This window comes from Oncorhynchus keta, chromosome 31 (assembly GCF_023373465.1).
Source record: "Oncorhynchus keta strain PuntledgeMale-10-30-2019 chromosome 31, Oket_V2, whole genome shotgun sequence".
NCBI classification, from domain to species: Eukaryota; Metazoa; Chordata; class Actinopteri; order Salmoniformes; family Salmonidae; genus Oncorhynchus; species Oncorhynchus keta.
Genome location: NC_068451.1, coordinates 12,662,051 through 12,734,139, shown reverse-complemented (window position 1 = coordinate 12,734,139; position 72,089 = coordinate 12,662,051). Strand labels below are relative to the sequence as shown.

Genomic DNA, 72,089 nt, shown 5'->3' with positions numbered 1-72,089 from the left:
AAGAAGAAACGAATGAAATAATGATGACCTATTCTATGTGTGTGTGATACTGTGCCTTGCAAAATCTTAGAGCCTTTTTTCTGTAGCAGGCCATGAGCCAATACCTGATAAGGGCTTTTGTGTGAGAATTTAATCAAATTGTTATATGATCCTGTTCTAGGGCTTATACTACTCCTACTTCAAGACCATAATTGAGGCCCCAACCTTTCTCAACGGCCTTTATCTGGTCATGAACGATCGGCTTACAGAGTACCCACTGGTTATAAACACACTGAAGAGGTTCAATCTCTATCCAGAGGTAACATTTGTGGAAATGAACATCCTTGGTATTTGATTGGACAACAGACTTTGTTGAGGGTCTTCATGCTGAAATCCTTCCTCCACTGCTGTCTAGGTGGTCCTGGCCAGCTGGTACAGAATCTACACAGATATAATGGAATTCTTTGGACTCCCCACCAAGATGTGTTGGTCCATCAATAGAGGAGAGGGTATGGCTGCAGTGGACGGCTGTGAAGGTACCAATGCTGTCTTGTTTGACCTGAACACACACAACTCTCTAGGCCGGATGCAATCAAACCAGCTCTATAGGAAATCATAAAGAAAATGAGCGTTATTCCTGTGCCACCCAGCTGCAGTGGTTCATCTGAAATATTAGTTGTAAAAACCTAATTATTGCTGCATATGAAATTGAAAGTTGGCATAACACCAGTCTTCCACTCTATAGAGAGAGAACTGCTTGAAGACACAAAGCCAATCTGTTTGATTTTAATTTCAACATATATATATATATATTCCATTGCACTGGATCAATGTTATTTTTCTGAATTGTGGATTTCCAAATGTGTAAGTTTGACTGAATACCAGTTCATTTCAGGAAAATAGAGATCTGTGTCTCCCAAAGGAATGCCATGCAGTTGCTTAGCTTATGAATAATTGCAATCTGTGAGGCTATTTCTTGCTTTCATTGCATTTTAATTGAGCTGCTGCACAAAGGGAAAGCTTTGGTTTTTTAAATTTCACATAACACATTTCACATGTATCTGGGCCAACTTCAATGAAATCTATGAATAAGGGGAATGTGTTTTGTAAGGGGGAGGTTGTTCCCCTTTTCTACTTGTTGCACTGTTCTCTTAACTTGTCATTAGCACCCCATAGCATGTTATATGCGTATTACTTCTCAGTGTTATATAGTCAAGACTGGAGTAATTTACACTTATTTCTAATTAAAGGTGTGAATTATGTGAAAGCACACTCTATGTAGTTTGAAGGTGCTGCTGTACATGTAAGTGCTGCCTGCCTTTTGTTCCTGTTTCCACAAGCTGAGTGCGCAGCAAATTAGAGCACTCAGAATAGCCCTTTATCCTCAGCAGTTCTATGGTAGTGAAATGAAAGAAAGCCTCCCACTTCAGGAAAGCATTAAGAAGGCGACTCACTGAAGGCTTCAATGTTTCCATTAGCCTATGTCTTTCACTATGAGCGAGCCATGTCAGGTATCAATCAATATTACATCATGCTTTCAAGCATCTTATTTTGAGCCATTCCATCAGTCGAGTTAACATTTTCTGAAAGTAAGTTAATTTGTTTGGTACAGTAATACAACAAGCAAACAATATTCTCACTTTCATTTCTGTCCAGGACTTCAGGCCATGGCCATAGAATAGCATATAGTATTTGAATAGAATCTCTGGTCATGAGAATCAGTGTTTTGAAGTTATGGTCTTTGGCTATTCGAGGTCCTTGCCATTGCCAGTCTCAATCCTAATAGTTTCTCTGTCTGTGTGTGTCAGGTATGGGTGACCCTGCATACTTCTACGTGACCTTTGTGTTCCTCCTCAATGGTCTGATGATGAGTCTGTTCTTCATCTACGGGACCTACCTCAGGTAACTTAACCTTTAGCCTCCTTTGATTCTGCAACGGTTGGGCTCAGATTAAGACTTTAAAAGTAATTTAGTCACTTTAATCTTCTAACAAAGACTGCTAAAATAAGAAAGGCTGAATTATCCCCCTCCCTTCCCCTCTCTAGTGGCAGTCGGCTTGGGGGTATGGTCACGGTGCTGTGTTTCTTCTTCAACCATGGAGAGGTGAGTGTGTACCATAGAGAACTGTGGAGGTAGACTGATGAGGGTGGAGATGGGGGATGGATACAATGCAGGCAGCCATCAAAAGGATCTCCGTCTCAGTCAGTATCAGACATGCTGAGTAGTTGCTCTATTGTAATATTCACACCAATCGATACTGACATTTCAATCATACGCTCCTCTCCCCAGTCGCCACCCACTTGTCTCTTTTACCTTCTCAGTCTGTGCTGGTTTCAACGCAGAAGTGTGAATGTATCCAAATCATTATTATAGGAGCATTGGTGCAGTGTGGGTGTAGGATGAAGACTAAATGTACTGGATGAGATTACTGGATGCATTTTTATGTACAAATAGTTTTTCGCAGTTGTCATTGATTGTGTAGCGGTACAGAAAAAATCCCCTTCTACGCAGCAATGTGTTGTCGCAAAATAAAGTAGGATTGTGTTTGTTTATATGTGTGTGTTTCTGTGTCGCAGAGCACCCGGGTCATGTGGACTCCGCCCCTGAGGGAGAGCTTCTCCTATCCCTTCCTGGTCCTGCAGATGTTACTCCTCACCCACATCCTCCGGTAAACTCACCATCCCTATTTCCTTTCGCCTTCCTTTCTCTCCTTCTCTTTTCAATACGCTCTGGCTGCCTCTTCATGTGCTAGTGATATGTAATGTAAAGCAGCGATTCTCAACTGGTGCTGGCTAAAGGTCGAACAACTGATTTTCGATACCGATTATTGGAGGACCAAAAAAAGTCGATACCGATTAATCGGCCGATTTGTATGTATTTTTGGAATAATGACAATTTTACAACACTGAATGAACACTTTTAAATAAATATCATGAACACTTTTAAATAATAATTAAATAATAATAAAGTAAAAGTGCAATATGTGCCATGTAAAAAAGCTAACATTTAAGTTCCTTGCTCAGAACATGAGAACGTATGAAAGCTGGTGGTTCAATATTCCCAGTTAAGAAGTTTTAGGTTCTAGTTATTATAGGAATTATGGCACGTCAACTATTTCTCTATACCATTTGTATTTCATATACCTTTTGACTATTGGATGTTCTAATAGGCACTGAAGTTTTGCCAGCCTAATCTCAGGAGTTGATAGGCTTGAAGTCATAAACAGCGCTATGTATTAAGCATTGCTAAGAGCTGCTGGCAAACGCAGTAAAGTTTTAATGAATGCTTACGAGCCTGCTGCCATCTACCACCACTCAGTCAGACTGCTCTATCAAATATCAAATCATAGACTATAATATAATGAACACAGAAATACGAGCCTTTGGTCATTAATATGGTCAAATCCGGGAACTTTCATTTCGAAATCCAAAAGTTTATTCTTTCAGTGAAATACGGAACCGTTCCGTATTTTATCGAACGGGTGGAAAACCTAAGTCTAAATATTGCTGTTACATTGCACAACTTTCAATGTTATGTCATAAAACGTGTCAAATTCTGGCAAATTAGTTTCGCAACGAGCCAGGTGGCCCAAACTGTTGCATATACCCTGACTCAGCGTGCAATGAACGCAAGATTGATTTTAAGAAAGGCATTGTTTATGGTTAGGTAGATTCGTGCAACGATTGTGCTTTTTTGTTAAATCATCCCCCGTTTGGTGAAGAAGGCTGTGATTCGATGATAAATTAACGGGGACAGCATTGATTATATGCAAAGCAGGACAAGCTAGTTAACCTAGTAATATCAGTCCATGTGTAGTTAACTAGTGATTATGTGAATATTGATTAAAAAAATTAAAATAAGACAAGTTTAATGCTAGCTAGCAACCTACCGTGGCTCCTTGCTACACTCGCGTAACAGGTGGTCAGCCTGCCACGCAGTTTCCTCATGGAATACAATGTAATCAGCCATAATCGGCGTCCAAAAATGCAGATTACCGATTGTTATGAAAACTTGAAATCGGCCCTAATTAATCGGCCGTGCTGATTAATCGGTCGACATCTAGTGCTGGCAGTCTCCAACAAATTTTGGTTGTAGAAGGTTTTTGATAGTTTGCGGCTGTCTGAGTAAATTGTATTTATTTTTCTATTAAAAAATCCTCCAGTCTGAACTTAAACCAGGTAGATAGTGGGTAGAAATGATAATGTACTTACATGTTTTTATTTAATCCCTGAACACCTTTTTTTTAAATCACAATATTTCAATATAGAGCTATTAGCAGCACTATCTTGGTTGATTTTTGTGATCTCAAGCCAGTGAGATGACTTTATTAACATTCTTCATCAAGAATATGTGCGAAGTGTAATTATTGACAATGAGAGGTGGCTGTGAATGTTGTTCCCTTGTCATATAATTGCTACATTAACTATCAATATACCATTCCTTTTTTGTTTTTTTTTCAATATTGGATTTCTTTATCGCGATGCGAATATTGATTCGTGACTGAGACAACCTAGTTCAATTTGGATCCAGAGGCAAAACCATTGGAGAACCACTGATGTAGATTATAATGAGAGCTCTGCAATTGTTATGATCTCAATTCATTGTGGTTCAGATATCTGGTTTTTAAAGCCTGATGTTGGCAATACCAAGGTTGTTGGTTCCGTTTCCACATTGATCACATTTTGTATTCAGTCTAATTCACTTGGAGTCAAAGTCTCTGCTATTCGACCCCTTTAACTTGTTCTCTAAAGCTGTCAGTGTGAGTGGAGGGCTTGGTGGCTGATACATTCTATTTAGAGGCAGCCTGAATGGAGTGTTATTGTAGGCCTGTGTCAATGGATGTCCTTACCTCTTGCCTCCTTCCCTTTTCCACATCTATCTCTCCAAAGGACACGCAACCCCAGCAGAAAGGCCATGTGGGCGTTGGCCATCTCCAATTTGTGCTTCATGCTGCCCTGGCAGTTTGCCCAGTTTGTGCTGCTTACCCAGGTAAGAGAAAAAGGGGGAGAGATAAATATAGAGAAGGGTGGAGGCTGTGAGAGGAGTGGAGAAGAGGAAGACAGAGTGAAGAAGGGAGGCTGTGAGAGATTGAGAGAAAGGGAGAAGAGTAAACTGGTAAAGGGACATTGTAAGAGATGGAGAAGAGGATAACAAAAAAAGAGTAACAGACAGTGAAAATGGAGGGAGGGTGTGAGACAGATGGAGAAAAAGACTGGAGGTGGTGGGGAGGCAGACCAAAGCGTTGAAGGTTCGTCTCACACAAACAGGATCTGCTGGCATCTTTGCTTAGCAACAGCTTTGCTATCAGTCTGGCTAGATTATTATAGCAAGTGTCTCTCTGCTAGCTAATTAGAACATTATATATGGGGATTTTACCACAAACTGTAATCTAAGTACTTATAACGTCAATGTTTTGTGCTCGAAAAGAAGCATGCACCCTTTATTGCAATCATTTCAAGGATGTTGTATACACTACTTATTGCTTGTGTTTACACTTGACTACTTGTTTCAGGTGGCCTCGCTCTTTGCCTCGTACATCCTGGGATACATCAGCCCCACCAAAATGCAGTCCCTCCTAGTGACACACATGGTAAATGTATTTTCTGGTTCCTAACTAACCTGTACTTGTGGGCGTGCATCGTAAAACAGGGCTGTGCGTTCTGTCAAGGAGTGTGTGTTTGTGTGTGCGTTTTGGTCCATAGCTACATTACTTCTCTCCATCACAGTTCCAGTTCTCCTAATCCTTTAAGCAATACAGGCTGTTAGTGTGGATAGCGTAAGGAGCTGGGGAGATAAGAGAAGAGGCCCTTTGTATTAAGATGATGCTGGAAATTTGTGTCGGAGGAGGAGAGAAGGACATTTTTATTTATTTATCCGTTATTTTACCAGGTAAGTTGACTGAGAACACGTTCTCATTTGCAGCAACGACCTGGGGAATAGTTACAGGGGAGAGGAGGGGGATGAATGAGCCAATTCTAAACTGGGGATTATTTGTTGACCGTGATGGTTTAAGGGCCAGATTGGGAATTTAGCCAGGACACTGGGGTTAACACCCCTACTCTTACGATTAAGTGCCATAGGATCTTTAATGACCTCAGAGAGTCAGGACACCCGTTTAACGTCCCATCCGAAAGATGGCACCCTACAAAGGGCAGTGTCCCCAATCACTGCCCTGGGGCATTGGGATATTTTTTTAGACCAGAGGAAAGAGTGCCTCCTACTGGCCCTCCAACACCACTTCCAGCAGCATCTGGTCTCCCATCCAGGAACTGACCAGGACCAATCCTGCTTAGCTTCAGAAGCAAGCCAGCAGTGGTATGCAGGGACATATGGCGGTGAATAATTTATCCGCCTGGCAAGAAGTGGCAGCGTGAAGAAAACTGGGACACACACGGGCTTGTGTCCTTGACGACTTACAGCATTTTTCAGCCCACTTTGGCTGTAACAAGTTTGGTGTGCGTGTCAATGTGCCATGACAACAGGAAGAGAAAAAAAACTTTCACACACAACTCTTGATAGTCCCTGTCGGTATTAGATTGAATGTTGCAGCCCTGCCCACCTGTGGGGGAAAACAACCGGTGGTTGCCTAGGTTACCCCATTGGCTCACAGCTGAAACGTAACCTTTTTCAAATGCAATTTCCTTGTTGTCAACCTGCTTTAGTCAATTACAAAACTACATTTAAAAAAGTACAACATGTCTAAAGATAACTTATCAAAATTGCCTGCTCCCGAGCGTTCTCACTACTTAGAGAAACATATTGTAGAGTTGCCTCATGGCTGTTTTCATGAGGGTGCTAACAGCCATGTGAGTGCTACCGACCAGAACATTAAGCTAGCCAAGGCCAACAACACAAACAAACGGACTATAACGGATTATACAGCTACAAGTAGTAGCATTAAGACTGTGACTGAAGGCTTCACGTTTTCCGTTGGGGTTAGTGGCGTTACAAACGGACTCTACTAAACAAGTTAAATGTCTTTGAATGTGATAATGTTTTCCACACACATACTGTAGCTAATGATGTAAAATGATTTAAATATTCCAGTGTATATAAGGCACATGCTTACTTGGACACTGGGTCGCCATATTTCTCACTGTCCTACACCGAATAGCCTGAAGCCATAGGGCTCTTCTCGCATGCTCTATTTCCCTATGTGGATGTATTGTGAACCGCTGGGATTTTTGACCTGGTTACATTACATGTACATTGAACAACACAGCAGGTTTTCTGCATTTCTTTTTCTGTTTAACAAATCTATGATGAAGTTTACACTCTTACACTTGAGGTCAATGGGAAAGAATGTTTGTTTTCCACAATTTGTAGGCGTGGTCAGGGGGAATTCCTTATTATTATGTGAATATCGACTCGGACTATGTCACTAAACTTCTTTCCACCCCACTCGATCTCCAGATAACACTTGCCGTGTGCTTTGTTCTGATGTTTGGAAACTCCATGCTGCTGACATCATTCTACGCCTCCTCGCTGGTCTCCATTTGGGTGAGCTGGACTAGCACTCTCCTCATGCTTTCAATGTGTAGAGGATGTCTTTTATGTTAAGCATGGTGTGATGTTGAAAATGGTATGGTGTTGAAATCAGTCCCTTCCTGGTTGCAGGGAATAATTGCCCTGCGGGACAAATTTGCAGAAGCCTTCCAACCTGGCTTCATCACATGGGTAAGAGGTGTGTGTGGACATGTTTACTATACTTGTGGGGACCAGAAGTCCCCACAAGTATAGTAAACAATCAAAAACTGTGGACATTTTGCCGGTCCCCACGAGGACAAAAAGTATATTTCTAGAGGGGTTAGAATTAGTGTTAAGGTTTAGGTTAGGGAAAATATGATTTTGAATGGAATCAATTGTGTGTGTCCACAATGTTAGTAAAAGAAGACTGCGTCTGTCTGTCTCCTGGTTGACTTGTCTGTCTGCTCTCAGGTCATGCAGGGCCTGGTATGTGTTGTCTCCACGGTCATTCTCAAGTTCATGCTGTCAGCTGTCTTTGGAGCCTCTGATGATGTAAGTCTTTGAAAATATTTGAAACAAAATGCCTTACATTTTGGTGCCTTTTCTGGCAGAATCACTGCATTTTGAAACAAGCCATCACTCAAAAGTATGATAGTAATTAAAGTAAATAGGAATATGCTAACAGTATTTGAAGTTGCATCTACTTTTACAATTTCTCTCCCAGGCTCACATCAGTAGCTTAATAAAGTCCAAGTTTACCAGCTACAAGGACTTTGACACCATGATGTATACCTGTGCTGCTGAGTTTGACTTCATGGAAATTGAGGTATGAAAGACACTTGGCCGTATTTGGCATAGCAACATGGCACTAGTGTTTGAAGGCATCCTTTCATAGTATTTATTTTATTTAACTAGGAAAGTCCGTTAAGAACAAATTCTTATTTTCAATGACGGTCTAGGAACAGTGGGTTAACTGCCTTGTTCAGGGACAGAACTACATCTTTTTTTACCTTGTCAGCTCGGGGATTCAATCTTGAAACCTTTCGGTTACTAGTCCAACGCTCTAACCACTAGGCCATCCCATTTGGCAGCTCATTTTGTAAAGGTCGTGTGTGGTATGTGTCAGAAATAAATGTTTTTCTCCAGTCAGTCTGACGTGTATAACATTGCTCTTCTCAGACCCCACTGCGCTACATCAAGACACTGCTGCTTCCCATCAACATGCTGGTGGTTGCTGTCATAGCAGGACGGGTAAGACTTCATTTGTGTGCCATACACCAGGCACTCCACACAATCCACTGTTAGAGAACAAGGCAGGCATCCTTGAAATGTCATTTCTCCCGTTCTGCTTTTGACATGCCTGTTGAGCTCAATTTGTCATATGAGGCAGGCTTGAGAAATGGCAAGATAATTATGTTCCAAAAATATTCAAGAATCTCCTTGAGCGTGTCCAAATGTGTCAGTTTGATCTAATTGTGTGTCAAATGCAGAATTAATAAGACAAGTGCGGGCCTCCCGAGTGGCACAGCGGTCAAAGGCACTACAGTGCTTGAGGCGTCACTTCAGATCCAGGTTTGATCCTGGGCTATGTCGCAGCCGGCGGCAACCGGGAGTCCCATGAGGCGACGCACTATTGTCCTAGCGACATCCGGTTAGGGGAGGGTTTGGCCAGCCGGATGTCCTTATCCCATCGCGCTCTAGCGACTCCTTGTTGCGGGCCGGATGCATGCACGCTGACATGGTCGCCAGTTGTACGGAATTTCCTCCAACACATTGGTGTGGCTGGCTTCTGGGTTATGCGAAGCAGTGCGGCTTGGCAGGGTTGTGTTTCGGAAGACACGTGGCTCTCGACCTTCACTTCTCCCGAGACTACAAGACTAACTACCAATTTAGATATCAAGAAATTGGGGAGATAAAGGGGTAATAAAAAATGTGCCATTTTGATTCTGCTTGACATGGTGAAGAAAGGGAGGGCTTCTAAATAGTGATACTGGTAGAAATGATAATGGTTCATTATTTGCTGTGAATATGCTCACTGTTAGCATATAATAGAAGGCGGAATCATCCTGGTCAACGTTATATCCCTTCTACGGTTTCTTTTTTTTTTGTGACACTGTTTGTCCCTTCTCCTACTCTGTACAGACCATCCAGGAAGTTGTGAGGTTCCTGAGGGAAGGAGAGAAGTATTCTGTCAAACCTGAAGACGATGAACAGTGAGTATATTTCCCTCTGTTGTAAAACTCGCCCTCTTAACAGCCAAGGCAAACTTCCATGTGCATTTTGCCCATTCTTTCTTATAAAGACAACACAACTTGACATTTTGACAACTCATAACTTTTTTTTCACATTTTTCACAGCCCAGAAATGTTGGCAAAAGGAGAGGTAAGCAAGCATCCTGATTTCCCTGAATGTTACTGCTGTATACACCGTGCCCGAGTCTCCTCACACCATATGATTCAAGCCTTCTTTTTTTTCCTTAAATGTGGTAATGTTCATCTGCTTCAGCTACAATAGTAATGATCGTCTAAGTGATTTTCATAACCTGCATACAGAGGCAATTTTTTCCTGCCAGTTAAATTGCTCGCTTTATCACCAGTTCTAGCTCTAACCATTTATTTCTCTCACTTCCTCCATCCATCCCTCCCCCAATCGTGTTCTCTCCCTGTGCCCTTCAACCCTCATTCTCTACCTGGGCTCTTTCTCTCTCTTTCTCTGTCGTGGTGTCAGCTGGTGTACCATAGCCTACAGTTGATAGCGTTTGTAGTGCTGGCGATGCTCATCATGCGTCTCAAGCTCTTCCTCACACCCCACATGTGCATCATGGCCTCCTTGATCTGCTCCAAACAGGTCAGTTCCCGATGCCATTCAACATGGCACGACTCAACATGACGCCACTCAACATGACACGACACGACGCCACTCAACATGACACGACGCCACTCAACATGACACGACGCCACTCAACATGACACGACGCCACTCAACATGACACGACGCCACTCAACATGACACGACATGACGCCACTCAACATGACACGACTCAACATGACACGACGCCACTCAACATGACACGACGCCACTCAACATGACACGACGCCACTCAACATGACACGACGCCACTCAACATGACACGACGCCACTCAACATGACACCACTCAACATGACCCGACGCCACTCAACATGACACGACATGACACGACGCCACTCAACATGGCACGACGCCACTCAACATGACCCGACGCCACTCAACATGACACGACGCCACTCAACATGACCCGACGCCACTCAACATGACACGACGCCACTCAACATGGCACGGCATGACACGACACGACGCCACTCAACATGACACGACGCCACTCAACATGACACGACGCCACTCAACATGACACGACGCCACTCAACATGACCCGACGCCACTCAACATGACACGACGCCACTCAACATGACCCGACGCCACTCAACATGACACGACGCCACTCAACATGACACGACGCCACTCAACATGACACGACATGACACCACTCAACATGACACGATGCCACTCAACATGACACGACGCCACTCAACATGACCCGACGCCACTCAACATGACCCGACGCCACTCAACATGACCCGACGTTGTACTATAATGAAATGTAATGAAAAAGTTATACAACCTGCAGAGCGAAGTGCGAATGCGACCGCTCGCTCCAACCGGAACCGGAAGAGTGACACGACCCGACGCCACTCAACATGACACGACCCGACGCCACTCAACATGACACGACCCGACGCCACTCAACATGACACGACCCGACGCCACTCAACATGACACGACCCGACGCCACTCAACATGACACGACCCGACGCCACTCAACATGACACGACGCCACTCAACATGACACGACCCGACGCCACTCAACATGACACGACGCCACTCAACATGACACGACATGACACCACTCAACATGACACGACGCCACTCAACATGACACGACGCCACTCAACATGACACGACGCCACTCAACATGACACGACGCCACTCAACATGACACGACGCCACTCAACATGACACGACGCCACTCAACATGACACGACGCCACTCAACATGACCCGACGCCACTCAACATGACACGACGCCACTCAACATGACACGACGCCACTCAACATGACACGACGCCACTCAACATGACACGACGCCACTCAACATGACACGACGCCACTCAACATGGCACGACATGACACGACGCCACTCAACATGACACGACGCCACTCAACATGACACGACGCCACTCAACATGACACGACGCCACTCAACATGACACGACGCCACTCAACATGACACGACGCCACTCAACATGACACGACGCCACTCAACATGACCCGACGCCACTCAACATGACACGACGCCACTCAACATGACACGACGCCACTCAACATGACACGACGCCACTCAACATGACACGACGCCACTCAACATGACACGACGCCACTCAACATGACACGACGCCACTCAACATGACACGACGCCACTCAACACGACCCGACGCCACTCAACACGACCCGACGCCACTCAACATGACCCGACGCCACTCAACATGACCCGACGCCACTCAACATGACCCGACGCCACTCAACATGACCCGACGCCACTCAACATGACACGACGCCACTCAACATGACACGACGCCACTCAACATGACACGACGCCACTCAACATGACACGACGCCACTCAACATGACACGACATGACACGACGCCACTCAACATGGCACGACATGACACGACGCCACTCAACATGGCACGACATGACACGACGCCACTCAACATGACACGACATGACACGACGCCACTCAACATGACACGACGCCACTCAACATGACACGACGCCACTCAACATGGCACGACATGACACGACGCCACTCAACATGACACGACGCCACTCAACGTGACACGACGCCACTCAACATGACACGACGCCACTCAACATGACCCGACGCCACTCAACATGACCCGACGCCACTCAACACGACCCGACGCCACTCAACACGACCCGACGCCACTCAACATGACACGACGCCACTCAACATGACACGACGCCACTCAACATGACACGACGCCACTCAACATGACACGACGCCACTCAACATGACACGACGCCACTCAACATGACACGACGCCACTCAACATGACACGACGCCACTCAACATGACACAACATGACACGACGCCACTCAACATGACACGACGCCACTCAACATGACACGACGCCACTCAACATGACACGACGCCACTCAACATGACACGACGCCACTCAACATGGCACGACATGACACGACGCCACTCAACATGACACGACATGACACGACGCCACTCAACATGACACGACGCCACTCAACATGACACGACGCCACTCAACATGACACGACGCCACTCAACATGACACGACGCCACTCAACATGACACGACGCCACTCAACATGACACGACGCCACTCAACATGACACGACGCCACTCAACATGACACGACGCCACTCAACATGACACGACGCCACTCAACATGACACGACGCCACTCAACATGACACGACGCCACTCAACATGACACGACGCCACTCAACATGACACGACGCCACTCAACATGACACGACGCCACTCAACATGACACGACATGACGCCACTCAACATGACACGACGCCACTCAACACGACACGACGCCACTCAACATGACACGACGCCACTCAACATGACACGACATGACACCACTCAACATGACACGACGCCACTCAACATGACACGACGCCACTCAACATGACACGACGCCACTCAACATGACACGACGCCACTCAACATGACACGACGCCACTCAACATGACACGACGCCACTCAACATGACACGACGCCACTCAACATGACACGACGCCACTCAACATGACACGACGCCACTCAACATGGCACGACATGACACGACGCCACTCAACATGGCACGACATGACACGACGCCACTCATGACATGACGCCACTCAACGTGACACGACGCCACTCAACGTAACACGACTCAACATGACAAGACACTCATCGCAACTCGGTGAGATTCAACACACCACAACACAATTAGCACTGACACCACACAGTTACCGCAGAGTACATAACGTACCAAAGATGGATCACAACACCACTACCACTAGAGACCTCCATCACAGACGCACTACAGACCAATGTTCTCATTGATGCTCATGTGTTGTCTGTCTGTGTGTTAGTTGTTTGGCTGGATAGGGGAGAAGTTCAAGCTCCACGTGATGGTGTTTGGCATCCTGTCCATCATGGCCATGCAGGGTGCGGCCAACCTGCAGGCCCAGTGGGGCATCATGGGAGAATTCAGCAACTTACCCCAGGAGCAGCTGCTGGACTGGATCAGAGACAACACACCGCCCAGTAAGTAACGTCTTCATCCTACCTCTGAAACCAGAGGCTCGAGATAAACAAATCATTCTCAATGGCATCCTTCGTTAAGGAATTGACTGATCTGACTAGGTTGGATTGGTGAAAGCAATTGGCTGGTAACCTCACTTTCAGGTATCCAGTCCCTTTCAGATCAGTGATCATGACCCATGCCTCTGTGGACTCTTCTCTTAGATGTTTTGTTTTGTGTGTGGTGCAGACTCTGTGTTTGCTGGAGCTATGCCCACCATGGCCAGTGTGAAGCTGTCAGCTGGCCGGCCCATCGTCAACCACCCACATTACGAGGACGCTGGACTGAGGTGTGGACAGAACATTGATACTACTGTACTCGCTATGTGCTAGGCTAACACCAATTCAGCGTTGTCTAAACGTTGTGGTCTGTTCCACTCAGGGAGAGGACCAAGCTGGTGTATGCCATGTATAGCCGCAAGTCTGCCGAGGTGGTGAAGAGGAACCTGATGCAGATGGAGGTGGACTACTTTGTCCTGGAGGACTCGTGGTGCACCCGGCGCTCCAGGTAACCCTGGGTGGCCTTCCCGTCAGTAACCAACTGCTGTTTACACTGTCATATGTTCTTGTGACATTGTCAACAAGTCATTCCAGTCAGTACAGGGCATTTTTCCAACTCACTCAGAAATTACTCTGAATTGAACTGAACCCAATTCTGTTGCCAAGTGACCATTTGAACAATCTGTTTTGCAGTCTGTTAATCACACAACATTTTGGTTCAGTTTGTTTTTTTGCTGAAATATTTTCTCTTTCTCCCTTCTTGGCTTTCTCTGTGCTCTCCAGGCCTGGCTGCAGTATGCCTGAGATCTGGGATGTGGAGGACCCTCAGAACGCTGGGAAAGTCCCCCTCTGTACGCTCATGTCCAGGGACTCCAGGCCCCACTTTGCCACTGTTTTTCACAACAACGTTTACAAAGTTCTAAAAGTTCCCAAAGCAACTAAAGAGCTCAGATAACAGCAGGGTCGGCCTGTTTTTGGTGCTACCTTCTAGTATTTCCACCGACCTGGTGCGTGTTTTTATATAGTTCCCTTTCCTGTTGGTCTGTCTCCTTTGGAGGTACCACTGCCACAGCTGCGTTTTACGTCTCCCTTTTTGAGGCTCTGTTAGAGCAGTGGACTGACGTGATGGGCTAGATAAGAGTCCCCACTTGTGTTGTGTAAGCATTTAATTTTATGCGAGCTTATACTAAAAGTTGTTCTTAAAGATAGAAATGCATTTTATTTTTGTGTGTATTAGTACATTTTGGATGTCAGGCATATTTCGTTTTTGTACTTTTATGCCCTTTTTTGCATATTAAGAATTGTCATTATTTAGTGTATTTTTTTTAATTCACTGATGTGTGTAATCATTTTGTTATTTGCCAAAGCAAAGTGTAGTTAGTATAACTACTAGTGTTACAGCTGTAAGTGTCAGCTTAATGTAGCACACCTGAAATGTCCTTTTTAAGAGAAGCGGAATATGATCATCTGCAAACAGATTTTTCCCATCAACCCATTGCAACTTGTAGCAGTGCATTATTTTAAGCATTAGCGTAATGACCTACCACCATATCAGTGGTTTAGGACCCTGTTTTGACATACAGAAAATACTTTTAGGCATTTTTTTGGAGTTGTTAAAGTCATGCCAATTTAGCGTCAATGCTTTGTACTCCACCACAGGAAGTTACGTCATTAATTTGTAGCCTTTTTTTTGCACCTCAGTGGCCTTTGCACATGTCACAACAGCAACATAATTGAATTCAACAATGTATTATGACAAAAAAATATATATATGATTTGAATTGTAATGCGCTTGCGGTTACTTCCATTTTATTTTGGGGATATAGCTGTGAAAGACTACGCCACTCTGGTGTGCTCTACTCTCTTAAAACCACTTTCCCCATTTGTTCATGCAGCTCTGAGTCGTGACTGTGAAAGTCCCTTTGCCACTCTGAGGTCAAGGGTCAAACAGGAGAGTGCTCCAGAGCTCCACTTAACTGGAGTGTAGTTCTCATTATCCCTGTGACTCATTGTGGCTTTGAAGTTACTTAAAACAACCCCAGTGTAATCATTCCAGTGTAAAAGCTACAGTATTGTTGGGTACAAATCATCTCACCAATACAGGTGAGGCATTTTAGCAATAAGCTGTTCGTTACTCAGACTTGAAGGTTTCTACATATTATACAACATTCATCAATTGTAATAGTTTCAAGCAGCGTTTTCAATTAAATGCAAGAAGTTTATTTCAATGTATTCTGCTATTTCTGTGACTGTTCATGAATAGCACAGCAAGTGTTTTATGCTAAGTTTATTTTTGGTTATGTCCAAGATATACAGTAAGGTACTGTGAAGTGATCTTGAAAGCAAAATGCCTGTTTTTAGTGGTGGAGCGGTGACCACACAATTTTAAATATTTTGACATCAACATTTCTTGTGGCAGGCCTAGCTTTGTCTAATGCTTGTTGATTTCATCTATATTTTGACATCAACATTTCTTGTGGCAGGCCTAGCTTTGTCTAATGCTTGTTGATTTCATCTGTATTTTGAAAATAAAATGTTTATCAGCATCTTTCTCTTGTTTTTGATTAACAGTGAAACCAATGCAAGTTTTTGCTGGTTGATCATTTGAGAGAATTGGATATTAAATTCATTAAATGGTTTCTGGATTCACAGTAACAAGCCTTTTATTAATAGAATACAAATGTGACTGTTTATAATTTGGCTATAATACGGCGTCCGCCTTCAAAAAACTATTTGAGATTCCACTGGGTATGACGAGAAATAGTCAGTGACTTTCTCCACACTTCTCAAAATATTAAGTGATTCTGTAGTTAGATGGTAACTATGTTGGCCTTATTTGGAACTTTCCTGTAAAAGGAGTCATTTCAGATTGGTTAGGGACATCACTTTCCACCATACACTTCTACCTCGCACAGTGCCAGGTACTTCTCTCTGCCTGGGAGAACGATGGTGACATAGTGGCCCTCCATGTTACATGGAATATCCATTGGCTGCCCTTCTCTCATCTCGGAGATCACAGCACACCTGAAACGCACACATACCAGTAAGTTAGAGCATACAGCCAGAGGTTTTTTCTGATCATGAAACCTGCAATCATTGATGTGAATTCACCACAACATCTCCAAAACATGACTGCTGTGGATCATCTAAGCCAAGGCTTCATGAATAATATCTTCTCACAGTGGATTGGTCGTGCCGTTGTTCTCCAGGGAGTTTCCAATGCGGATCTCAGCCCCGTTGATCTTGTGGAGACAGCAGTCCCCTCTGTTGGTGATGGTGACAAAGGTGATTTGGTATGTGTCCAAAAGGTCCACTCTCCACCAGGGGTTGGTCTCTGCCTCCGTGTGGCTGCAGGAGCCAGCATGGTACAGTGGGTTACGCTTCCTGTCGGTGGCATTGCTGGCAGCACCGTGGCTGTCATACTGGGAGGAATGGACCTCTATTCCACCGGAGACTAGATTCTCTGAGGGGGGCACAACAAGAATTAGGGGGGGAATTAGTCTTAACCCTTGATATATTCAACATTTTGATGTGTTATAGCCTGAATTCAAAATGGATAAAACAACATTTAAAACATGATAATCTACACACAATACCCAATAATGACAAAGTGAACAAAATGTTTTTATTTTATATTAACGAATGTATTTAAAATTACATACAGAAACATTTCAATAACCTAAGTATTCAAACCCCTGAGTCAATACTTTGTAGAAGCACCTTTGGCTTTGGCATACTGATTGGATGTAGGAGTAGCTGACCTTTCCGAATAGCAGGCCTTCCGAGGGATATCAGAAGATCCCACAACCAGGCCAGGTTTAGGTTTGGAGCTGTAACAGCTGTCTCAGGGGCAGTTGAAGGCAGGCCTGGAAAAAGGAGGACAGAGGGAGAAAGGGAGTGGAGTAAAATAATGTACATTGGTAAACGATAATAAAAAAGGCATCTGCTGGAGAAGGTGTACATTCTCAACGATGGAGCCCATACCTGCCTGAAAGATGCTTGCTTGCACTTCCACCTCACACAAAGTCAAGTACTTCTCTTTTCCTGGGAGGAGAATGTTGACATAGCGCCCCGATATCCCACCGCACGGAAATGTCCTGCTTTGCCCAGCAGGGATGTATGGAATCCTGGCACACCTACAGGCATAGGAATTTTGAGCATTGTTATGTGTTACAAGATGATTACAGGACAAACAGTATTTTCTCAAAATAAGGGATCAGGGACGAGTTTCCTGAAAGCTTAAAGGGGCAATCTGCAGTTGCTACATCCATTTTGGGATGTATAAATTAATGATATGTACCCAATGACTCTTGAAGAACATATCTTAGAAATGCCTCATGAGTTTAGTTCAACTGTCATAGCCCATCAGAACCAAAAATATAATCTTGTTTTATCCAATGTTCTTAAGGATAGTAAATTTAAACAAACTATATAGCCTCAAAACATGGTTCCAACTATAATTTTGATATCATAGCTGGTCATTCATTGTATCCATAGCTACAGTTGAAGTCAGAAGTTTACATACACCTTAGTCAAATACATTTAAACTCAGTTTTTCATCATTCCTGACATTTAATCCTAGTAAAAATTCCCTGTTTTAGGTCAGTTAGGATCACCAATTTATTTGAGAATGTGAAATGTCAAAATAATAGTAGAGAGAATGATTTATTTCAGCTTTTATTTCTTTCATCACATTCCCAGTGTATCAGAAGTTTACATACACTCAATTAGTATTTGGTAGCATTCCCTTTAAATTGTTTAACTTGGGTCAAATGTTTCAGGTAGCCTCCACAAGATTCCCACAATAAGTTGCCCATTCCTCCTGACAGAGCTGGTGTAACTGAGTCAGGTTTGTAGGCCTCCTTGCTTGCACTCCTTGCTCGCACTGATTTCTTTTGATTTTCCCATGGTGTCAAGCAAAGAGGCACTGAGTTTGAAGATAGGCCTTGAAATACATCCACAGGTACACCTCCAATTGACTCAAATTATGTCAATTAGCCTATCAGAAGCTTCTAAAGCCATGACACCATTTTCTGGAATTTTCAAAGCTGTTTAAAGGCACAGTCAACTTAGTGTATGTAAACTTCTGACCAACTGGGATTATGATACAGTGAATTATAAGTGAAATAATCTGTCTGTAAACAATTGTTGGAAAAATTACTTGTGTCATGCACAAAGTAGATGTCCTAAACGACTTGCCAAAACCATAGTTTGTTAACAAGAAATTTGTGGATTGGTTAAAAAAAAAGTTTTAATGACTCCATCCTAAGTGTATGTAAACTGCCCCTTTAAGTCTGATTTAATCGTCATAGTTGATGAGTTATGGAGATGGCTGGGTTGTTTAAGGGAGAGTTGTGTTACCGGGATGACACATAGTGGGTTGAGTAGCCAGCCAGAAGTTGTGTTACGAAGATAACTCACAGTGGGTTGTGTAGCCAGCCAGAAGTTGTGTTACGAAGATAACTCACAGTGGGTTGTGTAGCCAGCCAGAAGTTGTGTTACGAAGATAACTCACAGTGGGTTGTGTAGCCAGCCAGAAGTTGTGTTACGAAGATAACTCACAGTGGGTTGTGTAGCCAGCCAGAAGTTGTGTTACGAAGATAACTCACAGTGGGTTGTGTAGCCAGCTAGAAGTTGTGTTACGAAGATAACACACAGTGGGTTGTGTAGCCAGCCAGAAGTTGTGTTACGAAGATAACTCACAGTGGGTTGTGTAGCCAGCCAGAAGTTGTGTTACGAAGATAACTCACAGTGGGTTGTGTAGCCAGCCAGAAGTTGTGTTACGAAGATAACTCACAGTGGGTTGTGTAGCCAGCCAGAAGTTGTGTTACGAAGATAACTCACAGTGGGTTGTGTAGCCAGCCAGAAGTTGTGTTACGAAGATAACTCACAGTGGGTTGTGTAGCCAGCCAGAAGTTGTGTTACGAAGATAACTCACAGTGGGTTGTGTAGCCAGCCAGAAGTTGTGTTACGAAGATAACTCACAGTGGGTTGTGTAGCCAGCCAGAAGTTGTGTTACGAAGATAACTCACAGTGGGTTGCTATTGCCGTTGTTGAACAGCGAGTCCCCAACGTGGATCTCTGCTCCACTGATCCTGTCTGAGCAGCAGTCCCCTCTGTTGGTAATGGTGACGTAGGTGACGTTATGGGTCTCGCTCAGGTCCACCCGCCACCAGGGGTCCACCTCTGCTTTCGTGTGGCTGCAGGACCCCTCCAGATACCGGTTGGTCCAGCTCAGGTCAATGGCATTGTTGGCATCTCCAAACATGTCCCACTGCGACGACTGACTGGCGATCCCGCCAGTGGCTGCATTCTCTTCACAAAACAAACAAGATTAAAATCATGGGTTTACAAATGGTTCATTGTCAGTTCAAGATGCAGTACATAGCTGTACTAATCAGCAATCTCAATGAAAACATTTCTCAAACAGTGTTGCATTCTCTATAATACAACAAAAGTTTTTAAAAAATGTATATTGTGTTACCATATCGAGTCTTATGGTCTGGGCATAGAATGTCTTGCCCTCTCTTCATATCTTGCACCCTCCTGTCTACAGGAAACATGACAGTACATAAAGGTTTGAGTCACAGGCTTTGAACCCACACTGTTAAGAGACAGTTAGCCATGGCTTCAAGTCATCTAATAGCTACCATGTTGGCAAGTGTAAAAGGTAGTTGTTGTGAAATTGTTAGATTACTTGTTAGATATTACTGCATGGTCGGAACTAGAAGCACAAGCATTTTGCTACACTCACAATAACATCTGCTAACCCTGTGTATGTGACCGATACATTTTGATTTGATTTGATGTCCAACAATAACACAGAGATATAGTAACTAAAACCCTGTACATACCAGAGGAAAGATGTTCGTCCATATCTGTAAAAGGACCAAGAGATTTGTTGTAATTTAGAGGAATAGGTCAAGTTTGACCAAATGTCATGATTTTCTCACCCTAACAAGCTTCTAAACTTAGATGAAGTGATCACATATTGCCCCTTCCGTTAATTGATGACAATACCATATAATGTCTGCTCCTCACCAGGACGGCTGCCCACATTCACCTCCACCTCACACAGTGACAGGTGTTTATTGCAGCCCGGCAAGAAAACGTTCACATAGCGACCCTCGATCCCACTGCACTGAAAGGTCATGACCTCCCACGCGGGATATGAGGAGATCACAGCGCACCTAAAGAAGGAAATCAAACAAAAGCACATGGTATAAACAGGCTTTTGATCTCAAATCTTAAACACCAAATGCGCTCTGTGTTATATTTTCTAATGAGGCTCCTCACAATGGATTGCTGTTGCCATTATTCTGCAGCGAGTTTCCAATGTGGATTTCAGCACCATCGATCATCTCTGGATCAACGTCTTCAATGTTTGTGACTGTTATGGAGGTGACGTTGTAAGCTCGCTGCAAGTCCACCCTCCACCATGGGTTGACTTGGGACTTGGTGCGGCTGCAGGATTTGTCTCTGTACATGGAGAGGCGTCTTCCATCCACGGCATTGTTAGAGCCCCCCATGTGGGAGTACTGGGAGGATTGGCGAGTCGTTTTCTTTAAGGCAACATTGTCTTTAGGGAAATAGAAGGTTTACACTTACCAATGCAGTACAAAGATCCATTAATTTATATAACATACTTATGTAGTATAGATCTGGGTTTACCTGAAACAGGAACAATTAAGTTGATTTCTGAAGCTTGAGTTGGTCCCATTTCTTCTTATAAAGCACAATGAAACATACATGAGAGTTAAAACGTACAGGTCTCAACCATTTATAGCTAATAAAAAGGAAAACTACCACACAAATGGATCACCATCAAAATATGTATCTCTATATGTGTATGATCACTCTGTTAGGTTATTTTCTTCCAGGTTTTGATGCGTACCAATAGGATCAGGATGAGCATTCACCTCCACCTCACACAGGGTCAGATATTGCATGTATCCTCTGAGGAACACATTGACGTATTGTCCCTGCATCCCGTGGCATTGAAATGTGGTGGAGCCCCCTGCGGGGATGGAGGATATCAACGCACACCTGGATGGAACGGTAAGACGTGTTAGGAGGAGGTGGATTCCTCGTATCCTCTATCCTCGCCTCCTTTTAAAAACCCAGTTGTGGAATAAGTACAGAACAGTTATCCTTGAGTAAAAGTAAATATACTGCAGTAAAAAATATAGAAGTAAAAGGGAAAGTCACCCAGTAAAATGATCTTTACAAGTGTGTGAATTTAACCATTTTGCTGTCCTGCCTGAGTACTTTTGGGTGCCAGGGAAAATGTATGGGAGTGAAAAGTAAACATAAAATAGGAATCTAGTGGAGTAAAAATTGTCAAAGGCATTTGTACTAAAGCTACTTTATGCAACTGTCAAAACCCATTGGATAAAAAAGTCCTAGTGGAGGCACCTTGAACCTTCTCCTCAATACTATTGAGAAGCAGGTGAAGAGATAGGATGTGAGGAATAACATAATTGTGACATAGCCCAGGCGTCTGCTATCAGCCTGGGCATACAACATTATTTTCCTCTAATGCTCAAATGTAGGATGAAGGGCAGTGCCATACCTGGGGTTACTGTTGCCATCGTTCTCCAGGGAATTTCCAATGCGGATCTCGGCCCCGTTGATCCTCTCTGCTAAAGTATCTCTGTTGGTGATGGTGACGGAGGTGACTTGGTAGGTCTCCAGCAGGTCCACCCTCCACCAGGGGCTGGTCTCTCCCGAAGTGTGGCTGCAGGAGTCATATTCGTAAGTTGGGTTCCATATTCCATCAATGGCTCTTTTTGCAGTGCCTCCATAGGATGTGGAGGATTGGGCTGCTTTGCCCCTCAGAGCAACATTCACTGTGGGCCAGAAGGAGAATAGTGAGGATAGCTATTCAGAACAGAGATGAACCATAAATCATGTTACCATCTGATAATCCCCATACATGTTATAAAATCGTTTTTAAATACTGTATTTAATTAAATATCCACATTTTAAATAATGACACTATTTTCATGCGTTAACTTTACATATAGAACAATAGAAAATAGATTCACATGGGACCCAACAAGGTAAAAGCGTTGACCAACCTAATTCATCTTTAGAGCACCTTCCCATTCCCAGAATCCCCAGCAGGGAGAGTATAATTACGTCTTTCATCTTGCTGACAGAAACAAATAGGAGAGGTTCACAGATGAACATCAACAGATGCATTCTGTTCACCAGACAGTTCTTTGAAATGTCACAGATCAGATAAAACATGTGACTGACACATTTTGCAGTAGGCTACTCAAAAGGAAGTTATCATGTACATTTGGGAACTTACCGTGGAAGTAATGCGTCTGCATGCTCTGCATTAGAGGGGATTCCTTTGGGTCCTCAGGGACTCTTGGCAGAAATGGATTGAACATAGGAAGGGTCCACTGACCTCTGAGTCACTATGTTTGCGATGTACAAAGAACTGTTTACTTTTCAAAAGTGGCGAACAAGACTGTGTCATGGAGCATTACAGATACAGAGCCCTGACACAGCCATGTCACATTTAGTCCTCTTGTACATTTTGTGTGAACTGCACTTTTTGTATTCCTTGTACAGTATGCTTATGAGTATGTTCATAAGACATGATGAAGCTTCACAGACGCACTAAGACGGCCTTGATTGTTGTAAAGGCTCAGTGGAACAACCTGGTGACATCAACCTGGCCATTGCCCTGTCATCATGTACAGTCCAAAACCACCTCTAAATCAGTCCTAAAATGGTGATATAAAACTAATTGTATATTTTGCAAAAAGATGTGCAAGGCAGGCCACTGAACACCACTGAATAAATATAGCAGCATTTTAGAATCACGGTATGCAGTGTCCTTCACCCACTTCATATCACAAGAGGAAGAAATGTTACCAATACAACAGCACCATCATATGGTTCAAAAGAGGAACTTCATTTCATCTCAAATGTCGGTGGAGGTAAAACAAAAACAAAAATCACGTATATGATTTAATAACTGTGTAGGTGTGTTTTTGGTTTTACAATCCTTGTGGTGACCAGAAATCACAAGGATAGTAAAACGAGGAAAAGCTGGACAAGTGGGGACATTTCTCAGGAAAAATGCTATTTTAGGCTTAGCTTTAGGGTTATAATTAGGGTTAGGTTTAGGGGTAGGTTTAGGAGTTAGGGTCATGCTTAGGCTTAGGGGTTAGGGAAAATAGGATTTTGAATGGGAATAAATTATTCAGTCCAACAAGGATAGTAAAACAAACGTGTGCATGTGTGTGTGTGTGTGTGTGTGTGTGTGTGTGTGTGTGTGTGTGTGTGCGTGTGTGCGTGTGTGCACATGTGTGTTTGTGCATGCACGCGTGTGTGTAGATGACCAAGATTAGTGCTCTGCTTGGCATGTCCCCCACCATCCCACTGAAGAACTAATCAACTGAGCTGGACATTGAGGAGAACACAGATATCCTTCTGCTCAGTCCAGTGGACCAAATGCGCTCTAATATAAACATGTATTACATATGCTTATCATGTTTTAACTATTGTTGCCTTGTTAATTAGTCATTGACAACAGTCTTGCTTTGAGTAAAATAAATATGTAGAAGATATCTCAGGCCTGTGTATGTGTTGTCTGATAATGTTTAACCTGTTTTGTCCACTACAGGTACTCTCAATGCAACATCCATCACTACCTCCAACTGCGGAACTCCTCTGCGCACTGAAGCCAGTGTCAAAAGACAAGGGTTTAATTCACACTGCCTCTAACCAGCTCTGCTGTAACACCAGTGGCTGCAACAATCAAACTCTGAATGGTAAGACAACTGTGTCTATTACCTAAGTAATGTTTGTGTTTCCAACAATGTATTTGATGTGTTCATTTCAGCTGTAATTGTTTGAAGGAATACAGTATATGATTTGATTGTGTCTTACATTTATAGGATCTTAATTTGAGACAGTTTGCTACAGCGGGAAAATCATCCTACAGCAACAGTATATGGTAATTATTATGTAGATTATAATTCATACTGTAAGTATATTTTTTCTCAATAAAGTAGCTATCAGAAAAGTCAGAGCTACTGTACTGTAATATCTCATTGTCTCCATTCCACTATCATAACCAGGACAAACGAGAACTAAGGAGAACCAGACAACATGGTTCCTGAATATGTTTCCATTGCATTACCACAACAATAGTTATTTATAGCTACTGTACAGTAGATCTGTTCTCCTCCAACAGATCTCCTCCCCAGTTCGCTGGTGAATGAACTACAATGTAACTACATCCCCTGTACCTGTAACTACATCCCCTGTACCAGTAACTACATCCCCTGCACCAGTAACTACAGTACATCCCCTGTACCAGTAACTACATCCCCTGTACCAGTAACTACATCCCCTGCACCTGTAACTACATCCCCTGTACCAGTAACTACTTCCCCTGCACCAGTAACTACAGTACATCCCCTGCACCAGTAACTACAGTACATCCCCTGCACCAGTAACTACAGTACATCCCCTGCACCAGTAACTACATCCCCTGTACCAGTAACTACATCCCCTGTACCTGTAACTACATCCCCTGTAACTACATCCCCTGTAACTACATTCCCTGTACCAGTAACTACAGTACATCCCCTGTACCAGTAACTACAGTACATCCCCTGTACCTGTAACTACATCCCCTGTAACTACATCCCCTGTAACTACATTCCCTGTACCAGTAACTACATCCCCTGTACCAGTAACTACAGTACATCCCCTGTACCAGTAACTACATCCCCTGTACCTGTAACTACATCCCCTGTACCAGTAACTACATCCCCTGTACCAGTAACTACATCCCCTGTACCAGTAACTACATCCCCTGCACCAGTAACTACATCCCCTGTACCTGTAACTACATCCCCTGTACCAGTAACTACATCCCCTGCACCAGTAACTACAGTACATCCCCTGCACCAGTAACTACATCCCCTGCACCAGTAACTACATCCCCTGTACCTGTAACTACATCCCCTGTACCAGTAACTACAGTACATCCCCTGTACCAGTAACTACATCCCCTGTACCAGTAACTACAGTACATCCCCTGTACCAGTAACTACATCCCCTGTACCAGTAACTACATCCCCTGCACCTGTAACTACATCCCCTGTACCAGTAACTACATCCCCTGCACCAGTAACTACAGTACATCCCCTGCACCAGTAACTACAGTACATCCCCTGCACCAGTAACTACATCCCCTGCACCAGTAACTACATCCCCTGTACCTGTAACTACATCCCCTGTACCAGTAACTACAGTACATCCCCTGTACCAGTAACTACATCCCCTGTACCAGTAACTACAGTACATCCCCTGTACCAGTAACTACATCCCCTGTACCAGTAACTACATCCCCTGCACCTGTAACTACATCCCCTGTACCAGTAACTACATCCCCTGCACCAGTAACTACAGTACATCCCCTGCACCAGTAACTACAGTACATCCCCTGCACCAGTAACTACAGTACATCCCCTGCACCAGTAACTACATCCCCTGTACCTGTAACTACATCCCCTGTAACTACATCCCCTGTAACTACATTCCCTGTACCAGTAACTACAGTACATCCCCTGTACCAGTAACTACAGTACATCCCCTGTACCAGTAACTACATCCCCTGTACCCGTAACTACATCCCCTGTACCAGTAACTACATCCCCTGGACCAGTAACTACAATCCCTGTAACTGTAACAACCCGTGTAACTGTTAGCCTCTGGGCCTTTATCTACAGTCTCTGGGCCTTTATCTACAGCCTCTGGGCCTTTATCTACAGCCTCTGGGCCTTTATCTACAGCCTCTGGGCCTTTATCTACAGCCTCTGGGCCTTTATCTACAGCCTCTGGGCCTTTATCTACAGCCTCTGGGCCATCTGTAACTAATCACAGCGCCTTTAACTGTAATTATAGCCCCTTTACCTGTAACAACGTCCCCTGAAACTGTAACCACAGGGCCCGTATCTGTAAACACAGGGCCCGTATCTGTAACCACAGGGCCCGTATCTGTAGCCACAGGGCCCGTATCTGTAGCCACAGGGCCCGTATCTGTAGCCACGGGGCCCGTATCTGTAGCCACAGGGCCCGTATCTGTAGCCACAGGGCCCGTATCTGTAGCCACGGGGCCCGTATCTGTAGCCACGGGGCCCGTATCTGTAACCACAGGGCCCGTATCTGTAGCCACAGGGCCCGTATCTGTAGCCACAGGGCCCGTATCTGTAGCCACGGGGCCCGTATCTGTAGCCACGGGGCCCGTATCTGTAACCACAGGGCCCGTATCTGTAGCCACAGGGCCCGTATCTGTAGCCACGGGGCCCGTATCTGTAACCACAGGGCCCGTATCTGTAACCACAGGGCCCGTATCTGTAACCACAGGGCCCGTATCTGTAGCCACGGGGCCCGTATCTGTAGCCACGGGGCCCGTATCTGTAACCACAGGGCCCGTATCTGTAGCCACAGGGCCCGTATCTGTAGCCACAGGGCCCGTATCTGTAGCCACGGGGCCCGTATCTGTAGCCACGGGGCCCGTATCTGTAACCACAGGGCCCGTATCTGTAGCCACAGGGCCCGTATCTGTAGCCACGGGGCCCGTATCTGTAACCACAGGGCCCGTATCTGTAACCACAGGGCCCGTATCTGTAACCACAGGGCCCGTATCTGTAACCACAGGGCCCGTATCTGTAACCACAGGGCCCGTATTTGTATCTGGATCCTTTAACAGATAAGGAAGGTTGTGTCAATTGGCATTATTCAATTCAAATCTTAACAGAGTGTAAGGGGGAACCATCATCATTCACAATGATACAGTCCAAACTAAATATAATTTTTCATTTGGCTTGGTGTATTCAGTTGTTACTACAATACCATCCCTATTCCACTGAGGAGAGGAAAACCTGCCGAGGGGGAGGATGTGGTTAGTCTTATTGTCTGATGAAGAAGAGGAAGGGGTGGTCTGCCGTGAAGTGTTCCTCTCAGATCACACAGATCGTCACCATGCCAGTGATGGCGCAGCGTCTGTCCCCCTTCTTGTTCATCCAATACAGGTTGGCCCTGCCCCTGTCAAATGCTTAAGCATGTCTCTCACCTGTGTGAACACTTCCTTGGTCACCTTTGTAACTACTGTATATATACTGATTGTACAAAACATGACATAGACTGACCACGTGAATCCAGGTGAAAGCTACGATCCCTTAATGATGTCACTTGGTAAATCTACTTCAATCACTGGCAGGGTGACGTTCTGTGTGATCTGAGAGGAAATCACGGACTACAAAAAGAAAACCAGCCACGTCACGGACACCGAGGTCACGCTTCCATACAAACAAAACACCTTCTTTACCCGCTTTGAGGATAACACAGTGTCACCGCCGCGGCCCGCTAAAAAGGACTGCGCCCCCTCTCCTTCTCCGTGGCTGACGTGAGTAAAACATTTAAACGTGTTCTCCCAGACAGCATCCCGAGCCACGTCCTCAGAGCATGCACAGACCGGCTGGCTGGTGTTTTTACGGACATATTCAATCAATCCTTATCCCAGTCTGTTGTCCCCACATTCTTCAAGATGGCTACCGTTGTTCCTGTAACCAAGAAGGCAAAGATAACTGAACTAAAGGACTACTGCCCCATAGCACTCACTTCTGTTATCATGAAGTACTTTGAGAGACTAGTAAAGGATCATATCACCTCCACCTTATTGGCCACCCTAGACCCACTTCAGTTTGCTTACCGCCCCAACAGGTCCACAGACAACGCAATCACCATCAGACTGCACACTGCCCTATCCAATCTGGACAAAAAGGAATACCTATGTAATAATGCTGTTCATTGACTACAACTCAGCATTCAACACCATAGTACCCTCCAACCTCATCATCAAACTGAAGGCTCTGGATCTCGACCCTGCCCTGTGCAATTGGGTCCTGGACTTTGACGGGCCGCCCCCAGGTGGTGAAAGTAGGAAACAACATCTCCACTTCGCTGACCCTCAACACTGGGGCCCCACATGGGTGTGTGCTCAGCCCCCTCCTGTACTCCCTGTTCACCCATGACTGCGTGGCCATGCACGCCTCCAACTCAATCATCAAGTTTTCAGATGACACAACAGCAGTGTGCTTGTTTACCAACAACCAACAACGACGAGATGGCCTACAGGGAGGAGGTGAAGGAGTGTGGTATCAGGAAATGAACCTCTCACTCAACGGCAACAAAACAAGGCAGATGATCATGGACTTCAGGAAACAGCAGAGGGAGCACCCCTATCCACATCGAAGGCACAGCAGTGGAGAAGGTGGAAAGTTAAGTTCCTCGGCGTACACATCACAGACACAGCGCCTCTTCAACCTCAGGAGGCTGAATAAATTTGGCTTGTCACCCAAAACCCTGACAAACTTTTACAGATGCACAATCAAGAGAATCCTGTTGGGCTGTATTACAGCCTGGTACGGCAACTGCACCGCCCTCAACCGCAAGGCTCTCCAGAGGATGGTTCGGTCTGCACAACACATCACCGGGGACAAACTACCTGTCCTCCAGGACACCTACAGCACCCGATGTCACAGGAAGGCCAAAAAGATCATCAAGGACAACAACCACCCGAGCCACTGCCTGTTCACCCCGCTATCATCCAGAAGGCAAGGTCAGTAAATGAAACTGTTTCTGTACAATTACATTTCCAGGGAAGCAAGTCAATAGGCACATAATCCTGGGCAATAAGTACATAAAATAGATACAATTATAAGAGTAAAGAATAAGATAAAGAAATTATACTATACAATTACATTTTGGGGGGGGATACAGACCCTTTGGGTGGGAGGAGAGCGTCCTTAAATTGTCTTGTATCTTCTGTTGTTGGGAAGCCGAGTCGGGGAAGGGGAAGGCTTGGATAGGGTAGGGGTTTGTTTACGGACACTGTTTAGGATACAGGGATGAGTCGGTTAGTTATCTTTACATTTTACTCAATTCGTTCTGCTTCCCACAATAAGTTGGGTGAATGTTGACCCATTCCTCCTGACAGAGATGGTGTAACTGAGTCAGGTTTGCAGGCCTCCTTGCTCACACACACCTTTTCAGTTCTGCCCAAAAATGTTCTATTGGATTGAGGTCAGGACTTTGTGATGGCCACTCCAATACCTTGACCTTGTTGTCCTTAAGCCATTTTGCCACAACTTTGGAAGTATGCTTGGGGTCATTGTCCATTTGGAAGACCCATTTGCGACCAAGCTTTAACTTCCTGACTGATGTCTTGAGATGTTGCTTCAATATATTCACATAATTTTCCTTCTCATGATGCCATCTATTTTTTGAAGTGCACCAGTCCCTCCTGCAGCAAAGCACCCCCCAACATGATGCTGCCACCCCCGTGCTTCACGGTTGGGATGGTGTTCTTCGGCTTGCAAGCTTCCCCATTTTTCCTCCAAACATAATGATGATCATTATGGCCAAACAGTCCCATTTTTGGTTTCATTAGACCAGAGGACATTTCTCCAAAAAGTACGATCTTGGTCCCCATGTGCAGTTGCAAACTGTAGTCTGGCTTTTTTATGGCGGTTTTGGAGCAGTGGCTTCTTCCTTGCTGAGCGTCCTTTCAGGTTATGTCGATATAGGACTCGTTTTACTGTGGATATAGATACTTTTCCTCCAGAATCTTCACACGGTCCTTTGCTGTTGTTCTGGGATTGATTTGCACTTTTCTCACACAAAGTACGTTCATCTCTAAGAAACATAATGCGTCTCCTTCCTGAGCGGTATAATGGCTGCGTGGTCCCATGGTTTTCATACTTGCGTACTATTGTTTGTACAGATGTAAAAGGCAGTGAGTAGGAAGGTAGGCCTTGAAATACATCCACAGGTACACTTCCAATTAACTCAAATGATGTCAATTAGCCTATCAGAAGCTTCTATAGCCATGACATCATTTTCTGGAATTTTCCAAGCTGTTTGAAGGCACAGTCAACTTAGTGTATGTAAACTTCTGACCCACTGGGATTGTGATACAGTGAATTATAAGTGAAATAATCTGTCTGTAAACAATTAGTGGAAAAACTCTTGTGTCATGCACAAAGTAGATGTCCTAACCGACTTTCCAAAACTATAGTTTGTTAACAAGAAATTTGTGGAGTGGTTGAAAAACTAGTTTTAATGACTCCAACCGAAGTGTATGTAAACTTCCAACTTCAACTGTTTATACAGTGCATTCTGAAATGATTCAGACCCCTTGACATTTTCCACATTTAGTTACGTTACATTCTTATTCTAAAATGGATTAAATAAATAAACATCCTCGTCAATATACAGACAATACCCATGATAACAAAGTGAAAAGAGGTTTTTAGAGATTTTTGCTAAATGTATTAAAAACAAAAACAGAAATAACAAATTTACATATGTTTTCAGATCCTTTGCTATGAGACTCGAAATTGAGCTTAGGTGCATCCTGTTTCCATTAACCATCCTTGAGATGTTTCAACAACTTGACTGGAGTCCACCTGTGGTAAATTCAGTTGATTGGACAGGATTTTGAAAGGCACACGCCTGTCTATATAAGGTCCCACTTTTGACAGTGCATGTCAGAGCCAAAATCAAGCCATGAGGTGAAGGGAATTGTGCGTAGAGCTCCGAGACAGGATTATGTCAAGGCACAAATCTGGGGGAAGGTTACCAAATGTTGAATGTCCCCAATAACACAGTGGCCTCCATCATTCTTAAATGGAACAAGTTTGGAACCACCAAGACTCTTCCTAGAGCTGATCGCCCGGCCAAACTGAGCAAGCAGGGGAGAAGGTCCTTGGTCAGGGAGGTGACCCTGACAGAGCTCCAGAGTTTCTCTGTGGAGATGGGAGAACGTTCCAGCAGGACAACCATCACTGCAGCACTCTACCCATAAGGCCTTTGTGGTAGAGTGACCAGATGGAAAGACAGCCCACTTGGAGTTTTCCAAAAGGCACCTACAGGATTCTCTGGTCTGATGAAACCAAGATTGAACTCTTTGGCCTGAATGCCAAGCGTCAAGTCTGGAGGAAAACTGGCACCATCCTTACGGTAAAGCATGGTGGTGGAAGCATCATGGTATGGAGATATTTTTCTGTGGAAGGGACTGGGAGACTAGTCAGGATCGAGGGAAAGATGAACGGAACAAAGTACAGAGAGATCCTTCATGAAAACCTGCTCCAGAGTGCTTAGAACCTCAGACTGTGGCAAAGGTTCACCTTCCAACAGGACAACGACCCTAAGCACACAGCCAAGTCAACACAGTAGTGGTTTCTGGGATAAGTCTCTGGATGTCCTTGAGTGGACTTGAACCTGATCGAACACCTCGAGAGACCTAAAATAGCTGTGCATCGACGCTCCCCATCCAACCTGACAGATCTTGAGAGGATCTGCAGAGAAGAATACAGGTGTGCCAAGCTTGTAGCGTCGCACCCAAGAAGACTCGAGGGTGTAATCACTGCCAAAAGTGCTTCAACAAAGTACTGAGTAAAGGGTCTGAATACCTATGTAAATGTCATATTTCAGTTTTATATTTTTAATACATTTGTAAGAAAAAATATTTTTGCTTTGTCATTATGGTGTATTGTGAGTAGATTGATGAGAAAAAAATAAAATCATCAATTTTAGAATAAGGCTGTAATGTAGCAAAATGTGGAAAAAGTCAAGGGGTCTGAACTTTACGAATGCACTGTATTACTTGACAATGGAAGGAGTTTAGGTACACTAAAACTACCCTTAAGAGGTTACTTTTAAAAAGTAGTTCATCAAATCAAATTTTATTGGTCACATACACATGGTTAACAGATGTTAATGTGAGTGTAGCGAAATGCTTGCGCTTCTAGTTCCGACCATGCAGTAATGTCTAACAACTTATACACACAACTGTAAAGGAATGAATAAGAATATGTGCATATAAATATATGGATGAGTGATGGCCGTGCGGCATAGGCAAGATGCAGTAGATAGTATAGAGTACAGTATATACATATGAGATGAGTAATGTAGGGTATGTAAACATTAAATAAAGTGGCATTGTTTAAAGTGACTAGTGATACATTTATTACATCAAATTTTTTATTATTAAAGTGGCTAGAGATGAGTCAGTATGTTGGCAGAAGCCACTCGATGTTAGTGATGGCTGTTTAACAGTCTGATGGTCTTTGATATAGAAGCTGTTTTTCAGTCTCTCGGTCCCCGCTTTGATACATCCAAACTAAAACATATTATATCTAAATCTGAAACGTCATAGACTACACATTTTAAGAAAAGGATCACTCTAGCGTCAGATGTTAACAGAATGTGTAATTTAGCCTATTAAACACAAAAACTGTTTCAAGTGAGATGCAGACTGGTCTGGTGCCGAAAAAGAACGGAAAGTCTTCACCCATATTTAATTTTAACAAAAAAAGTAGCGTGTAGGTCTAGGTCTAGGACTTAGCTACACTCCTAAAAGGTAATTAACTACTGAAAACACTACCAGTATTTTAATTTAGTTCAACTACCACCAAACTACTGCAAAATATAGTTTAGCTTTATCTAGTTCACTAGTCCCCAACACTAGGCAGGTTTCCATTGACCCAGGTTTATTCGACAAAAGCAACGTCACAAAAACATTTGTCCTGGACACAATAGCAGGACATGAAACTTTGTTTTATTAGTTCACAAATGACACTATGTTAATATTTTTGTTTGTGAAGATGTCAGACCATAAGTCTGTTTATAAGGCGGATATTGCTGAAGATAACGTGAACATACATTTAAAAAAGGGAGTGCTGTACAGAAACCCAGCCTAAAACCCCAAACAGCAAACAGCAAGCAATGCAGGTGTAGAAGCAGGGTGGCTAGGAAAAACTCCCTAGAAAGGCCAAAACCTAGGAAGAAACCTAGAGAGGAACCAGGCTATGAGGGGTGGTCAGTCCTCTTCTGGCTGTGCCGGGTGGAGATTATAACAGAACATGGCCAAGATGTTCAAATGTTCATAAATGACCAGCATGGTCGAATAAAATTAATCACAGTAGTTGTCGAGGGTGCAGCAAGTCAGCACCTCAGGAGTAAATGTCAGTTGGCTTTTCATAGCCGATCATTAAGAGTATCTCTACCGCTCCTGCTGTCTCTAGAGAGTTGAAAACAGCAGGTCTGGGACAGGTAGCACGTCCGGTAAACAGGTCAGGGTTCCATAGCTGCAGGCAGAACAGTTGAAACTGGAGCAGCAGCACGGCCAGGTGGACTGGGACAGCAAGGAGTCATCGTGCCGGGTAGTCCTGAGGCATGGTCCTAGGGCTCAGGTCTTCCAAGAGAGAGAAAGAAAGAGAGAAAGAGAGAATTAGAGAGAGCATACTTAAATGCATACAGGACACCGGATACGACAGGAGTACTCCAGATATAACAGACTGACCCTAGCCCCCCGACACATAAACTACTGCAACATAAATACTGGAGGCTGAGACAGGAGGGGTCAGGAGACACTGTGGCCCCATCCGATGATACCCCCGGACAGGGCCAAACAGACAGGATATAACCCACCCACTTTGCCAAAACAGAGGGAGGGGAACCGGCCAGGCAGAGACAGCAAGGGCGGTTCGTTGCTCCAGAGCCTTTCCATTCACCTTCACACTCCTGGGCCAGACTACACTCAATCATATGACCCACTGAAGAGATGAGTCTTCAGTAAAGACTTAAAGGTTGATACCGAGTCTGCGTCTCTCACATGGGTAGGCAGACCATTCCATAAAAATGGAGCTCTATAGGAGAAATCCCTGCCTCCAACTGTTTGCTTAGAAATTCTAGGGACAATTAGGAGGCCTGCGTCTTGTGACCGTAGCGTACGTGTAGGTATGTACGGCAGGACCAAATCGGAAAGATTAGGTAGGAGCAAGCCCATGTAATGCTTTGTAGGTTAGCAGTAAAACCTTGAAATCAGCCCTTGCCTTAACAGGAAGCCAGTGTAGGGAGGGTAATATGTAATAGAGTAATATGATCCATTTTTTTGGTTCTAGTCAGGAATATAGCAGCCGTACTTAGCACTAACTGAAGTTATTTAGTGCTTTATCCGGGTAGCCGGAAAGTAGAGCATTGCAGTAGTCTAACCTAGAAGTAACAAAAGCATGGATTACATTTTCTGACAGATTTTTCTTGGACAGATTTTTGCAATGTTACGTAGGTGGAAAAAAGATGTCCTTGAAATAGTCTTGATATGTTCGTCAAAAGAGAGATCAGGGTCCAGAGTAACGTCGAGGTCCTTCAGAGTTTTATTTGAGACGACTGTACAACCATCAAGTTTAATTGTCAGATTCAACAGAAGATCTCTTTGTTTCTTGGGACCTAGAACAAGCATCTCTGTTTTGTTCGAGTTTAAAAGTAGAAAGTTTGCAGCCATTCACTTCCTTATGTCTGAAACACAGGTTTCTAGCGAGGGCAATTTTGGGGCTTCACCATGTTTCATTGAAATGTACAGCTGTGTGTCATCCGCATAGCAGTGAAAGTTAACATTATGTTTTCGAATGACATCCCCAAGAGGTAAAATATATAGTGAAAACAATAGTGGTCCTAAAACGGAACCTTGAGGAACACCAGAATTTACAGTTGATTTGTCAGAGGACAAACCATTCACAGAGACAAACTAATATATTTTCAACAGATAAGATCTAAACCAGGCCAGAACTTGTCCGTGTTGACCAATTTGGGTTTCGAATGTCTCCAAAAGAATGTGGTGATCGATGGTATCAAAAGCAGCACTAAGGTCTAGGAGCACGAGAACAGATGCAGAGCCTCAGTCTGACGCCATTAAAAGGTCATTCACCACCTTCACAAGTGCAGTCTCAGTGCTATGATGGGGTCTAAAACCAGACGGAAGCATTTCGTATACATTGTTTGTCTACAGGAAGGCAGTGAGTTGCTGCGCAACAGCTTTTTCAATTTTTTTTAGAGAGGAATGGAAGATTCGATATAGGCTGATTGTTTTTTATGTTTTTTGGGTCAAGGTTTTGCATTTTCAAGAGAGGCTTTATTACTGCCACTTTTAGTGAGTTTGGTACACATCCAGTGGATAGAGAGCCGTTTACTATGTTCAACATAGGAGGGCCAAGCACAGGAAGCAGCTCTTTCAGTAGTTTAGTTGGAATAGGGTCCAGTATGCAGCTTGAAGGTTTAGAGGCCATGATTATTTTCATCATTGTGTCAAGAGATATAGTACTAAAACACTTGAGTGTCTCTCTTGATCCTAGGTCCTGGCAGAGTTGTGCAGACTCAGGACAACTGAGCTTTGGAGGAATACACAGATTTAAAGAGGAGTCCGTAATTTGCTTTCTAATGATCATGATCTTTTCCTCAAAGAAGTTCAAGTTCATGCTAAAGTGAAAGCCATCCTCTCTTGGGGAATGCTGTTTTTTAGTTAGCTTTGCGACAATTTCAAAAATAAATTTCGGATTGTACTTATTTTCCTCAATTAAGTTGGAAAATAGGATGATCGAGCAGTAGTGAGGGCTCTTCGATACTGCACGGAAGTTGCTGATTTTTGTCATCTGACATCCTTGGGTAGGCAGAGGGAGTCTGGAAGGGCATCAAGGAATCTTTGGGTTGTCTGAGAATTTATAGCACGACTTTTGATGCTCCTTGGTTGGGGTCTGAGCAGATTATTTGTTGCGATTGCAAACGTAATAAAATGGTGGTCCGATAGTCCAGGATTATGAGGAAAACCATTAAGATCCACAACATTTATTCTATGGGACAAAACTGGGTCCAGATTATGACTGTGACAGTGAGTAGGTCCAGAGACATGTTGGACAAAACCCACTGAGTCGGTGATGGCTCCGAAAGCCTTTTGGAGTGGGTCTGTGGACTTTGCCATGTGAATATTAAAATCACCAAAAATTAGAATATTATCTGTTATGACTACAAGGTTCGATGGGAATTCAGGGAACTCAGTGAGGAACGCTGTATATGGCCCAGGAGTCCTGTAAACAGTAGCTATGAAAAGTTATTGAGTAGGCAGCATAGATTTCATGACTAGAAGCTCAAAAGACGAAAACGTAATTTTTTTGTTTTGTAAATTGAAATTCATAAATGTTAGCAACACCTCCGCCTTTGCGGGATGCACGGGGGATATGGTCACTAGTGTAACCAGGAGGTGAGGCCTCATTTAACACAGTAAATTCATCCGGCTTAAGCCATGTTTCAGTCAGGCCAATCACATCAAGATTATGATCAGTGATTAGTTCATTGACTATAACTGCCTTTGAAGTAAGGGATCTAACATTAAAAGTAGCCCTATTTTGAGATGTGAGGTATCACGATCTCTTTCAATAATGGCAGGAATGGAGGTCTTTATCCTAGTGAGATTGCTAAGGCGAACACCGCCATGTTTAGTTTTGCCCAACCTAGGTCGAGGCACAGACACGGTCTCAATGGGGATAGCTGAGCTGACTACACTGACTGTGCTCGTGGCAGACTCCACTAAACTGGCAGGCTGGCTAACAGCCTGCTACCTGGCCTGCACTCTATTTCATTGTGGAGCTAGAGAAGTTAGAGCCCTGTCTATGTTGGTAGATAAGATGAGAGCACCCCTCCAGCTAGGATGGAGTCCGTCACTCCTCAGCAGGTCAGGCTTGGTCCTGTTTGTGGGTGAGTCCCAGAAAAAGGGCCAATTATCTATATAAAAAGGGTCAATCCGGACAGGACAACATCACATTTTGTTATATAAAAGTCAATACATCATTTTTTAGTCAGCTTTAAAAAATCAACAGGGCGCAGCAGCATCTTTAACTTTGCGACCTCTTTTTTTCTCTCTCAACGCCCGCCTCTACTAGTGCCCTGTCTAATCCAATCGCGTGGTTAAATGGAAATACAAGAGGCTGTGTCTTACCCAATCCCATTAATCCAAATATCCTCAGCAGAACCTTTGGACAAGCAGGTAGAAAGAAACAGAAAGATTTGACCGCGGTTCAACTGTAACATCCTGACCATGTTTGGCTCCACAAAGAGCTGTGAATCAGCCTTCTCCACAATGCACTTCATTAAAAACAAACATCACAGTAGGCTCACCAATGAACACTTCCAACATTTTCTCAGAGTTGCTTTCACGCCATTTGTGCCAGAGTTCAAAGCATTGGCAGGAGACAGAAATTGTAATTTCTCTTATTAATGCTGGGTAAGGCCAGAGTGACTTATTTAAGCAATAAGGCCTGAAGTGATGTGGTATATGGCCAATATACCACGGCTAAGGGCTGTTCTTATGCACAACGCAACACGGACTTAACCAATTGTGCTATTGTGTGTGTTTTTTCGCGTTATTTGTAACTTATTTTGTACATAATATTTCTGCCACAGTCTCTTATGACCAAAAAGAGCTTCTGGATATCAGGACAGCAATTACTCACCTCGCACTGGACAATTTTCTTTTTCTTAAACAAGTCCGATGTGATTCGCAATAGAAAGAGATGGAGATATTGGGGACGTAGGTCGGGGTTCCTTGTAAGGATCCGACGGCGAGTGGGTAATCTGCCTCTACCATCAGTCCTATTAGCCAACGTACAATCATTGGATAACAAAATAGACAAGCTACGATCACAAATATCCTACCAACAGGACATTAAAAACTGTAATATCTTATGTTTCACAGAGTCGTGGCTGAACGACGACGTGGATAACATACAGCTGGCGGGGTTTAAGTTGCATCAGCAAGATAGAACAGCAACCTCCGGTAAGACAAGGTGTGGCGGTCTGTGTATATTTGTAAACAACAGCTGGTGCACGGAATATAATATTAAGGAAGTCTCAAGGTTTTGCTCGCCTGAGGTTGAGTATCTCATGATAAGCTGTAGACCACACTATTAACCAAGATAGTTTTCATCTATATGTTTCATAACTGTTTATTTACCACCACAAACCGATGCGGGCACTAAGATCACACTCAATGAGCTGTATAAGGACATAAGCAAACAGGAAAATGCTCATCCAGAAGCGGCACTCCTAGTGACCGGGGACTTTAATGCAGGAAAACTTAAATCTGTTTTATCTAATTTCTACCAGCATGTTAAATGTGCAACCAGAGGAAGGAAATAAAACTCAAGACCACCTTAACTCCACACACGAAGACGCGTACAAAGCTCTCCCTCGCCCTCCATTGGGCAAATCTGACCATAATTCTATCCTCCTGATTCCTGCTTACGAGCAAAAACTAAAGCAGGAAGCACCAGTGACTTGATCAATAAAGAAGTGGTCAGATGTTGCAGATGCTAAGCTCCAAGACTGTTTTGCTAGCACAGACTGGAATATGTTCCAGGATTCTTCCAATGGCATTGAGGAGTACACCAGTCACTGACTTCATCAGTAAGTCCATCGATGACGTCGATGACTGTGTGATCACGCTCTTCGTAGCCGATTTCACCTTTAAACAGGTCAACATTACCAGGACGTGTACTCCGAACATGCGCTGGCCAACTGGCAAGTGTCTTCACCAACATTTTCAACCTGTCCCTGCCTGAGTCTGTAATACCAACATGTTTCAAACTGACCACATAGTCCCTGTGCCCAAGAACACTAAGGTAACCTGCCTAAATGACTACAGACCCGTAGCACCTAAATGACTACCGACCCGAAGTGCTTTGAAAGGCTGGTCATGGCTCACATCAACACCATTATCCTAGAAACCCTAGACACACTCCAATTTGCATACCGCAGATCCACAGATGATGCAATCTCTATTGCACTCCACACTGCCCTTTCCCACCTGGACAAAAGGAACATCTACGTGAGAATGCTATTCATTGATTACAGCTCAGCGTTCAACACCATTGTGCCCTCGGAGCTCATCACTCAGCTAAGGATCCTGGACTTCCTAATGGGCCGCCCCCAGGTGGTAAGGGAAGGTAACCAAACATCAGCCACACTGATCCTCAACACGGGTGCCCCTCTGGGGTGTGTGCTCTGTTCCCTCCTTTACTCCCTGTTCACCCATGACTGCATGGCCAGGCACAACTCCAACACCATCATTACGTTTGCTGATAACACAACAGTGGTAGGCCTGATCACCAACAATGATGAGACAGCCTATAGGGAGGAGGTCAGAGACCTGGCCGTGTGGTGCCAGGATAACAACCTCTCCCTCAACGTGATCAAGACAAAGGAGATGATTGTGGATGACAGGAAAAAGAGGGCTGAGCACGTCCCCATTCTCATCAGCAGGGCTGTAGTGGACCAGGTTGAGAGCTTCTAGTTCCTTGGTGTCCACATCACCAACAAACTATCATGGTCCAAACACACAAAGACAGTTGTGAAGAGGGCATGACAAAGCCCATTCTCCTCAAGAGACTGAAAAGATTTGGCATGGGTCCTCAGATCCTCAAAAAGTACTACAGCTGTACCATCGAGAGCATCCTGACTGGTTGCATCACTGCCTGGTATGGCAACTGCTCGACCTCCGACTGCAAGGCACTACATCACTGGGGCCAAGCTGCCCTCCATCCAGGACCTCTATACTAAGCGGTGTCAGAGAAAGACCCTAAGAATTGTCAAAGACTCCAACCACCCTAGTGATAGACTGTTCTCTCTGCTACCGCACAGCAAGCGGTACTGGAGCGCCAGGTCTAGGTCCAAAAGGCTTCTTTACATCTTCTACCCCCAAGTCATAAGACTCCTGAACAGCTATTCAAATGGCTATCCCATACTATCTGCATTGTTCCCCCAGTTCTATAGCTGCACCATCGAGAGCATCCTGACTGGTTGCTACACTGCCTAGTATGGCAACTGCTCGGCCTCCGACCGCAAGGCACTACAGAGGATAATGCGTATGGCCCAGTACATCACCAAGCCTCCTGCCATCCAGGACCTCTATACCAGGCGGTGTCAGAGGAAGAACGTAAAAATGTATTTTATTTGATATACCACAGCTTTCAGCCAATCAGCATTCAGGGCTCCCAGCTTATAAACATGAATATTGCAGGTGATTGATTCCAAGTTTACACTTTCATAGTTTTGAGTCATGCCTTTGATCAGGCGTCCCTGACTCGTTCATGCGATTAATAATTTAGAGTTCGGCCCTGCCTCATTCATATGTTTAATTATAGCTTGGAGTTCTGGCGGTATCTGTGATAACTGTCTCAATTAGGTATGTTGGCTCTGGCATTTGGATAGTTAATGATGTGCGTTCTTGGGTTCTGGAAGGATCCATATTACATATATGATTTTAGCGCCTGTATTTGCATTTTTATTTATTTATGTATTTTTATTGAATTTTACCCCATTTTTGTGGTATACAATTGTTTAGTAGCTACTATCTTGTCTACTGATATACGGATAAGGTCCATGGAGTTAAAAAGGCAACATACGGACTATGTCAATGCTACATTCAGGCAGCCAGTAAAGAAATTCCCCTTTGCCACAGCTAATGCTAATACTACAGCCAACTCTGCAGTAGACAACCCCAATACATGCCGATATTGTGGCATTTCTCATGGATGAGGAAAAGAACACTGCCCAGCCTATGGAAAAATATGCAAATCCTGTGGTACAGCTAATCACTTCGCAAGGGTCTGCATGAAAAGAGAAAGGAAAAAAAACACAGATGAAGGGAATGACAGCACAGAGGATGTACATGCTAGCGAGTGCATAGGGGCAGTGAGGGCCAAAGGACAAAAGTGGTTTGTCACTCTGCTACTTAATAAAACCACAGCAATGCCAGCTAGATTCAGGGGCCACATGCAACGTTATGAGCCTTAAAGACAAAAGGAGGCTCACGCCCAGAGACAAACTCACACAGAGTAACACCAAGCTGAAACTGTATTCAGGCCAGTTCATGACCTCTTTAGGCCTGTTTGTGACCGAGTGTGTTTTACGTGGCCAGAAATACACCCTTGAGTTTGAAATAGTTGAGGCTAGTCAACAGCCATTACTGTCAGGTTCTACATGTGAGCGCCTTGGACTTATTAACTTCACCATCCCAGCTGATCTTAACATTATAGACAAAGTCCAGGCTGGGCCCCTGAGCAAGGAGACACTCCTAAGCAAGTACCATGATGTCTTCAACGCACCGGTCGTTGGGCATTGATCCTAAACACCTCAACCGGGCTCTGCGACGTTCACATTACATTATGTACACGTTGGAGGATGTTCTTTACAAGCTCCCAAAGGCCAGAGTCTTCACGCTCGTGGATGCCAGAGATGCCTTCCTGCAGTGCAAGCTCGACAAGCCCAGCAGCTACATGACCACCCTTTGGACACCCTGGGGCAGGAAGAGGTGGTTGAAGCTCCCGTTTGGTGTCTCCGTGGCTTCAGAGGTGCATCAGCGGAAACAGCATGAGCTGTGGCGTGGAACCCATAGCAGATGACATTCTCGTAGTGGGCTGTGGGGACAGTGATGAGGAGGCAGAATGTGACCATGACGCCAAGCTGCTGGCCCTGATGGTCAGATGCAGACAGGTCAAGCTAAGGCTAAGCATAAAAGAGCTTCAGTTTAAAGTGCCAGAGGTCCGCTTTCATGGGCAAATCTTGACCTCCACCGGATTGAAGGCGGATCCTGAAAAAGTGAAGGCTGTCTTGGAAATGTCCCACCCATCTGACGTGAAGGGAGTGCAGCGCTTCGTCGGATTCGTCACCTTCCTGGCCAAATTCCTACCGCGGCTCTCTGAAGTGTGTGAGCCACTTAGGAGGCTCATGGACAAGGACACCATCTGGCATTGGCTCCCAAAACATGATGCAGCGGTGAGGGAAATAAAACAACTGGTCACCCAGACACCTGTACTGCGATACTACAATGTGTCAAAACCTGTCACGATTCAGAGTGACTCAAGCCAGTATGGACTTGGCTGTTGCCTCATGCAGGAGGGTCAGCCTGTGGCATTCGCCTCTAGGGCACTCACCCCAACAGAGCAAAACTATGCCCAGATAGAGAAGGAGTGCCTCAGCATTGTGTTTGCCTGCCAAAGCTTCCACCACTACCTGTACGGGCGTGACAATATTACCGCAGAGACAGATCACAAGCCCCTTATTGCTATATTCAGCAAGCCTCTCATGAATGCTCCAAAACGACTGCAGAGCATGCTACTGGCCCTACAAAACTACAACCTCAAGGTGGTGTATAAGCCAGGGCCAGAGAATATTGGCCAGTCAAAGAGGAGCTCAGTGTTCAAAACTGAGTAATATTCAAGAGTCAGAGTCGTTATTCCCTGGTCTCTGCGCCCTGAGATGTTGGTACGCCTGCACTCAAGTCACATAGGAGGTGAGGCCTGTTACAGACAAGCATGTGACACACTGTATTGGCCTGGAATGCAGAGTGAAATCAAAGACTATGTCAGTAAATGCACAATCTGCAATGAATATGCCATTGAGCAACAGAGAGAGACGATGATGTCCCACGAGCTACCGATGCGCACATGGCAGATAGTAAGTCTAGATCTCTTCCAGCACAGTGGCAAAGACTTTCTGCTGGTAGTCGATCATTACTCAGACTTTTGGGAGATTGACCTCCTCCCCGACCTCTCAGCAGAGACAACGATCAAACGCTGCAAGGCTCAGTTTGCCCGCAATGGCCAGCCAGATAGGGTAATTTCAGACAATGGACCCCAATTCTCTGGAGTTGAGTTCCGAAAATTTGCTGCAGGATGGGAATTCGAGCACGTCACTTCATCACCACAACACACAAAAGCTAATGGGAAGGCGGAGTCCGCAGTAAAAATCACAAAGAACCTCTGCAAAAAGGCTCTGCGAGAGGGCAAAGATGCCTGAAAAGCAATCCTGCAGTGGCGCAATACCCCGACAGGAGGCATGGACAGCCGCCGGGCACAGCGCCTCATGGCACGGTGCTTAAAGGCAGCTCTGCCAGTAGCCAGCACTCTCCTGGAGCCATGTGTGGTGACAGACGTGCTGGTGAAGCTACGTTACAGAAGACAGGTCTCCAAGTTCATCTACGACAAATCAGCAAAAGACTTACCTGAGCTCAGGGTGGGTGAAACGGTGCGAATGAAGCCACTACCAGGGGACGGGACAGGCCTCTGGAGACTCGGAACCTGTGTACAGAAAGTGGCACCACGCTCCTACTTCGAAGCGAATGGATCACTGTACCGTCGTAACAGGGTTGACCTTCGGATTGCTGAGCCAGCACCTACTCAGAACCCTGATGGCCAAAGGGGTCGCATGACAAAAGACAGAACCCCAGCAAGTCACATGGGGCCTGAGGCACTGGGCGAAGAGCCAGGGGATCACAGGTCGGCCGCTCCCTCGCCCATCAATTCTCCCCTTAGAAATTCAGGTGACACGCCTGTGCGGGAACCGGCAGTCCTCGCAGACAAGCCCCCTGTCTTTTCACGCTGCGGGCGTCTGTCCCAGCCACCAAAATACTTAATCTGTAGGTTTCCCATCAGGGATTGTTGACAGAGATAAAAGTGAAGAGAATATCAAAATGTGTTGTTGTTACCTGAAAAAAAAATACTAAACTGTTCAGGTTGGAAATTGTTACCAGGTTTGTTTTGTTAGTGAATTGACATTTTATTAAATGGAAGATGTTATGGGTGTAAGATGGCGCAGTGATGCCATCTGTTGGTAAATTTCATTACTGCAACTCTTGTGTTTTACCGGTGTGCTTGAGATACCCGGATGTGTTGTCATGTACTGAACAAGACTGGTTACTCGCATCAATGCCTCTGTCTCCTCATTTAACATTCAAACACAAAGCTCCATAAGTTTTCACTCCAGTGAAAGATCCTCCGTCGGGCCTGTAGATCCTGGGTATGTCTTAAAACCTGTTCAGGATACCACGGTTTACTGCCCCTTCTGGAGGATTTGGGTACCCATATAAAACATGATACATTTTTGTCAAAAGTTGCTAATATATGCAAATAAAAAATATTATCGAATAGAAAACACTCTAAATCTTTTAAAACCGTTTAAATTATGTCTCTATGTATAGCAGAACTCTCAAAATCTGCATTTTCCCAAAATATCTCTTCTCATCTGAAAAGTTGGGTCACCTTTGACCTCATCGCAAACACCCTTCCAAAACAGTTACAGCACCTGGAAGAGTCTCCATGTGTTCAGCGTGATCTCAGCTTTCAATGGGACTTCTCATTTCATTGTGAGAATCGCCCGCTAGTGAGAGTTTGAGCACACGGTAAGCTCTCAGTCACTCAAAAAAACCTGTGCGCAATGGTCAAGTCCTCTCTCTTTTCCAAGATCGATTGAACAGTGCTTGTGTTTCTGTTTGTTCTCAAAATTGCTGTACACCTTTATAACATGTTAAAGCTTGATTATGAAGTTAGTTTGACAAGTTTACTCGACATATTATATATTCTTTCGAAGTTTTGGTGCGCAACCACTTCAATTTTGACTACATTTTTACCAAATTTTGAGAACCGAAAGACGCAGACTTGAAAACTGAACGCTAATTTGGTGAGTATAATCCCTTACAGGTCGTTTGATGGAAGAATAACAAAGGTAAGGGAATATTTAATGTATTCATTTTGGGTTTCTGTCGACTCCAAGATAGAGGAGTCATTATGCTACTGTGGGAGTGCCGACTCCATATTATAGTCTAGTGAACGCAAAATGTAACGTTAAAATTAAATGTAACAATGCAATTGCATTTAGAAGAAGTGTATCTTGCTATACATATGTAAAACATGCATATTTAGTCAAAGTTTATGATGTGTATTCCTTGTTAGCTGACGTTATCTGCCGGGGCTATCGTCATTTCTCAGGACATTTGGGTAGCATTTTTTGAACGATGCATCATTGTAAACAGAGATTTATGGATATATATAGCATATTATTGAAAAAAAAAAATGAATGTACTGTGTAACATGTTATATTACTGTCATCTGATGACGATTTCAAAAGGTTAGTGAAATGATTTTTCTTTTAATCCTGCGTTTGTTGATTGCATATTTTTTCCTACTTGGCTATGCTAATGAGCTATGTCTGCGGTGGTGGTTTGACATAAATATGTGCTATGCTTTCGCCGTAAAACATTTTAGAAATCTGATTTGCTGGCTAGATAAACAACTTGTTTATCTTTCATTTGAGCTATTTTACTTGTTAATGTGTGGAGGTTAAATATTTTTAGGAATATTTTTGCGCATTGTGCGTTATGGTAATGAGCTTGAGCTGTAGTCACGCTACCAGCAGAGGAATAAAACTCCCGAGCTGGTTAAGGATAGCCGCGGGCAGCGCCCTAATTGTTCACGATTTTGGAAAAGACTGTCCAGCTTATTCAAAAGGGTTCTGAATATGGGATAATCACTCCATTTAAAGATAAGCACTGGCATAAAAAGGTTTACATCCTTGCATGCTTTGGAAAATACAAATGAACTTACAGACTTCGTCACATTTGCACTATCAAATTGTTCACATGCTAAAATTGTCACTTTGGAGTAAGGGCTATACGCCATTGAAATGATTCTTAGGGCCTTCAGATCACTGCATCCGCAGACCAGTTCTTCCAGTGCATATTCGGGGAGAGTTGTACCGCTCACTGCCTGTTCAATTTGACAGAGTGCTAGCCTTATCTTAAGCCATTCTCTCATCCACAGCGCAGGAGAAAAACTCCAGGGTTTTGCCTGATAAAGGGGTTTGGGGCCGTTGTCTGTGAATATCTTAACCGTAGATTCCATATGTAAGACATATGTCCCTCACTCGTACCCAAAACTGCTTTAAAACATTCTGGGGTCTTACACCAAACTTTCTCGAGGCTTTTGTCATTGGGTTCATGACAAGAGATGCATAGCACCCTGAGAATTGGCCTAGGAGACATAATTTTCTGTTTAATGTTCTGTTTCTTTGTTTTTTAAATCTTGTTTAGTGTTCTGGGGCCGCATGTCTTGTTCTGGGATTTATTTATAATGCATCTGCCACACCCAATACCCCCGGACATTCCTGTTTCATACAGCCCTAAGGTCAATAAAACAGGGGGGGCATACTCTTTGAAATGTTCAAACACATCCCCCCAGTTCAAAGAGATCCCTAGACATCGTTCATCGTGACAACTTCAAAGGAATAGATGCAATATATGCATAAATTAGCACACCCTCTAATGCGTGAGAACAGGAACATGATGCCCATATATGGGCATAAGCACGTGATAAGTTCCCGCCAGGATGTTCTGACAGGATGCCCAAATATGGGCACTCCCTAGAGCATGTGATAAGTTCCCGCCAGGATGTTCTGACAGGATGCCCAAATATGGGCATGCACACGTCATCCGGACATAGGACCATCAATCAAACTGTGCCGTCTACTTTATTCTCTATGACGACTATGTTTGTTACTATGCTGTACCACAGCGCCAGCTTCTCAAAATAACCATGGAGGAAGAGCGAATCAGCAGGGAGCGCACGAGCACACCAGCATGATATCTTTCTGGACCTTTGCCACCTTGGAAACCCCTGCCCTAGGTTGACTAGGTGAAGAGGAAGCAGGGGATGGGGAAAGTTCAAGAATGCCCCTGTAGGCTCCAGGACACCATGTGGGAGAGCTGCTAACAGGTTTTGGAGGACTTTATGTTCAAGGGGACTTTGTTGTTTGTTTTGAGTAAATGTGGGGTTTTATTTATTTTTACCCCAGTACGCACTGGAAAGGGGAGAGGTTAGTGGAGGAGTGGCGGAGCGAGTTCTGGGCCATCTCTGCCCAGGGTATAAACGCAGCCCACTCCCCCAGCCGGTCTTGGCAATAAGACCGCAGAAACCTACCCACATCCTGGTTCACTCTCTCCACCTGCCCGTTACTCTCGGGGTGAAAACCTGAGGTAAGGCTGACCGAGACCCCCAGACATTCCATGAATGCCCTCCAGACCCTTGACGTGAACTGGGGACCTCGATCAGATACAATGTCCTCAGGCACCAGTAGTGCCGGAAAATGACCTGCTCGCAAACACAGACATGGCTGGTGGCCCATGAGCGAGTTTTTTATGACCTTTGTGCTATTTCTCTGTTGTCATAATCAATATTGAGCATTTTGCTGACCAGTGGTTGACATTCAAAGTCCAACTTTCATCATCAAAGAGAGTGAGACCTGCTCTGACTTTGTCAGTCACTCAGTCAAAACCGAAAACGTAATGAGGGTGCCAAAAAAGGGCTCTTGTTGCGAAATGTGTGAAATTAATCTACTTATTTCCTAAAAGTTCTGGTTCTGCTGGTCCGTGTCAGGCGAGGGGCTTTCAGTACCTCGTGGAGTGGGAGCGTGTACGGTCCGGAGGAGAGATGCTGGGTGAGACAGCACAGCCCCTGTCCCAGCCTCGGACGCATCCACCTCAACTATGAACGCTAAGGAGGGATCAGGATGAGCCAGCACGGGAGCCGAGGAAAACAGAGCCTTCAGTTGACTAAAAGCCCTGTCCACCTCAGTGAACTCTTGAGTACTCCTCATCCCCTGTCTTAAATGGAACAATTGTTCCCCCGCCTCTATCCCTTCAGGTGGGTGATTGAAACTGCCTGGAAGTGGCGGGTGAAACCTTCGTAGTTGTCCAACGTCGGGCCTTCTCTTCCCCAGATGGCGTTGGCCCAGACCAGTGATTTTCCAGTTAGACGAGATGAGGGCGCTCACTCTCTCGCGTCCCAAGGGGGCCGGCTAAACAGCTGCCAGGTAGAGCTTCAGCTGGAGTAGGAACCTCTGGCACACGGCAGCCGTTCCATCATACGCTCCTGGGAGCGAGAGCCGAATCTCACTGGAACCTGATGAAGGAGGTGTGGACATCTGGGTCGGTTGTTGTGGGAACTGGGGAGGTGCTGATGGGTGAACCGGAAAACCCCTTCTCTCCCATCGGTCCATGGTTTGCAGCACCGATCCATGGCTGTACCAAGACTTTGTAACATGGTCGCATGCTGCTGAACACGCTCCTCCATTGGGAGAGGAGGGCTGGCTGTACCTGCTGACTCCATTTAAGGTGTGTTATTCTGTGAGGGTGTTGGTGAATGGAAAAATGTAGAGTCAGGCGCAGGACACGGATATGAGTAATAGTCCAAAATATAAGTAAAGTTCCAACAGGGAAAAACACAATAATCCAGAGCACTAACAACACGAACCCACATGACAAACAATTACGCACAAACAGAGAGGGAAGTCAGAGGGTTAAATAAGGAACATAATTAATGGAATGGAAACCAGGTGTGTATGATGAAGACAAAACAAAACGAAAATGAAACATGGATCGGTGGTGACTAGAAAGCCGGTGACGTCGACCGCTGTACGCCGCCTGAACAAGGAGAGGGACCAACTTCGGGCAGAAGTCGTGACAGAAGCCTTTAGTGAGAGGTCTAACACTTTAATATTTAATAATTACTCCCCTCCTAATTCTAATTCCTTACATAAATAGACCCGTGAAAAAATGTCTGGTTTCCCATGCCAAATACAATTTAATATATTTTTATCATATAATTTAAAAAACAGGTCGTTAGGCATAGGCAGGGCCAACTGCAAATTGGTAAACTGGGATATGACTAAAGAGTTAATCAGGGTGAATCTTTCACAAATAGACAGGTTTTTTCCTTTCCATGGTAGCAACAGTTTATCTATATTTGCTAACTTTCTATAAAAATGTATTGTAGTGAGATAATTTCTTTATTTCGTGATATGAATACCGAGTATGTTCACTTCACCATCGGATCATTGTGTTGGTAAACTACACAGTAAAAGTTGTATTTTTTGTGACCCAATACATAATGTACTACGTTTCATAATTTGGTTCTAATCCAGAGAGGTTCGAAAAATGATCTAGATTCACTATGAGACTATGGAGGGATCCAAATTGTGGATGTAAAATAAGACATGTATTATCAGCATACAATTACACCTTAGTTTTTGAGCCCTGGATTTTTAGCCCCTTGAAATTATTGTTGGATCTCGTTTCAATAGCTAACATTTCAATGGCCATAATGAATAGATATGCGGATAGTGGACAACCTTGTTTCTCTCCTCGTGACAGTTTAAAACTTTCTGAGAAATAGCCAATTTTTGACTATTTTACACCTTGGGTTACTATACATAACTAAGCGATTTTCTAAAATGGAAATATTCCAGGCATTTATGTATAAATTCCAGTCGTACTTTATTAAAAGCCTGTTCAAAGTCAGCTGTGAATACCAGGCCTGATTTCCCAGATTTTTCATAGTGTTCTATTGTTTCCAGAAATTCTCAAACAGATTATTGTTTTTTCACTATCTAATCAATGCATGGGGTTGTTCAATAGACAAGTATTTGTTTGAAATATATTACTTGATGTTTTCATTTACATTTGAGTTATTTAGCAGACGCTGTCAGCCAGAGCGTAAGTCCTTACATTTTCATACTTTTTTTTCATACTGGTTCCTTGTGGGAATTGAACCCATGACCCTGCTAGCATCATTCTCTACCAACTGAGCAACACAGGATTTCAGAGAGACAAATAATCATGTTTTTGTTTTTGCAAAACGCCTCACTCAGAGAAATTGGTAGTACTGCTAGGTTTTATACAGTCAAATGTAACAAAACAAATAACATTTTTTTTGTTATGAATCAGTACAGTAATAGGAGATCTGTATGTAAGACATTTACATTCGACATTAGTCGTTTAGCAGATGCTCTTATACAGTGACTTACAGTTAGTGATTTGATCATAAGATAGTTAGGTAAGACAACCACATATCACAGTCAAATATACAGTATACAAGCATTCCATTCCAGTTAAATAATGGACATGTAGCGTTTTGCAAAACAACACATTTTAATACACATCTAAAATCTATGAATAAAATATCTGAGAACAGTAATATTTTACACATGAAGGTACCCATAAGAAATACTTTTTCATGAAAAAGCACAAATGTGAAAAATATAGTGTTTTAGAAATAAACTCTTCATTTTATTCCACTTCAGATATTCTACTGCAGTTGATGTTTCACGTCTACTCCTGCTCCCTCCCTCTCTCCAGCGCTCGAAGTCACCGGTCTACTAACCACCGGTCCTGGCAACCCATCATTACGAACACCTGCGCCTCATCATTAGGCACACCTGAACTTCATCACTTCCCTGATTAATCCCCCTTCCCCCTCTAGCACTCCGTTGTTGTCACCCATTAGTCAGTATTGTTTCTGTGTTGTGTTTAGGCTCGACTCTTCTTCCTGTATCAATGCTATGTTTGTTCTTATTAAACTCACCCCCTGCTTCCTGACTCACTGCATCTTCGTTACATGATGACTAAATTCAATTAGATTTGTTGTAGGTGTCCAACTTAAAATGTCTATATATCATATCTGATTCCGGAGGAATGCATTGAAATGCGTGGCTTTCTTGTGGCTTTCTTTTTGCAAATTAATTATTCTTTTTTTGCATCTATTATGTTACTTAACCCCTTGAATGTCTCAATCAATTAGAGAAGGTTACTGCTGGCAGCCAGCACTGCTGTTTTTTTTTTTTGACTCTAAGATGATGACCAGGTCACGCTCTCCCATTTAACCTGTGGATTCAGTTACTATTACAAGTTATAACATTAGAATAATCTACAGTGAGAATGAATGGTGTCAGTCAAGGAACAATTGAGCAGCCAGGTCACCAGTGATACAAGTCGACATCGGGAGATGTGGGAACCGACCATTAGGGGAAAAAGTGAGCGTTATCTTCAAGTAGATTTCAGTTTTGCTAGAGCATTGTGGATGGGGATGGTGAATGGGCATGCGCATCTGATTCCAAAGGTTGCATGTTCATATCCAGTGATAGAAAGTTGTTTTTTTAATATATTTGTTTTGTTTTAAGACTATGCTAAACCTTTACCTTAACCATTCAGAGTTAATGCCTAACCTTAGGAATTTGGAGTTAATGCCTAAACTTAACCTTAAACACTTTGAAATTTGATGTTTGGAACAAAATTTTATATTTAAGAAACATGGATGAACATCTAATTCTAATTGATGTGAGACCTTGTAGCAATTGAGGCCTGTAATTTTGCACGCCCAATTTTTCAGTTTTTGATTTGTTAAAAAAGTTTGAAATATCCAATAAATGTTGTTCCACTTCATGATTGTGTCCCACTTGTTGATTCTTTACAAAAAAATACAGTTTTATATCTTTATGTTTGAAGCCTGAAATGTGGCGAAAGGTCGCAAAGTTCAAGGGGGCCGAATACTTTAGCAAGGCACTGTATATTTACACTCAGTGTGTCGTCGGGGTCTCTGTTGAAAAGTTTGTTTCTGTTGGAGATTTTGTCCGCCCTCTCTGTCGTGGTTAGAATGGACAGTTCAGAGTGACATTCATTCATGTCGTTATGGATAGATGTTTCAGCAGTTGTCGGTCTTTGCGTTCAATGATTCCGAATTCCTAGCTGCAGACTAGTAATTAATATCAAATACTTGTTCTTATTCTGTCGGTATCGATAGTCTAAGAGTTTAACCACGTGGGATGGTTAAAAGATTTAGCAGTCTGGTCTGCAACCTTTGTCCTCTCGTAATTGAGGGAAACATGGTCTGGTGAGAAATTCTCAAAGTGGGGTTTTTATTCGGGACATCGAAAAGGGCTGTCTCATGATGCCCGGTCCTGTCTGTACCCCTGGGGGCTTGCCAAGGACTTAGTGAAAGTTTTTAAGGAATTGGAGTTTCCTTCATTAAACAGTCCAAAATAACATTACACAATTTTACAAACAGTATCATCCTCACTCATTCATCTTATACAACAATTAGATGTAAACCTCATATCTGAGGCTATTATATAAACAGCATTATGGTAATGTAGCCGTATTGTCTCCCATGAGTTTCACCAAATTGTACCAACCAGACCAGTTCGTAGCTGGATTCTTCACCGATCTTTTATACCTTCTCCTGAACATAAATGTTGTTCGGACCTCAAGTTTTGTGAGGTGGAAGAAATTCCTTTGTTCTCTATGAAAATTCACTCTGTCTCTATACTGTGGCCATGAGGAGATAATCTCCTCCAACCTCTCTCTGAGCACAGCAGCCTAGGTGTAGGAGACAGGGAGAGGGGGATGGGGTTTGCTGTACCCAAAGAGCGCAACGTCATGACACCCCCCTCTGAAAAAAAGTACAAAATAAAATGCTTAAATGTTTCCTTACAACTTCCTTACAATCCCGTTACACTGGAAGGTGCTGGAGAAGCCCCCAGGTATAGAGGAGATGACAGCACACCTGCACAATCAAACATACTGATAAGTTACTGCAGCAAAGGTGTCTATGACACTGTTTTCACCCTGTCATATGTGAATTACACACATTAGCACTAACCAATTTAAGACTTTACCGACTGTAGCAAATTTAGTCAGTTAGAACGCTTATTGGTTCCAGGTATAACTCTTTTAGGTTCAGTGTAGAACCCTCTGTGTAAAGGGCTTTACACTTTTGTTCCCCTGGGATTGTTGTTGCCAATGTTGTAGTTCAGAGTCTCCGATGCGGATCGCAGCTCAATTCAGTCTGTTGGGAACACTGTCCACTGTGTTAGTGATGATGATGGAGAACACTTTGTAGGTCTTCAGGAGGTCCAGTCTCCACCAGGGGTTATAGTTGGCTTTGGTGTAGGTGCAGGAACCATCGCCATGAGAACCATTTCGGTTCCCATCGATGGCATTGTTAGCAAACCCAACACACATACCATGATGACTGGGTGGCCTTTCCTGTCATCACCACATTCATTCCTGTTCAGAAATATCTGTGCAACACTGTATGGTAACGGTAACACTTTATATGAAGGGGGTATACATAATGCATTCATAACACCTTCATGAAACCGTTCATGACCCTTTCGTCAATGTTGCAGTTTCATTCATAACAACTTTCATAACACATTTATTCAACATCAAGAACCTTGAAAATATAGACATTTTCATTACAAGTTATTTTAGTAGAAAAATCTATTGGGAGTGAGCTGGATGGTTGTTGATATTAGTCCTGCACACCACAATGCCTCTGAGCTAAAGCCAATGCCACAAGCTAAAGCCAGGGCATTAGCTTGTGGAGCTAATGCAAGTTCTCATGTCTTGGTCAAGGTTACTCAACACATTACAATAACATCAATTGCTCTGGTGCTTTCCAGATCTGAGATCAAATAGCATTTGAAATCTTTCAGGGTTTGCACTTTTGGGACTATTCCAATGGTTCCACTGTGCCAGGCAAGCTCAATCATTTGACATGTACTATTTACACCCAGGTCTGACTGCAACCCCTAAAGCAGGGGTGTTAAACCCAATTCCTGGAGGGCAGAGTGTCTGTGGGTTTTGGGGCTTTCCTTTATTAATCAATTAAAATAATTGATTAGTTAGAAACTCCACTCACCTGGTTGTCTAGGTGTTTAACAAAGTAATAACAGAAATCATTTGACACATGTTCCAGGAGTTGATTTTGACACACTTGCCTTGCTGTCATTATGGCCTTGAGCAAGGCATATAAACCCCTTCACTGCTACCTGGGCAATGCTCTGAGGCTTACCCGGTGCTCCCAAAATATTCCGGGAATAGTGTGTCAGGGGGTTGGGTACTGTTACAGTAGAAATATTAATTTCCGTGAACTGATGAATAAAGAGATATTCGAGGGGTCTTTTATTCAGAAAATGTCTTACGAATTATGTTGAATAAATGTGTTATGACTGTTGTTATGAAGGACACTGCATCACTTATAAAGCTGTTATGACTGGTTTCATGAAGGTGTTTTGTATAGATAACCGCGAAATAATGGAAACACTTGAGTAAATTAGGGATACACCCAATCACCCTAAATAACCCATTATATACTCTTACAATCCTGTGTTATTTATTCTGAGGAAATGTTCACATGGTATATGTAAAAGTAATAATTGATGATATCTCTCTTTCCACTTATATTTATATATAATGTAGATCATACATTCTACTGTAGTAGGTACTCAGTTATAGATTTTCTGATATGTTTTCTTGATCATGTGACATGTGTAATTATAATTGTAATAGAAACCAGGTGTGTGTGCCGACAATTTTGTTTTCACCTTTTATTTATGCACTTTCTTGCATTATGATTTTTTGGACACCGTAGTGTTCTAATAAACATCTTAATTTTGCTTTCAAGCCTCAGTTTTGGATTTATTCATTTTTTCGACCGTGTGTGGGCCTCCATCTCCTCCAAGACACCTCCAGGTGTCGCCCATATTCCCCGTTATTCCCCTGTGTAATTCATACCTGTGTTTTCTGTCTGTCTGTTGTCAGTTCGTCTTGTTTGTTCAAGCCTACCAGTGGTTTGTCTCAGCGCCTGGGTTTCCCCACAAGTCGCTCTTTTTCTTGTCTCTGATCCTGAGCCGTCCTGCCGTCTGGTACCTTGGCTTCTGCTCTGGATTATCGCCCCCTGTCTGCTTTGACCTGTCGTTTGCTTGCCCCAGTGGTTATAATAAACATTGTTACTTCACACAGTGTGCATTTGGGTCTTACCTTGATTCCTGTTAATAGAGGCAACAACAGACTAGTCGAGTGGATCATTTATTTTCTCAGCTGCACCACTCAGTGGTGACTTTTGAATGCATGCATCTGTATACCAATCCCGAGTGGCGCACTGGATTTGGCCGGTGTAGGCCATCATTGTAAATAAGAACTTGTTCTTAACTGACTTGTCTAGTTAAATAAAGGTAAAAAATGTTTTTTAAATATATATATATATTAATATTGACAAATCTTAATTTTTAACACAGTCAGTGTTAATATTCAGTGGTGCAAAGTACTTAAGTAAAATACTTTAATGTACTACTTAAGTAGTTTTTTGGGGTATCTGTACTTTACTATTTTACTTTTACTTTTACTCCACTGCATTCATAAAGAAAATAATCCAATACGGATCTCAGCACCATTCAGTCTGCTGCAATAAGAAAGATTCTTTCTGTTGGTGACGGTGATGGAGAACACTTTGTAGGTATTAAGCAGGTCCAATCGCCACCAGGGGTTAAGGTCACCAGAAGTTTGAGTGCAGGACGTTTACTTTAACTCCACTACATTCCTAAAGAAAATAATGTACTTTTTACTCCATACATTTCTCCACACCCAAAAGTACTTATGTTTTGAACACTTAGCAGGACAGGAAAATTGTCAAATTCACACACTTATCAAGAGAACATCCCTGGTCATCTCTACTGCCTCTGATCTGGCAGAATCACTGAACACAAATACTTCATTTGTAAAGATCTCAGAGTGTTGGAGTGTGCCCCTGGCTATCTGTAAAAAAAGAACACACAAAAAAATGGTGCTGTCTGGTTTCCTTAATATAAGGAATTTGAAATGATTTACACATTTAATTTTACTTTTGGTACTTAAGTATATTTAAAATGAAATACTTTTAGACTTTTACTCAATTATTTTACTTGATGACTTTCACTTTTACTTGAGTAATTTTCTATTAAGGCATATTTTACTTTTAATTAATCAAGTGCTGTATGAATGTTGGGTAGTTTTTCCACCACTGTTAAAATGTTGATGTGGTTCTGTAAACTAAGCTGCATCTTACACAGGTATTTATACACCAGTAATCACGTTATTCATCTCGATGTTTATTGTCATCTACATGTAAAATGTGCCACACGTTGTGTAATCAGCCTAGATAAGGTTCAAGAAATGCAACTTTCCTTACATCTGTGGGCCTGGTGCAATTGCAATCCACAATGTGACATAACCAAGTGCGCGTGTGTATGTGTGCGTGAGCTTGTGCATGTGCAGCAACAACTTGGTTTTGAGAATTCTTAAAGACATTGCTATAAACTATGGTTGTACCTTTTGTAGCGCCTACTTTCCATAATTGTATGCACAGAGTATCATGGGTATTGCATTGTATGAGATGTGCACATTCTAGATAAATGGTTGAATTGATTCCCATCTCCCATCTTATCATTATTTAATTGTTATAGCTACTGACGTGGTTATGAAACCCACGTGAATAGACATAACACAGGCCATAATATTCCTATCAAAATATATTTGATCATTGCTTTCTCGATGACATTAAGAAATGACTCTGAACCGTAGGTGTTGTGTTACCCTTTATCTTCTCCAAATACATTAACATACAATACAGTACAATGTTAGGAGCCGTTACAGTATGTACAGTTACAATAAAACGGATCTAAATGAATGTACTCAATATACCTATATTTACCATGTGAAAGTAAAAAGCTAAACTGTTAAATGAATTTCAACATGGCTTTTCCTTACAGAGAGAATGCTACCTACATATAAGTTATCTAAGCATATTAAGCCCACAAAACAGTGTGTCCTGCGCTTCACGTTCAGTTTTAGGAATAAATGCTCTGGATCTGTCAGTCCAGTGGTGACCCATAGACCTCCACCTCACACAGGGTCAGGTACTCCTTCCTTCCTGGAATGACCACGTTGATGTATCGACCCTCCATTCCGTTACACTGGAAGGTGCTGGATAAGCCCGCTGGAATAGAGGAGATCACAGCACACCTGCAGGATGAAGCAGAAACTGATTTAGTACAGCAGTAACAAACAGTAAGTGACACATCTTACACAGCGCCTTGTGGACGTACAGTGAGCCATTCAATGATATTGACAACTGTGCACATTACTTGATGTAGTAAATCTAAAAGTCAGTGTGCACAGAGTAACGTGAAACAGCCCGAGGTTATATCGTTAGTATGGACTGATAGTCACATAGTTCACCTGGGATTAACCTCTCGCGAACAGACTACGTAACATAAGGTATTGTGATGTCTGTCATAAGAGTCCAGGATACGACAACTAACGACCAATGGTATTTCTGGTGCTTTGGTTTTCTGTCACTGTTTATTTGGACGTATCAGGATTGGGTTAAGGTGGTGGGGGGATTTCAAGCGATGATTTCAAAACATTATTTCAAGCTAAAAGTTTTCGGAAGTGGGGAGGCTAGGTTGAGGCTTTCCGATTAGGGGGGTGGAGCCTTTTCTAGTCTCACCAGAATATATTTCCATAAATCTCCTCTTAATAAAACCTAATTGAGCATCTAACAGAATTACGCAAGATTTTAGTTCTGGGTTTCCGAGATTTACCTGGGATTGTTGTTGCCATTGTTGTCGTCCAAGGAGTCTCCAATACGGATCTCAGCACCATTCAGTCTGCTGGAATAAGAAAGATTCTTTCTGTTGGTGATGGTGATGGAGAACACTTTGTAGGTATTAAACAGGTCCAATCGCCACCAGGGGTTAAGGTCACCAGAAGTGTGAGTGCAGGAGCCATGTTCCATAGCATTGTCACGGTTCCCATCAATGGCATTGTAAGCAAACCCAAACCCATGCAATGACGACTGGGTGGCTTTTCCCCGTAGAGCCACATTCTTTCCTGGATAGCGCAGGGCAAAATAGTTGTAGGGATTTCAGCATGTCTATAGGTGCCACTAGGCAAATGTTACCAAAGTTTTCTATATTTCCAAGTAGATGTTAAACTAATGCTCTGAATATTGATTACTGGTAATTATAATAATAACCTATAAGAGTGATAGTCTTACTTATCCTTACCAGTTGGGGCGAGGTACCCATAAACCTCCACTTCACAGAGTACTAGAGTGCTTGTCTTTGGTAGAACCACAGCCACATAACGTCCTTCAATACCTTTGTTCCAACTCAGTGAGAGATCTACCTGCTGGAATGGAGGTAATCACCCCAGCTCTAGAAGAAAGTGAAAGAGAATGAGTGAGAGTGAGTTTTATCTACAATTGCAATAATATTTTAATTTAAAAAAATGAAAGTATTTGTGATCTTACAGTGTGTTGTGAATGCCATTATCCTGTAAGGATTTCCCAATGCGAATTTCTGCACCGTTGATATTTGTGTGGCAGCAGTCCCCTCTGTTGGTGATGGTGACGGAGGTGACTATGTAGGTATCAAGCAGGTCCACTCTCCACCAGGGGTTAGTCTGACTGTCAGTGTGAGTGCAAGACCCATGATAAAAATGTGAATCGCGGTTCCCGTCAATGGCATTAGAGGCATGACTCCAACCGTTATATGGGTTATCGACAAGGTCTGACTGTGTAGCTTTTCCCCACAAGGCAAGATTTTCTGCAGGAGGATAAAATTGTTTGACTGCAGGGGAGCATTTTAAATGGTGCATAGGAGACAGAATAATGTGTGGTTATAATTTTATAAATGACAACAAGACCTGCCAATCTAAAGGGCATCATATATCTAGAGATAACAACAAAAGGAAGTGTTTACTTGGAACAATGTCACCAGATGGTGTTACTAGAAGAGCCAGCAAGAGAAAGAACATGGCCTGTCTCATCCTCCTGGAGTGGAAACAGAACAAGCCAATGTACTGATATTGTGGCAAGATATACAGAGGTTCAGGCACATTGCAGATTCAGACAACGAACTTTCACAGTCTCACGTCAAAATTAGACGTTCATCCATGTTTCTCAAACATCACATTTTTAAGTTGTTGCAAACATAACATTTTGAAGTGTTTAAGGCTAGATTTAGGCATTAACTCTGAATTTTTAAGGTTAGGGTAAAGTTTAGGCATTAGCTCCAAAATCTTAAGGTTAGTCATTAACTCAGAATGGTTCAAGTAAGGGTTAAGGTTTGGGATAGGCTTCACACATAAAGCTCAAAAACAGCTTTCACTCACTGGATTTCAACTTGTAACCTTTGGCTAATTAGAGGCAGATGCTTATGCCTATCTGCCATCTCTATCCACCTTTCCCTAGCACAACTGAACGCTAATTGAAGGTCACAGCGCTCACTGCTGCTCCTAGTGGTCGGTGTCCACATTATCTCCCAATGTCCTTAGACATGGATGAACGTTGTCTGAATCTGCAATGTGCCTGTACTTCATTCAAAGACTCAATCATGGACACTCTTACTGACAGTTGTGGCTGCTTTGTGTGATGAATTATTGTCTCTACCTTCTTGCCCTTTGTGCTGTTTTCTGTGCCCAATAATGTTTGTACCATGTTTTGTGCTACTACCATGTTGTAATGCTGCCATGTTGTGTTGCTACCATGTTGTTGTCGTGTTGTGTTCCTACCATGCTGTGTTATCATGTTTTTCTGCCATGCTATGGTGTTGTCTTAGGTCTGTCTTTATGTACTGTTGTCGCTCTTGTCATGATGTGTATTTTGTCGTATATTGTTATTTTATGTATTTATTTTTAATCCCAGCCCCTGTCCCCACAGGGGGCCTTTTGGTAGGCTGTCATTGTAAATAAGAATTTGCTCTTAATTGACTTGCCTAGTTAAATAAAGGTTAAATAAAATACAATAAATAAAACTTTGAATACTGACTTGTATCACGGGTGACCTGGCTGGATTCAGTGGTACAACATTGCTCAGCAGCCTGTTCTCTTAGAGTAGACGTAGCACCGTCATTTAAATATGTGACCCTTCAACTAACCCTAACATTAACCCTTTAACCTAACTCCAAAACTTAACCCTAACCTTAACTCTAACTCCTAACCTAGCTAACGTTAGCCAGCTAGCTAACGTTAGCAACCTAGCTAGAATTCATAACATATAAGGTAAGAAAATTTGTAACATATAGTGCATTTTGAAATTTGTAACTACGTTTTGAAATTCGTAACATGTAGTACAGCTTGCAAAGTCATAATATATATTACCTTTTGCACATTTCTAACATATCGTAAGTTTGGCAAATTCGTAACAAATCATTTGAATTGTAATTCGTAACATATCATACGAAATGGTTCATGGACATCCACAAGTTAAAACAAACCAAGTGAACTAAATGGAAGGTCTCAAATGTACGTACAGAATGATATGAAATGTTCCGAGAGCAGGTTGGGCTCAAACACATGGCTCACATTGCAGTAGCATATAAACAGACCCATATTACACCAGCATAAGCATACATTTGTTCTCTGATGCCATTTATATTCTTTACAAAGAAGTGCTCCCTGTTTTATATTTTTGTAGGTATGTATAGTAAAACAAAAGAGCAAATAGACTTTCCTCACAGATACAGTTGAAGTCGGAAGTTTACATGCATTTAGGTTGGAGTCATTAAAACTCGTTTTTCAACCACTCTACAAATTTCTTGTTAACAAACTGTAGTTTTGGCAAGTCGGATAGGACATCTACTTTATGCATGACAAGTCATTTTTCCCCAAAAAATTTTCCAGACAGATTATTTCACTTATAATTCACTGTATCACAATCCCAGTGGGTCAGAAGTTTACATACACTAAGTTGACTGTGCCTTTAAACTTAAAATGATGTCATGGCTTTAGAAGCTTCTGATGGGCTAATTGACATAATTTGAGTCAATTGGAGGTGTACCTGTGGATGTATTTCAAGGCCTACCTTCAAACTCCGTGCCTCTTTGCTTGACATCATGAGAAAATTAAAAGAACTCAGTCAAGACCTCAGGAAAAATTTGTAGAGCTTCACAACTGCGCATTCTGTCTCCTAGAGATGAATGTACTTTGGTGCGAAAAGTGTGAATCAATGACAAAACAACATCAAAGGACCTTCTGAAGATGCTGGAGGAAACAGGTACAAAAGCATCTATATCCACAGTTAAACAAGTCCAATATCGACATAACCTGAAAGGCCGCTCAGCAAAATGAAGAAGCCACTGCTCCAGAACCGCCATAAAAAAAAGCCAGATTACGGTTTGCAACTGCACATGGGAACAAAGATTGTACTTTTTGGAGAAATGTCCTCTGGTCTGATGAAACAAAAATATAACTGTTTGGCCATAATGACCATCATTATGTTTGGAGGAAAAAGGGGGCTGCTTGCAAGCCGAAGAACACCATCCCAACCGTGAAGCATGGGGTTGGCAGCATCATGTTGTGGGGTGCTTTGCTGCAGGAGGGACTGGTGCACTTTACAAAATAGATGGCATCATGAGGAAGGAAAATTACGTGAATATATTGAAGCAACATCTCAAGACATCAGTCAGGAAGTTAAAGCTTGGTCGCAAATGGGTCTTCCAAATGGACAATGACCCCAAGCATACTTCCAAAGTTGTGGCAAAATGGCTTAAGGACAACAAGGTCAAGGTATTGGAGTGGCCATCACATAGCCCTGACCTCAATCCTATACACCATTTGTGGGCAGAACTAAAAAAGCATGTGCGAGTAAGGAGGCCTACAAACCTGACTCAGTTACACCAGCTCTGTCAGGAGGAATGGGCCAACATTCACCCAACTTATTGTGGGAAGCTTGTGGAAGGCTACCCAAAACGTTTGACCCAAGTTAAACAATTTGAAGGCAATGCTAGCAACTAATTGCGTGTATGTAAACTTTTGACCCACTGGGAATGTGATGAAAGAAATAAAAGCTGAAATAAATAATTCTCATTACTATTATTCTGAAATTTCACATTCTTAAAATAAAGTGGTGATCCTAACTGACCTAAGACAGGGAATGTTTACTAGGATGAAATGTCAGGAATTGGGAAAAACTGAGTTTAAATGCATTTCGCTAAGGTAACTCCCGACTTCAACTAAGTTGTTTAGTTGAATATATTTTTTTTGTGGTATTGTATACATGTCAGGTTTGATGAAATCTACAATACCATTCACTGCTGAATCTTTACACTGTTATTATGCTTTAACTGTTATGTAAATCAAGGGTTGATATAAGGTTGTAGTAAGACAGACAATAGAATATAAAGCAATTCCAATTAGTATTAGATTGTCATATCCTCTTACCTTCACACTCAAAATAATGAAGTCACTGTTGATGTTGTGATTTTGATGTAGGTGAAAGTTATGTAGACTAAGCTGAGTCTGACAGAGTTATTTATACACCAGTCAACAAGTTAATGACCTTGTGATCTTTGTTTTCTACATGTAAATTTGTAGCACGTGCTATTATCAGAATAGATAAGGCTGAGTAATCTTGGAGATAAGCAGCTAAAACGTGATTCCAATTTATGGAGCTATGCAGTATAATTGAATGATCAGGATATAGTGATATGGAAGGGAATAACAGGAAACATGTACACGTGTTAAATATGTAACAGAGTAGTTGTTAACATTACTACACATAGAAACTCAAGAGCATGTACAGGAACCAGGCAACATACTGCATGTGTACTTATTCCACATCAGATATTTTACTGCAGTTGATGACTAAATTAATTTAGATTTGTGGTAGGTGTGTCGTGGAAATTTCCTCTATTTACCAAATCATGGGAGGAAACCACACACACGTCAGAGTTAGTTATAAAAGTCAATCTTTAATTATATGAGCTCTTATCACAATCCTGTGACTCTCAGATAAATTCAGTGTCTCCCCAGTGAATTCTCTGAGAGCCCCCTTAAAATGCAACTTAGTTCCTTTAATAGCAAAGACACCCATAGTCAGACAGCATAGACATAATTCATCGTTCAGCTTTGTCTCCTTTCCCAAACCCCAGAACCATAAACCAATCCTCCAAATCAACAGGCATATATCAAATCGTCATTTAGATACAACCACTCTAAATACAAACTCCTGGACAAACTCACGGATAGGAGGTTAGGCTATAGGTTAAGATAGAAACAACAATAAGAGGGAGCATAGAATGATTCCAGACACTGCAAACCCTCCTTTCCCCACTGGGAAAGTTAGGGAGTATAAGATATGTTAACACTTTGACCTCTCCCCTCTCATGTGGCCCATGCAACTTAGTTTTGACATAGAACAGATAACTGCAACCTCACCACAGAATTACACAAAAATACCATTCTGATGGGAAGTAACTTACACACATTTGATGAATATTAAACATCTTACAAATGTTACCAACATATTCTGATAATTCCACGACAGGTGTCAATTATTCAATTAGTTCAATGTTTCCTTACATCTACGGTCCTGGTGCAATTGCAATCCACACTCTTATACATCACCAAGTGTGTGTGTATATGTGCGTGCATGTGTGAGTACGTGTGCGTGTGCTTGCGCATGTGATTTAACTAAATTACTTGGTTTTGAGAATTAAAAAGACAATAGCCCGTAATATTCCTATGAAAATATCTTACAGAAAGAATGTTACCTACAATATAAAACATCTAAGTATGTTGAGCCCAGAAAATTGTATCCTGTGCTTCAGACTAAGATATGGGAATAAATGCTCTGGATGTGTCAGTCCAGTGGTGACCCTCCACCTCACACAGGGTCAGGTGTTCACTTCTTCCTGGAATGACCACGCTGATGTATCGACCCTCCATCACGTTACACTGGGAGCTGGGATAGAGGAGAGAACAGCACACCTGCAGGATGACACAGAAACGGATTTAGAACAGCAGCAACAGTAAGTGACATGTTTTTATAAACATACAGTGAACCATTGAATAATGTATAAAATGGTACACATTTCTTGTTGTAGTAAATCTAAAAGTCTGTTTGTACAGAGTAGCGTAAAACAGTCGATCTGAGGTTATATCATTATTTTGGACTCAAAGTCCGATAGTTCACCTGGGATTGTTGTTGTCATTGTTGTCATCCAGGGTACCTATGATGTGGATCTCAGCTCCATTGAGTCTGCTGTAATAATTAATGTTCTTTCTGATGGTCATGTGGAACACGTTGTAGTTATTAAACAGGTCCAGTCGCCACCAGGGGTTTAAGGTCATGGCAGGATCCATGTGCCAAATCACTGTCAAAGGTTTCCATGAATGGTGTTTTGAGCATTAAAAAAATTCCCACATTGAGGACTTGGTGGCTTTCCTCATAAAGCCACGTTCTTTCGACACAAAATAGTACAAAAAGAGTTGTGAGAAACAACCTAATTGTGGTTACACATTTTAATGAGTCGGTTGATGATTGCTCTGAATTAGTTAACCTTTATTATTCCTTAGTCCAACAATACTAAAATGGAATTTTAAGGGATGGGGCTTATCCTTACCAGTTGGGTCGAGATACCCATAAACCTCCACTTCAGAGTTTTAGAAGACTGTTCAATGATTCCCAACCAAATTTCCTGAGCTTGAGCTTGAGAAATTTGGGCAAATACAATGAATATACAGTATGTTGCCTTAAGAGGTTGGTAGAATCTTATTCAAAATGATTCACAACTGTAATGAGTGCCAAAGGTGTTCCCACCAAGTGTTAACTCTGGGGTGTGAAGACACACACAATAAACGCATCTTCATTTTGAAAGCGTTCTATAATTTTTCTTTCACATTGAAAATGGGGAGCAGGCTGTGTAGATCGGTAGGGGGAAAAAATCTAATTTAATCTCTTTTTAGATATAATTTAATGCAGCAAAATGTGAAGGCTGCAAGGGGTGTGTAGACTTTCACTAGCAGCTGTATACACCAGTCAGATACCAGTTCAAAGAGAGTGAGACGTTTACTGCTTTGTTTTTTCACGCAAAACATGCATGGTATTTTTCAGAACAGATAAGGTGCAATAACGTTCTAGATAAATAACTGAAACGTGATTCCAGTTTATGGAGTTATACAGTACGTGATCAAATGTGTGGGATGATGTGTGATACAACAACAGGAAGCATTTGCAGATTAACAAGGGAGGACTGAGGGCAAAGGACAGGCACAGCAACAAGGAAACTGTTATACTTACTGTACTTACATTACATGCTTTCTTATACTATTTCACATATTTAAATGTAACCATTACAGATTAGTTCGTTTCCTAGTACACTTTGAAATTGTATGAAATAGTGTGGTTTTAAACTTGTTTTAATTGTTAACTTAACTATTATTCAAGGTGAACTAGTGTTGATGTTGATTTATCACAGATCACAATCCTGCAATAAATAGGGGAAAGGAATTTGTCTGTTTCTGTGTTGTATTCTCAAATGAACATGACCTTTTATTTGAGTCATATGCCTCTCCAATTAGCTTTATTTGATTGTCACTATTTTTTCAGGATATCAGCTATGTGAACTCATTTTGAGGCTGCAACGCCAATGCAGACATAGGCCTACAGCAGAGTTTTCCAACTCCAGTCCTTGAGTACCTACCCCCAATGGCACATATTTTTGTTGTAGCCCTGTATAAACATAACTGATTAAGGGCCTTATGTAGGCCCTAACAGTTGGTGGGCACCGTTTGTCACCGTTATAGTGCAATTAATGTATTGTTTAGAGCTGTGTAGTGGCTTGCTGGCATGCATCCTACTTGTTTTTTTTTTGCCCCACCAAGACTTACATGCTAAAATTGCCACTGGTCCTCGCTTGCGAAAGTCACTACTGAGTTCCAAACTGCCTCTGGAAACAATGTCAGCACAAGAACTGTTGGTCGGAAGCTTCATGAAATGGGTTTCCATGGCCGAGCAGCCACACACAAGCCTAAGATCACCATGCGCAATGCCAAGCGATGGCTGGAGTGGTGTATAGCTTGCCGCCATTGGACTCTGGAGTGATGAATCACATTTCGCCATCTGGCAGTCCGAGGGACAAATTTGGTTTTGGTGGATGCCAAGAGAACCTAACTGCCTGAATGCGTAGTTCCAACTGTAAAGTTTGGTGGAGGAGTAATGATCTAACTGCATTTCATCTGTCCCTCTCCTCGCCCCTAACTGGGCTCGAACCAGGGACCCTCTGCACACATCGACAACAGTCACCCTAAGCATCGTTACCTATCGGTCCACAAAAGCCGCTGCCCTTGCAGGGCAAGTGAAACAACTACTTCAAGGTCTCAGAGCAAATTACGTCACCGATTAAAACGCTATTAGCCTGCACCCCACTAACTAGCTAGCCATTTCACCCCCCTTTTGACCTCCTATTTTTCCGCAGCAACCAGTGATCTGGATCAACAGCATCAATGTAACAGTGTTCCATCTGTGAACAGTGTGCCCCATAGTGGCGGTGGGGTTATGGTATGTGGAGGCATAAGCTATGGACAACAAACACAATTGCATTTTATTGATGGCAATTTAAATGCACAGAGATGCCGTGACGAGATCTTGATGCCCATTGTTGTGCTATTAGTCTATCGCCATCACCTCATGTCTCAGTATCATAATGCACGGCCCCATGTCGAAAGGATCTGTGCACAATTCCTGGAATCTTGCCTGAATACTCAGACATGTCACCCATTGAGCATGTTTGGGATGCTCTGGGTCGTCGTGTACCACAACGTGTTTCACTTTCCACCAATATCCAGTAACCTCACACAGCCTTTAAAGAGGAGTGGGACAACATTCCACAGTCCACAATCAATGGCCTGATCAACTCGAAAGATATGTGCATGAAGCAAATGGTGGTCAACTAGATACTGACTGGTTTTCTGATCCACGCCCCTAACTTTTTTAAAGGTATCTGAGACTGGGTATCTGTGACTAGAATAACATATGCATATCTGTTATCCCAGTCATGCGACATTCATAGATTAAGGCCAAATGAATGTATTTAAATTGACTGATTTCCTTACATTAAGTCAAATCTCAGTCAAATCTATGAAATTTTGCATTAGGCCTAATTCTAAAGTAGCTAAACAGTAGTAAGTATTTGAAAAGTTCCTAAAATGCTAAAGTTGTTAGGGTTAAGGTTAGGAGTTAGGTTAAAGGGTTAAGGTTATGGTTAGCTAAAAGGGTTAAGGTTAGGGTTAGAAACCTTAATTGGTCTACACTGTCAAGTTCTTGCCTGGTTTAGATCTTATCTGTTGGAAAAATATCAGTTCTTCTCTGAACATGGTAAAGTCCCAAAATTGCCTATCCTGGAAGCCTGTGTTTCAGACGTAAGGAAGTGGATGGCGGCATTTTTTTAAACTTGAAAACTCAGACTAAACAGAGATGCTAATTCTAGGTCCAAAGAAACAAAGAGATCTGCTGTTGGATCTGACGATTAATCTTGATGGTTGTACAGTCCTCTAAAAAAAAAAAAAAAACTGTGAAGGACCTCTGAGTTACTCTGGACCACGATCTCTCTTTTGACAAACATATCAAGAATATTTCAAGGGCAGCTTTTTTCCATCTTTGTAACATTGCAAAATTCTTAAACTTGTCCAAAAATTATGCAGAAAAGATAATCCATGCTTTTGTCACGTCTAGATTAGACTACTGCAATGCTCTACTCTCTGGCTACCCAGATAAAGGACTAAATAAACTTTAGTTAGTGCTAAACACGGCTGCTAGAATCGTGACTAGAACCAAAACATTTGATCATAATACTCCAGTGCTAGCTACTGGCTTCCTGTTGAGGCTAGGGCTGATTTCAAGGTTTTACTGCTAATCTACAAAGCATTACATGAACTTGCTACTACCTATCTCTGCAATTTGGTCCTTCCATACATACCTACATGTACACTACTGTCACAAGACACAGGCCTCCTTACTGACCCTAGAATTTCTAAGCAAACAGCTGGAGGCAGGGCTTTCTCCTATAGAGCTCAATTTTTATGGAATGGTCTGCCTATCCATGTGAGAGACGCAGATTTGGTCTCAACCTTTTAGTCTTACCGGAAGACTGCTCTCTTCAGTAGGTCCTATGATGGAGTGTTTTCTGGCCCAGGGATGCGAAGGTGAACCGCACGGCACTGGAGTGACGAATCAGCCTTGCTGTCTCTGCCTGGCCGGCTACCCTCTCTCCACTGGGATTCTCTGCCTCTGACCCTATTATGGGGGCTGAGTCACTGGATTACTAGTGCTCTCCCATGCCATCCCTAGGACGTCACATCGTGCCAGGCTTTTTTCGCTATACTTGACTTGAGTAGGTTGAGTCACTGACATAATCTTCCTGTCCGGTTTTGCGCTCCCTTGGGCTCGGGCGGTGGGGAAGATCTTTGTGGGCTATACTCAGCCTTGTCTGAGGGTAAAAGTTGGTAGTCTGTTGATATCCCTCTAGTAGTGTGGACGCTGTGCTTTGGCAAAGTGGGTGGGGTTATATCCTGCCTGGTTGCCCTGTCCCGGGGTACCGCCGGACAAGGCCACAGTGTCCCCGGCCCCCCAGTCTCAGTCTCCAGGATCTATGCTGCAATAGTTTATGTTCCGGGGGAAAACAGTCTGTCCTATCTGGTGTAATTCTCCTGTTTTATCTGGTGCTCCCTCTAATTCTACCATCTCTCTCTCCCTCTCCCCTCCTGCAGGACCTGAGCCCTAGGACCATGCCTCAGGACTACCTGGCCTGAGGACTCCTGGCTGCCCTTACGAAAAAAGATTGCAATCAGAGTGCAGTATAACTGCAGTATGCTGCAAATACTGCGTCAAACATAACACCGTCAACAGCAGTTTACAATGTACTGCAGTTTAACTGCAGTTATTCTGCAATTACTGCGTCCAAAATACCACAGTCGACTGCAGTTACTGCACGTTTCAAAACGGCAAACTTTTTTTGTAAGGGTATCCTCGTCCCCAGTCCACCTGGTCATGCTGCCTATCCAGTTTCTGTTGTATTGCTTGTCTTTATTCAGTAGCGTGCTGTGGTTCTGGGGCCTGGGCCTTCAGTGAAGTCCTACACAGTCCCACCCGAATTAATCCACCTCTTATTACCACCATTATGATGCCATGGCTCTAGACACTATACATTTAGACAGAAACGCAGTATAAACAGGCGTTGCGTCACCTTTAAATTGACATTTCTATTCAGAGAATTGCAGGGGAAGAGTACAATACCTTTTCATTGTGCAGCTTCGTTGCCCTACGCGCTTGTTCGTTGAGCTGTAGATCCACTCGGGTGTCCCCAAAAGTTTTCAAAAACACCATTGCTTGTAAGTGCCCAGCCGTACTTTGGTGTCTTGTTGCTGCCTTGGTTAGACAAGTCAGGTTTGCAAAGCCAGTGTGGCTCCAAACACTAAATCGATCACTTGCAAATAATAGGCATTCCCAGCAGTACAGTTTGCAGTGCTTCTCGGAGCCTTTGAGTCATTCATAGTTGAAAGTGGCGAACGAACCCCTTTCCCGCCTGTGACAGGCTTTGTAGCGTCGGCATCTACCTCTCCTGACAATGTCGAACTTTTCTTGAAGCGTTTGTCTTGAGAATGGCGTTATAATTATATCCTCGACCAAATCGATATCTTCTCCTTCCGCCATTGTGGGTTGAAAAAACATCTTAGTAGTACGCGAATTAATTCGTTGATCAATTTCAGTTTCCTAGTTCTGAGACCTGCCCATATAGGACCTGCCTCTCAATATTGGTAATCCAATCAAAAGACGTGCACGCACTACGCCTGCTAGCTGGCTCCTGTGTAACACTGGAGCCAGCCAGCAGGCGTATAATAGCCAACTCTAAAGCTGATTTGGTTGACACTAAATTTGAATTTCCATTCACTATTAACTACAAGCACCCGTACTGTTGATTCTGAAGGCCTGAGGGCAGATTTTAGACCCTTGGCAACACATGATGGCTGAATATGATTGGATAAAAGATCTAACATAAAGACCAGCCCTCCAAATCTCAACCTGGGGCTGGAAGCAATGCAACCAAGAAGAACGCTATGAAATGAAGAGTGTAACTCTTACTCTGGGGAATAATTTAATACATATTTGTGGGAAAATATTGTAATGACCTGACTAGATCATAAATGAACAATTGTCCAGACAGAGGCTTGAGTTTGCGAATTGACGGTTTATTAAACCAACTTTACACAGGCTACTGTTTGGGCCGTAGCACACGCCAAATAGCTGACAGATAACCCACAAGCCAAAAGTGACCTTCTCTTGTGAAGCCCAGACGTAAGAGAGAGAGTACAAAGGCTGAACCTGGTCTTAACTTCCAATGCTCCACCCCCCTGCCCAACCCCCCTCCACGCCACTCCGCCAACCACCAGGATGCCCGGCATCAGAACATTCCAGGCATTCCCGTGATTGGCAGATAGCAGGTTGATTGACATGTCGGACCCCGCGAACACCGGGTACTGGTCAGTACAACACAACCACCTCCTAGCCTAACACATAACACACAGCTGTCTGTGCGGGTCGCTACAATATATTTAAAAAATATATATATTCTGATGATGTTTAGGCCAGCAGAGAAGGCCTTGCTGGCCCTGACGGCCCACCACTGTGGCTATTGAACCCTGACCTAAAAAAAAATGTTTTATTGTATTATTATTATTTATTGCAGAAACACCAGTATACATACAAGAAGAATACAAACAGACAATGATAACATATGCTATGGGGTACAACAAAATACAGATTACACAAAGACCTTAAAAAAATGCACCCATATTGACTGTTTTAACAGCTTTCTTATTATAAAAATGTAGAATGGTCTTAATGTACTGCTCGAGTTCTTTATAGAAAACACGGAAGAGTGTTTTTTAATAGTGAATTTACATTTCTGAATATTACATTTAGCTATTAGCACTATTACATGTATGAGGTACATTTTTTTTCCTTCATACTTTTTATAGTTAAGGAAACTGAGCAGCACATTCTCCCATAAAAAAACAAAAGTCATCAAGAATATTAACAATTATAAAACTACGAATATCTTTCCATAATTTCTTTACATGTAGACAATGCCAAAATAAATGCAAAACTATTTCTGGATGTTCAGCACAAAAAAATACAGTTAATGTTAGTCTTTTTTGAGTTTCTTCAGGTAATGATTTGCAAGATAATACTTATGGATCATTCTGAAAGAGATCTCTTTGACCTTGTTAACAAATAGATATTTGTGTGGTAATAACCATCCCAACAGATATTATTGACAAATGTATTCCAGTAAGTTGTGACATAAGGAATGGATACAATATCCATTTGAAATAAAGGATGTACAGATCTGTTGTTCTGAGGGAGCAAGGAGAAACAAATATTTCCTATTGGAGAGTCTACTGTATTAAGAGAAGAAGGTGAGGTCTGGTTACACCTCTAAACATGAGTTTCAGATGGAATAGCATCAAAGACTAAGGCGAACTCTCTAGGTGTAACAGTGATATTATAACGAGATAATAGAAATCCTCATAATTCAGAAACAATCCTTCTGCAATAAAAAGTTGACTCACAGCAGGATATGATTATTAAACCAGTTCTTAAAAAAATCTAGACTTGTTTCTATACAAAATATCCTTATTGTTCGAATTGAAATATCTATGTGGGGAAAAACTGTTTTTATATTAACGACCACACTAAAAATACTTGTCTATGAAAAGCAGATAATTTTGTAGGAATCTTATCAATGTTGTAGTTACAATGTAACATAAAATTGAGGCCACCAAAACCGGAGAAGATATAATGACGGATGAAATTCCAAATTTAAGTTGGATTCTTTAAGAAATGTTTAGCCCAATTTATCTTCAAAGTAATATTCAAAGTATGAAAAAAAAAATGGAGACCACTATATTCTTATGTGTTCATAACGACAGATTTCCTAATATAATGTTTACGACTTTTCCAACCCTGACCTTCACACTGACCCTTCCCAAATGA

The 72,089-nt window shown here is 42.9% G+C and overlaps 4 protein-coding genes and 1 long non-coding RNA gene across 9 annotated transcripts in view; 2 read left to right on the top strand and 3 right to left on the bottom strand.

The window, feature by feature from the left end:
* The window catches only part of LOC118364462 (probable C-mannosyltransferase DPY19L1), a 17,629-nt gene extending 1,187 nt beyond the window's left edge, over nt 1–16,442 (top strand). The window contains exons 4-22 of the mRNA XM_035746013.2: nt 161–298; nt 395–515; nt 1,788–1,881; nt 2,025–2,082; nt 2,556–2,647; nt 4,869–4,968; nt 5,492–5,569; nt 7,393–7,479; nt 7,597–7,656; nt 7,918–7,998; nt 8,171–8,272; nt 8,626–8,697; nt 9,589–9,659; nt 9,804–9,828; nt 10,174–10,293; nt 13,686–13,860; nt 14,087–14,186; nt 14,279–14,404; nt 14,680–16,442. Coding sequence (XP_035601906.2) covers nt 161–298; nt 395–515; nt 1,788–1,881; nt 2,025–2,082; nt 2,556–2,647; nt 4,869–4,968; nt 5,492–5,569; nt 7,393–7,479; nt 7,597–7,656; nt 7,918–7,998; nt 8,171–8,272; nt 8,626–8,697; nt 9,589–9,659; nt 9,804–9,828; nt 10,174–10,293; nt 13,686–13,860; nt 14,087–14,186; nt 14,279–14,404; nt 14,680–14,851 — 1,872 coding nt within the window. The 3' untranslated portion in view covers nt 14,852–16,442. The remainder of the gene's footprint in view (nt 1–160; nt 299–394; nt 516–1,787; nt 1,882–2,024; nt 2,083–2,555; nt 2,648–4,868; nt 4,969–5,491; nt 5,570–7,392; nt 7,480–7,596; nt 7,657–7,917; nt 7,999–8,170; nt 8,273–8,625; nt 8,698–9,588; nt 9,660–9,803; nt 9,829–10,173; nt 10,294–13,685; nt 13,861–14,086; nt 14,187–14,278; nt 14,405–14,679) is intronic.
* Nucleotides 16,443–16,541: 99 nt separating this feature from the next.
* Nucleotides 16,542–23,337, bottom strand: LOC118364463 (uncharacterized). Of its 4 annotated transcripts, none has more exons than XM_035746016.2 (14): nt 23,213–23,337; nt 22,977–23,050; nt 22,469–22,745; nt 21,791–21,942; nt 21,568–21,621; nt 21,193–21,475; nt 20,917–21,086; nt 20,751–20,774; nt 20,381–20,446; nt 19,929–20,211; nt 17,881–18,032; nt 17,658–17,762; nt 17,077–17,359; nt 16,542–16,920 (listed from the first exon to the last, which is right to left on the bottom strand). In XM_035746016.2, exons 2-14 carry the CDS (start codon nt 23,044–23,046, stop codon nt 16,779–16,781), a joined length of 2,061 nt encoding a protein of 686 aa, XP_035601909.1. In that variant the 5' UTR covers nt 23,047–23,050; nt 23,213–23,337; the 3' UTR covers nt 16,542–16,778. The 4 variants fall into 4 exon arrangements, with proteins under 4 accessions (XP_035601909.1, XP_035601912.1, XP_035601911.1 ...); XM_035746019.2 differs by having other exon boundaries at nt 20,938–21,086; nt 23,213–23,336; XM_035746018.2 differs by having other exon boundaries at nt 21,568–21,618; nt 23,213–23,336.
* Nucleotides 23,338–47,239: 23,902 nt separating this feature from the next.
* On the top strand, nt 47,240–51,031 carry LOC118364464 (uncharacterized). Of its 2 annotated transcripts, none has more exons than XR_008087924.1 (2): nt 47,240–48,769; nt 50,792–51,031. It is a non-coding gene; the product is annotated as an uncharacterized LOC118364464 (long non-coding RNA). The 2 variants fall into 2 exon arrangements; XR_004821591.2 differs by having other exon boundaries at nt 50,737–51,031.
* Nucleotides 51,032–56,862: 5,831 nt separating this feature from the next.
* LOC118364128 (fucolectin-2-like) lies at nt 56,863–60,074 on the bottom strand. Its single transcript, XM_035745357.2, is given in 6 exon segments — nt 56,863–57,274; nt 57,856–58,144; nt 58,321–58,430; nt 58,432–58,470; nt 58,566–58,860; nt 59,017–60,074. Coding segments are annotated over 6 exon segments (951 nt in total). The 5' UTR covers nt 59,084–60,074; the 3' UTR covers nt 56,863–57,123.
* Nucleotides 60,075–62,907: 2,833 nt separating this feature from the next.
* Nucleotides 62,908–66,468, bottom strand: LOC127914231 (fucolectin-1-like). The gene is made up of 2 exons (XM_052489083.1): nt 64,230–66,468; nt 62,908–64,049 (listed from the first exon to the last, which is right to left on the bottom strand). Exons 1-2 carry the CDS (start codon nt 64,397–64,399, stop codon nt 63,866–63,868), a joined length of 354 nt encoding a protein of 117 aa, XP_052345043.1. The 5' UTR covers nt 64,400–66,468; the 3' UTR covers nt 62,908–63,865.
* Between the last annotated feature and the right edge of the window lie 5,621 nt (nt 66,469–72,089).

What these genes read in the sequence shown, in the direction of transcription:
- LOC118364463 (XM_035746016.2), bottom strand. Translation starts at nt 23,046, where the DNA reads ATGAAAGACGTAATTATACTCTCCCTGCTGGGGATTCTGGGAATGGGA. An exon ending in AATGGCAACAGCAATCCATT is followed by an intron (nt 21,087 to 21,192) that starts GTGAGGAGCCTC and finishes TTCCTTCTTTAG; the next exon opens with GTGCGCTGTGATCTCCTCAT. An exon ending in AAGGCCTGCTATTCGGAAAG is followed by an intron (nt 17,360 to 17,657) that starts GTCAGCTACTCC and finishes TGCCCCCCTCAG; the next exon opens with AGAATCTAGTCTCCGGTGGA.
- LOC127914231 (XM_052489083.1), bottom strand. Translation starts at nt 64,399, where the DNA reads ATGGATCCTGCCATGACCTTAAACCCCTGGTGGCGACTGGACCTGTTT. An exon ending in AATGACAACAACAATCCCAG is followed by an intron (nt 64,050 to 64,229) that starts GTGAACTATCGG and finishes GCTGCTGTTCTA; the next exon opens with AATCCGTTTCTGTGTCATCC.